The sequence below is a fragment of the Amblyomma maculatum genome, chromosome 1 (genome assembly GCF_055883805.1).
Source record: "Amblyomma maculatum isolate TAMU_Amacu chromosome 1, ASM5588380v1, whole genome shotgun sequence".
Classification (NCBI taxonomy): domain Eukaryota; kingdom Metazoa; phylum Arthropoda; class Arachnida; order Ixodida; family Ixodidae; genus Amblyomma; species Amblyomma maculatum.
Genome location: NC_139344.1, coordinates 407414857 through 407484273, shown reverse-complemented (window position 1 = coordinate 407484273; position 69417 = coordinate 407414857). Strand labels below are relative to the sequence as shown.

The following is a 69417-nucleotide window of genomic DNA, read 5'->3' as shown; positions in this document are numbered from 1 at the left end:
CGTTACCCTCAGCGACCATCGGTTATCCTTTCTTCGCACTACATGTCCTGCCCATGTCCATTTCTTCTTCTTAATTTCTACTAGAATGTCGGTAACTTGAGTTATTTCTCTGACCCGCTCTGCACGCTTTCTATCTCTTAATGTTACCCCTACCATTTTTCGTTCCATAGCCCTCTGGGTAGAACTCTCTTGGTTAGCCTCCACGTTTCAGCCCCATAGGTGAGTACAGGCAAGATGCAACTGTTGTATACTTTCCTCTTGAGCGATACCGGTAAGCTGCTAGTCATAATCCGCGAGTGCTTGCCAAATGCGCTCCATCCCAATCTTATTCTTCTTGTTATTTCCTTTTCATGGACCGGATCTGCGGTTACTACCTGTCCTAAGTAGACATATTCGCCTACTACCAGTATTTCGCTACCTAATGTAAACTGCTGTTCCTTCCCGAAGCTGTTGAACATTACCTTAGTCTTCTGCATATTGATTTTCAAGCCTACCTTTCTACTTTTCCTGTCTAGGTCATCAATCATTATTTGCAGTTCATCCCCCGAATTGCTTAGCAAGGCAATGTCATCAGCAAATCGCAGATTACTGAGGTATTCTCCATCTACCCTTATCCCTAACTGCTCCCATTCCAAGTCTGAATACTTCCTCTAAACAAGCTGTGAATAGTACTGGGGAGATTGTGTCTCCTTGCCTAACACCTTTCTTTATGGGAATTTTGTTACTTTCTTTATGCAGAACTATGGTTGCTGTGCAGCCACTATATATATCTTCCAGCACTTTCACGTACGGTTCGTCTACCCCTGATTTCGCAATGCCTGCATCACCGCCGAGGTTTCAACTGAGTCAAATGCTTTTTCGTAATCAATGAATGCTATGTATAAGGGCTAGTTATATTCCGAGCATTTTTCTATCACCTGATTGATGGTATGGATATGATCGATAGTAGAGTACCGTTTCCGAAACCCTGCTTGATCCTTTGCTTGACTGCAGTCTAAGGTTGTCCTGATTCTATTAGCGATCACCTTAGTAAATACCTTATACGTAACAGACAGTAAGCTGATTGGTCTGTAATTTTTAAGGTCCTTAGAGTCCCCTTTCTTGTGAATGAGGATAATGTTTGCATTCTTCCATGGTTCCGGTACCGTCAATGACACCAGGCACTGCGTATACAGGGTGGCCAGTTTTTCTAGCACGATACCCCCCCCCCCCCCCCGTTCTTCAGCAAATCTGTAGTTATCTGATCCTCTCCAGCTGACTTCCCCCTTTATATATACTTATTCCCCCTTCCCCCTGATTTCCCCCTGATATACTTAACGAAAAGCAGTGACTACCTCGGGATCAGAAGAAGTTAATTTCTCGAGTCTTCTGCGCCGTTCCCCAGCAACTAAACTCTTATTGGCTTCCATGTCAAGCGCGTCTAAGTTCACCGGCGTTCTATAACTCGTTTACAGGAGGCGCAGCATCTGACTCGCGGAAGGCAAAAAGCGCCGCACGGCGGCGTTGAAGCGCACTCGTTCCCGCTTGGTCCTCATAGCTGACGGCAGATGGGTGACATTACATCCTTGACGTCACCCTAATTGAGTGACTATTTTTTTTTAGTCTATTTCTATATGCTCTGTGGTGCGGCGTTCGAGGAAGCGCCAAATGAAAGGCGCCGCATGGACCCAGGGATAGAACGCCGGTGGGGTCAGCTTCGTATATGCGTGATTGATTGATTAAAAACTTCCACCGATTTATTAAATTTCCACCGATTTAGGAGGCCCCCTACACCCCGCTCCTGGCACGCAGGCCTGAGAAACAGGGGCTGGAACCTCCGCGACTAAGGACTGGCGAATATACATTGGTTATTCGCGGCCTCAGCCGCCAGGCGGACAGCTTTTTGCTGGTCAGCGGGGACGTCGCTTCGCAGCAGGGTTACCCATGCTTCTCTAATTTTAATGTTGCCCCTAGCGCCCGGAGACTTAGGGCATTCCCAAATATATGCATGAATATCCCGGTGACGTCACCTGACCAGATGTGACGTCATTAGAGAGATTTCGCATACCGTGATCCGCCCCCGTGACCCTCTACCGCTCGTGGGCTCACGCTGATTGGTTCCGATGCGGCAGGTCTATGTGCCGACATCTAAAGCCCCTCAATAAACTTATTGAGGGGCTTTACCGACATCAAGTATGTGGCGCCATCTATCGGCATCAAAGGGATCTGGGCATGCGCAGTGGAACGCGCGGTGGCGGACCACGGTGGCGGATTGCGGTGTGCTAAATATATTATCATTTCCGGTTATTATACATAACCGGATGTGACGTCACATCAGGCCATGGCGTCATGGCCGATGACGTCACCATGTGACAGCTATGGACGTCTTGAAACATCTAACCATTATTTATTTATTTATTTATTGTACCTCAAAGGCCCCTGTTATGGGGCATTACATGACGGATGGGCATAAAAGTAAAAAAATATGGTTTCGATCTTTTTCTTGAAATGGATGGGGTTGATGAGGTGCATGGCTTCCGGCGGCAGATCGTTCGTCCCTAGATGGTTTCACAAAAAATGATCGAAGATGAGCAGACGTTTTAGCAGGGGGAGGGTAGACGGTAGTGTGGTGGTCAATTCAACTGGTGATATGACTGATGCTCCTAGAGATGAATGATAAAACTTGTGAAAAAGACACAATCTAAACATTTTTCGCCGTGATTCAAGATTAGGTAGTGAGGCTCGTGCTTTTAAAGCAGACACGCTAGTATGGTATGAGTAATCTGAATATACGAAGCAGATAGCGCGATTTTGAATTTTTTCTAGTGTTAACGATAGGATTGGTTAGTGACAGTTAACTATGACTTGCACTTTCTAAGTACTAGTTAGTCTGATTAGTGTTAAATGCCCCTAACTAGTAAGTGATGGTTAGTGATCGTTACGATTACTTTCAAATGCATGAGTTCCTATAGGTATCTACAACGCCGGCAGAGCTTGGCGAGGAGGCAGCGCAGCTGGCCTTGGCTGTGACGTCACTCGGCCGCGGCATACTGCATACGCGAAGTTCGGTTCTGACCCTCGTAGTGAAGCTTTTCGCTTCAAAAAGCCAAATTACCTTCATGATGTCCAATGATTAAAATTAGTTTATGTACTGCAATGTCGAATGCTTCAAAAATCGTTCGTCGCGCCACACGTTTAATACCAAAGCAAGCCTCAAAAACCTTGTACTCGCCCAAATAAATAAAAAAAAAATTCCAGAATGGTTTTAGCTATTCTAACTGGGTTTAAGAAAATTCCGGCTGGTCCTAGCTGGTATTAAAATGACAAACTGGTTTCAGATGCCTACCAGTTCGGAAAGGTATTTTTGGTATGTACTGCAACGAACATAAAGAATTTTCCACTAGACACGCAGAGCATTGAGTATTTTAACATAATTAGAATGGGGTTCTATTTGATGTAATTATATGCTTCGGGCCTCCACTCTATATGGCGCACTAGATGTGCAAGACCTGCCCAAATTTATTTTCGAGAGTATGCACTGGTTTCGCGTCGTACAAAAAGCAGCTGCAGAACCTCCTAGCTGGCTCTCAAGGATAGAGCCTTTGTTGTCGTTTTGGGAGTTTTAATGTAACAAAGCCAGGCTAGCATTGGCTGATCATGATGTTTTTAATATACATAGTCATGTGCTATTCATGTTGTGATTAGAGTTTGTTTTTGTGAAATATGTGTGTCAAGGCCAGGGAATAAAGAAAAAAAGAGCCTGGCGTGAAGTAGTGTCGCGCTCGGCTGGGATTTAGTGGGATATGGATTCCTCCTGATGGAGACAACAGATCTTTTTTTTTTGTTTAGTGGCAGTGCAATAGATATTTTCTAATCACACTTTCTGTACACGGTGCGCACGAGGTAAGAAGTAGACTTAAAAATTAGAGGTGTGCGAATATTCGAAATTTTCGAATATCGAATCGAATATCATAACATTCGATTCGTTAAACGAATCAAATAGTGGAAATTGAAAATTATTCGAAACTGTTCGAATATCTTTGCAAATTTTCGAGTAATTTCCAATACTTTTCGAATAACTGGCACGAATTAACGTCTCGGTTACCTTTGACCATTCTCGCGAAGGCAGCGTCAGCTCCGAGCAGGCACAGCTAGCTGCCGCAATAAACCTACGCGAGAAGCAGAGATCACCGTTTTAGGGAGCCTACATGCTTCAGCGTGGCCGCGACACCGCCCATTCGCATGGAAACATTCTTAAAAATTGGACATATCACGAATCGCGGAGGCAACTTTTTATAGTCGTGTCATAGTTCACACGTCTCTAATCTGCCGAGAAATTTAATTTCAGACACTTTTTAATGTATTGTAACAAACGTACAAATGATATGAACATAACTTGCAGAGTATTCGATTCGCATTCGATTTGTTGCTTTCACTATTCGATTCGTATTTGATTCGCTGCTTTCACTATTCGATTCGTATTCGATTCGCTTTTTAGCTACATTATTCGTATTCGATTCGATAGCAAGAGTGCACTATTCGTATTCGATTCGGTTTGGAAAAAGTACTATTCGCACAACCCTATTAAAAATTGAATCGCTGTAAAATATTTATTCTTATATGCTCTTCATTGTGTAAACCTCAATCCTTTTGTAAACGTTTAGAGGTTGCTTAAGTTTCGTCTTGTAGACGCAATAGCACGGCTTATGTGTTTACAATGTCTTAAAACCAAGTGCATGTACACGAACGAGAATCTGCATGAGGAATCAGCCAGACAGGAGCCATTAACACTATCATATAATACACATAAAGGTGGAGTTAAGTATCCACCCTATTTTTACCAACCGCCGTCTACGGCGGCGGCGGCTGCTCGATGGAACGAGCTGCATATGCTATCTTGTAGAATGCAGTTTATCCTGTAAACTGAAAGCAAATATATGACACAGGCAAAATAGCTGCCTTGTTTTAAAAGTGGAAATTATGTGCAAGATGTAAATATACTGTCTGCAAAAGTGGACATGTAAAATGTAAATATACATTACTGATTATTTGAGCGTGTTAAAACTTTAATTTTGTACCAGTTCAGCAGCGATGCCATTTTCTGCAGGCACCACCATTTCGAAAGATTTAGTACCCTGCATTGTGACAGTGTTTGAAGTAGCAAACATTACCTGCTGTACTTTATGTGAGCACATAGAGAGTAATATCGCAGTTTCTGTAGAAACACTGCCTTAGGCGAGCTTCAATTCGTTTGCTGCATGATTTCGCAAAACTATTATGTGATTGGTAGCGTATTTGTGGCAAGAATTTGCGAACAGCTTATTAATACTGTCACGCGCTTCTGTACAAGTTGGGCTCCTGTACAAGAAGAATTCCTCAGCTAATGGTGCAATCGTGCTTTTGGTTGTCCCAGAAAATCTGCGCAATTATGTGCTGCACGCCACGCCCCATGAAATCGCATCAGGTCACCTTGGGTTCTCCCGTACAATGCACAGACTTCGCCAGCACTTTTACTGGCCGAAAATGTACAAGACCCCTAAACAATACATCTCAAGCTGTGACCAATGTTAGTGCCTAAAGTCTCGCATCACTCGCCCTTCATGTCTTCTGCAACCGGTAAGGCCACCATCGGCACCTTTTAAAAAAGTTGGCATCAACTTGCTCGGCCCATTTCCCAAGTGTACAGAAGGACGCTGCTGGGCTATCATCTGTTGGATTATTTGACAAGATATGTGGAGACTGCAGCACTTGTAGTCGCCAAGGCAAGTGATGTATTGTCGTTTATGTTGCACTCGATTGTTCTCCATCATGGTGCACCCCGGTTATCATCAGCAACTGCGGACGACAGTTCATTGCTCACCTCTTAGAAGAATCACTTCGGCTGTGCGGCTCCAACTACCACCACTCCACACATAACCACCCACAGACCAATGGTCTGATTGAGCCTACAAACCGCATCCTCACCAACTTGCTCTCCATGTATGTTGCATCGGACCACCGGAACTGGGACACCGTGTTGCCATTCGTGACATACGCGTATAACACCGCAAAGCATGAAATCACCGGGTATTCCTCATTTTATCTGTACTCCGTCGGGATCCCCAGCACGTGTTTAGGTACAATGTTCCTCTTCTTGCCTCACGACGACCCTTCTGTTTATCACGTGGTATGCCGTGCTGAGGAAGCTCGTCACTTGGCCTGTTTGCGCACTATGTCTTTACAGCTCCGCTCCGAAGAACGCTATGACAAGCACCACGCTGAGGCCACGTATGAGCCTGGAGATTTTATGTGGCTTTTGAAACCTTTACGCAAAAAAGGCTTGTACCAGAAATTTTTGTTTAGGTATACTGGCCCCGTAATTGTGGTCATTAGGTAAAGCGACGTGAACTATGTGATCACCAAAGTTACCGCCCATAATCGCCGCTCCTGTACCAACCAAGCAGCCCATGTGGCTCGTCTTAAAGGCCCATTGTCCACCCCCCAGTCGAAAATATTTTCTTCCCCGGTGACTGAGAGGCTTCACCTCCAGAACGCAAAGCTGCAAAATGTTTGTGAAAACAGTAATTAATAATGCAGTTGCAGCCAACGCAATCATCCCATTCTGTCGTGTTTCTGTTTGTGGGGTTTAATGTCCCAAAGCGACTCAGGCTATGAGAGAAGCCTGTCGTGTTTCTCTCCTCCCGTTCCCTCGCAAAAGGATTTTCACTCTCCTGCCCAGTAGTGTATAGCTTGTGCAAGACAAATTCCCCTTCCTCCTCCGTGTTTAGCAGGAGGTGGGGCGTGGTACTCTGCGTGCGCAAAAACGAAACGGGTGAGCGAGTGGCACACACAATTAGTTGTATACGCACGTCCTTCACCCGTCAGTCAGCGAGACAAACTCTGATGTTGGCCACGCGGCCCAACGGGCCAGTGTAGAGAACGGGGAAGCTGGCTTCCCGAAGGAGAGGATGAGAGAGCTTTGATTTGTATTTTCGCTGCTTTACGGCATGCCTATCGCTGTAGTATTTTGCACAGACTATCTCCGGTACCTGATCGAAGCATTGGACTCCTTTGCTTAAAAAGTAATATTGTAAAAGAAGGCTAGATCGAGACGGCAAGGTCGTGACTGCAAGGACAGCGACGCCTTGTCTAGCGTTTTAATCCGATCCCGAACCCAGGCGCGCGCCGGAGCCGGCGCCGCGGGACGATGATGATGATATGTACAAATGAAAGAAGATCATGGCATGTACAAATGAAAGAAGGTCCACAGAAGGCTCACAATATCCTGGACAGTGGCCCTTTAAGTGCTGTGTCCATCGTCCAACCTGACTTGCTCGAGGACGAGCTTCGTCTGCAACGGGAAAATTGTCATGCACTGCGCAGTGACTGATGTGAACAAAGTGAATGTGACTAGTCAGAATAAGAGGTTGACGAAGTGCGAAGGACGTTGGCCTGGCTACCTGTTCTATCTAGAGTTCATCCCCTATGTGAATAAACCCATCTCATCTGTAACAATACGACTATATCTCTACTTCGTCCGTTCTTACATGGAGCCAATCGTTCTGCGCTATCGAATAAACGAAGAAAATTACCCACTCTAAAAATTGATTTCTCAAAAATTCGCGTCCCGATTTTGAAGGGAGGATGTTGTGTGTCCAACGATTTTCTAGAATATCTCAGTACAGATGCCAGCCTGACCATGTGCTCTGCAAGAATGAATTTGCTCAGGTGATGCTCATACAAAACCCACACATTCTTCGAGTAAATATGGCGCGTGTTCTCCATAGAAAAATCTAAGACTCGTCAAGTCTCAAGCATGCCAACAAGGGGCGGAGTATAGGACGGTGTGTATGGGGGCTATGGGGCCCTCCTAATGTGCTTTGAACCAAGCCTTCATTACTGTTAATCCGCCCTTGGCATTGCTGTGTTGTTTGCAATATGTGTCAGCGGGATTCTGCTATTGATGGATACTGGGCCTTTCCTTTCCTCTAAACCAATTATAGAATGCCAGTAAAGTTTGATGCATTCAACGGAACGCTGGTTGTGTGTTCGACAAGGGGAGCACGATGTACCATGCGCAGCAGCAACACTCAGGCTTTCGCATTTCTGCACTGACATGTGACTGGAAGCTGAGAACCAAAACCAGAAGTTGGCTGGTGGCCATCTTGGCTTCCATTTACACACTTAATTGGCTCTAATTAATTACCTATGTAACCCACATCAGCAATTTTGTCACTTGCATACCTTTCCTTGATGCTCTATCCTACATGGTACCATTCTTTTCCGATATACCAACTACCCTCTTTTATAGCTCCGACAAGGTCACGCTCATGCAAATCCCGCCTACATAACCATACAATGCTTACACAGTATAATTAAGCGAGTAACAAAGTACATATCCGATAATTTTGCACTTTGCTTGCATGCAATTTTAGCACCAGCTGGAAACCCGCGATAGTACTTCGCTTCCGGAACAGATGGCACGCAACCAGTATACAAGCCTGTTATACAGGCAGCAACACAAGATAGCCGGATACAAAGCAGCTTAGAACTGACTAATGAACACTGGAAAAAAGGTGGAAAAAAATATTTCTAAAAGTACATCTACAGGAATAGATGAAACTTTGATCAATTTGATTACTGAACCTGGTCAAAGTAAGGAAACGTTAAAAGCTTTGGAAACAGTCATAGCGAATAATCAATTTCCGGACAGGTGGCAGCAGAGTAAAATGAATTTGATTTGTAACGGGAAAGGAGATAGAATGCAAATAAAATCCTATAGGCCAATTATGGTAACATCAGTTACGTACAGATTGGCCATGCAGGCAGTGAAATTAAAATGCAATCATAGCTAGAAAGTAAGAAGATACGCGGAGAACTTCAGAACAGGTTTAGAAATGATAGGCGCTCAGATGATAGCCTGTTCGTGCTTACCCAATGCATCGAAATAGCTAGAGAAGAAAACAGACCTTTGTATTTAGCCTTTCTGGACATAAACGGGGTGTACGACATGTACACAGGGAACTCCTGTGGGACATACTAAAAGAAGAAGGCATCGGTCATGAGAAAAAAAATTTTCTACAGGAAATATTCCGGGATAACAAAGTAGAAATTACATGGGAAGGGATAAGAAGTATGGACGCTGTAAAGGTATGCAAAAGATTAAGACAAGCTTGTCCTCTATCACCGCTGCTGTTCATGCTTTATATGATAAATATGAAACGGAGGTTACAAGAAAGTAATTTAGGTTTTAACCTGTCATATAGATTAGGTGGAAAGGTCGTAGAGCAGCGCCTCCCCGGTTTGATGTATGCAGACAATATTGTGCTGCTAGCTGATAGTCTGGAAGAATTGCGAACTCTAAGCATTGAGGAGATGAAGGGGACGCTCTAGGCTTCAGTTTTAGCGCAGTTAAGCCGGGTCTGATGATTTTCAATGACTCAACTGATCAGGGTCTTAAAATACAAGGGTATGAAATACCCAGAATGTCAGAATATAAATATCTCGAGGTATGAATAAATGAAGGATTGAGATACATTGAAAAGCATGAGCAATTACTTAGGGCAAAAGGGCGAAGAGATGCAGGGATAATGAAGCATTGGGCATTATAGGGATACAACAGGTATCACATGCCGAAGGATATTTGGTAAGGAATTATGATGCCCGGGCTTACTTTCGGAAATGCGGTTTTGCGCCTAAAAGCAGAGGTACAGTCGATATTCGAAATAAATCAGAGAGCCTTCGGACGATTGCCACTGGGTGCCTGTAGCAAAACCACAAATGAGGCGGTACAGGGAAATATGGGCTGGGCATCTATAGTACAGGATGCTCGGAGTAAAATATTACATGAGGAACGCCTGTAACAGGTAGGCAGTTGAAGTATTTAAATACCTATATCTAAAAGCGTTGACTGAAAATAGAGGAAAAGAAATGGGAAACTAACCAGTAAGTATGCTGGTCACAAGGACGAAGAAATAGAGAGAGCTAAACAAGTGAAAAACACTGAAGGTAAAATTGGATAAATTCTATGGAAAAGAGACTGAGTTTAGAATTATACCGAAAGGGGAAAAGGCAGATAAGGAAGGAAGCTTTCTTTGATAACTCAAGAGGCAGTGCCCTACTTTTTGAAGCTAGGTTAGGGTGTCTTAGAACATGCAGCTACAAAAAGAAATTTAACCAAGATGACACCTGTGCAGTGTGTGGTAAATCCATAGAAACAATTGAACACTTTATACTCGAATGTGATGGTATCCATCAAGATATCGATGCAGGTGCAGTCACTTTTCCTGAAGTCCTGGAATTTAGAGATACCAGTGGTCGGGTGAATGAGTCTGCGGTGGAAGCTAGCAAAAAGCAATTGGAAGATTGGTGGCCTAATAGCAGAAAAGTGACATAATGTTAATAATGTAAAAATAAAAATTTAATGGAATGATGGTATAGTTAACCCATCTAAAACAATATTCAAGATATATAGAAAAAATTAGCTGTGGTTTAGCTTGTGGTTAAACCTGAGTTGCATGAGAGTTATCTGTATTGCTACACTTAGGTTCGGCTTGAAAGTAAAGACATGGCTTTTATACGAAGTAGTTTAGCGTATGGTTTCAGCTTTATTTATGCAATAGAGGGCACTTCTGAGCACTAAAGTGCGATGAGGCGAAAGCGTCTGTTGTGCAGTGGTCTTAAGCCCTCTACTACGGCACCACTTTCTATTTTTACTCTCAACTTCCTCTTCTTTATTACTCGGTTAAGGTGCCCCCCGAGAATTGTGACAGATACTGTACCTTCTTTCCTGTAAACCAATTTGAAACACTGCTGATGCTTGCTGTACTGAGTCTGCTTCAATAAACAAGTATCAGCCCGTGACGTCAGTGGAGGTGCGGTGGCACTAGCGACGGCAGTGACTTTCGTGGTGTAGGCAAAAGCCCGAGCCGTCTGCATTGGATGCGCGGTGCTTGCTGTGGTTTCGAGCATAATTCCCAATATTTCTGCAAGCTGTGGTGCGGTTGATTGTGCCATGAGGCACAAAAAAGAAAATGACACTTGTTTTAACGTGTTACTTGCAGTCGGATAAAGACGAGAGCGAAGGGCAGCGGTGTTGAGCCCGACAAGTACTACACTCCTCGGTGACGATTTGCCTTTGCCTTAACGTGCGTTGCACTTCTGCACTGAAGCAAGATCGGTTCGTTTGCAACTAATAATTGCAGTGATTGCTTTTCGGCGGCACGACGAGGAACACAAGAATAAATGCCTGCAACTCATGTCCGTTGCACTGCGAGTTCCATTCACATGCAGTCCTATATGTTCATACAAAAAAGGCCACAAAAGCTGCTGCAAGGTAACTGCAATTACACTGAGCGGTCACTCCGGCACGATATTGCTGAAATAACAGGCCCAGACTTGTGAAGTATCTTTTGTCTGTTTTTACTTTCGAGAGTTTCAATGAGTGAACCTTCATCACTAGTTCTAGAAAGCCAGTAAATATCTTTAGGATCCGGACAGCCACGCAGTGTTATTTCACATGTTCTTAAAATTTCTTTTTGAAGGTCATTAAGACCCTGACGAACGAAATAAATATTCATGTATAACCTAGCTTTGATCGAGGTATAATTTCAACATATATGGCACATGGAGTTTAATGTCCTAAAGTGGAATCGGCTATGAGGGGTGTAAAATAAACAGAATAAGATGACGTGCATTTGAATAAAAAATTTACAAGGATATTAAAAAATGCTTAGCAGATCGCACAAATTTCGCTGCAAGCAATCGTGGAGAACGTTCCGTTTGCGCTCATGGTTCTCTCCTATAGAGCAAAGAGAACAAAATGAGAGCATTCTTACAGGCCTTCATGTATATGGTAACCTGTGAATGACCTTGGCTATGTCTGTAAGATGAGACAGACGCCAAACGTGTTTTCTGTCGACCAGGATAAAACAAGTTGGCAGTGCGCTGGGCGAATAAGTTACAAAGAACTAATTAAAATATTGAGTTCATATTATAGAGTTCTATAAAATATGAAATTATATGTCTTAAGTGGCCGGTACAGTGAGCTAGATATGTGATTTCTAGTTCACTATTGTTGCCGGTAATATTGTTTTTTAGAGTTAAAGGGCTTGAAGCAGCAGAAAGCCAGTCAAATGAGTCGGCATATGAAAAACACACTTCCAGTCATTCATATCGTCGTCCTCCTTGCATGCGCTAGGAACAGGCCCGGGAGTTGAGCATTGTTGACTATTAGTCTTTCTGATACATTGCGCTTTCTGGTTTTTATTTAACTTAATCACTCACTGCAGTCGCCTGTACCGTAGCCGCGCGCTGTTGAGGCCATGGAGAAGGAAGCCAATGAGGCGCTCTTCGCCAGGTAATTCCAGCAGTAATCGGCTGATAACGTGCTGAACTACTCTCCAGGAATAAACCAAACTATTTCTATGCACAAGCAAAGCTTACACCTCAGAATATTCGCACGCGCGAACTGGTTTCGAAGGCAGCATCGCTTGGCGCAGTGCAGGCACGCGGCGCTTTTGCCTACACCCCATGTCGCTGACGATCGCAGCGTCACCTTTGTTTACAAACATGACGCTTGTCTATATGCTGTGTGGTGCGGCGTTCGAGGAAGTGCCAAATGAATGGCGCCACATAGACGCCTGGATCGAACGCCTGGCAGGGTTAACTTCGCCTGGTGATGTCATAATGTGATGACATCATAGCCAGTCATTGTTATTACTTATGACTAACGACTAAATTAGTAGCAGTTAGCGACCAGTTATTAGTACTGCACCGCTGCCATCTGTGCTACTATCATCCTCATGCTAGAGAAGGAGAATTAAGATGCACTACTCATGATTCTAGGTGAGGCGCAGTTGGTAAAGCGCTCGGCTGGGGATCTGAGAAATGGGGATTCGATTCCCGGTGGAGATGTGTTGTAGCAAGCTACACTGGCTGCGAAGCGATTTCACCGTGACACCAATTTCCACCGTGGTTGCATCGTTCTCACCGCCGCTGCCTAGCAACCACCTCCTCGCCATCTAGCATGTATACGACCAGAGTATTTCGCTGTGTGTAAGACATCCCACTAGTGAGCACGGAAACTGGAGGAGAGCAACAGGTGTGTTGCACATGACATCAGAGCGCATAGCAGCAGCAAAGAGAGAATGAGCATATGAAGGTGAAGAGAGCAGCGGAGATGCCTGAGAGGAGTGGTGGTAGTGACAAACATTTATTTATTTTCTTGTAAAAGGAGGTGCATGGACCGAGGCCATATTGGCACAGGCCCTAACAAATCTAGGAGCTTCTATTCCAGAGACCCAATGGCGTCTAACATAGCTCGCGCCCTGGCGACCAAGTCCTCTGGCACTGTAGGCCATGGTAGCTGAGCAGCGCTGCCTCCCAGGCCATGGGAAGGGTGGGTAATGAAGGATTGGGAACGATGGGGATTGAATGGGAAGCCGTGCGCCGCGCCGTTTGGCATGCAGCCGGTGAGGTAGGATGTGAGACAGCAGCTGGCGCAAGTAGCAGCGCTGTATAAAAAGTGGTTGGTTCGCCGGCGCCGCCGTGTTTGGAGCCATGGAAAGCGAGTTGGAAAGGCTTAAACAAGCCAGGCTTATGCGCTAGAATGAAAACAGGTGAGAGCAACGAGCCGAAGAGACATAGCCAGACAACCACACTAACCTGGACATGCAATCAAGATTAACCAGGGCTAACCAAGCAATGCTTTAGCATTTGTTATGCATATCCTGGCATAGCCAAGTTAAGCCACAGCCATTTTGTTTTTTTTGTTTTCAGGAGACTGACCCAGTGGCGCTGCCAGCTGTGGCGGTTGCTAGGCAACGGCTCAAGGTCAGTACAGCCACGGCCAAGGTGCGACCACGACGAAAGTGCTATCATGGCGAACAGGTGAAGCGGCTGGCATAGTGTAGCTCTCGCTTCAAAAAACGAGCATGATAGCAACTGTTACCCTGTTTCAAAAGGAATGCTCCTATATTCCATCCATCCATCCATACGGTGTTCTCGTATAAATGGACACAGAGCGAACGCGTTTCTTGAACTACATGTGCGATGCATATGTTGACCTGTAACAGTGCAGGACATTGAGTCATCATCGTCTTCTATGAGTGCGGATGGTGCATCCACACCTGGCCCTCGGCGACGGGGTCGGCCAAGTAAGTCTGACGGCGAGAAGGCCAATACGACAGGTAGGTGTGCAGAGGCGATGACGGCTAGGTGGTGCGAAAATGCCAAGATGTGGGCACGAGAGGCATAGACAATGCGACAGAAGCGGGCCAGAGACATGGATTGTCGAAAAAAGCACGTTCTGGTCAATGCGCACTGGAACGCATGAAGTTCTAGGAAGCGGCGTCCGAGCTTAGCGGTGATGTCATCTCCTGGCAGGCAATAAGAGAAAAATATAAAAACAAAATATTCTGATGTGAAAACATTGTGTGTGCAACGCACTAGCATCATACCCTTAAGGACAGGAGATTAAGTGTCCCCCTAATCTTTTGGTACTGATGTAGAGCGGCCCGTAAAACGTTGTCACATCTGCGTGCAAGCAGATGCCACCTATAGACAGGCATTGAACAGATTCCTGACTGCACATGGTGCCCTGGCCAAAAACCGATGGAAATTAGTCGAGCTTCACACTGATTTTGCTAATACTGTTGAACATCACATGTTGCTGATAGTGGTAGCTAGATGCTCATACTAAGTGTATTGTGGTCGCGCCCATGAAAAGCGCTGTAGCATGCTCAATCATCGAGCCTTTCTGCACCATGTGATCTGCGCCTTTGGCACATTGGGAACCATCTTGTCCGGTAACTGTCCTCAGTTCACGAGAATAGAGTTCACTGACCTCCTGTGGATGAATAATGTCATGCATTTGGGAACAGCATCCTACCACCTATAGTCAAAAAGGCTGTTGCAACAAGCTGTGCGGACTGTATAACAAGGTCTGAAGAAGACTCAGCAAGGGCTTGCAAGCGTGTATACCAAGAATTATACATTCTTATCGAAAGACCCTGTTGGCCTGTGGAGATACACCGGCAATGCAATTTGCAGCATGAACGCAAATTTTGGAGCCGTTAAACAGAGGAGAAACCTTACTTTTGGCACAAAAAATGAAGAGATATGAACATCAGACAGTATGAATGTGATCCAAAGAAATCTAGCAAGGGCCATCTATCACCAGCACTTAGTATATTTCCTTTAGGATTCTGGAAGGTACCTATTCTTATAAATGAGCGTTTTGCACTGCAAGGCATTCTAAGAATGTGAGCCATAAAACTGAGGAGGTTAATTTTTTTCACCGAATAAAGATGTAAAAGGCTAGAGAATATGCATTTTTTTTTATTTAGCACACTTTGACAGTCTTAATCACGGGAACTTATCTTGCTCATATTATTGTCTTATCATATTAGTACTCATATGAGTACATATATTATTATCATATGACGGTCTGCGAAATCCAAAGCTTTTGTCATGTAAGGGCAGATCCAGAAGAGGTAATTCAAAGCCATGATTGTGATCAGATTGCACCCGAAGGTGAGTGCAGTACAAAAACAAAACAAAAACAGAATGTTGATTTAAAAGCAGACCGAAAGAAAAACAAAAAAGGAAAACAGCGACCAAAAGGTGAAAGGCCAAATGCCGAAAGCGAGTTGTAAGCTAAGAAAACTGATGAGCGAGCACATCTTCGTTCTGTGATTTACGCTTTCCAAGGGCTGGCAATGACTAGGTACTTTTTGCTTGATATTTTAATTAAGGGGAGGTGGACGATGACTCGGGATATTAAGTTATATACTTCGTGCACAGAGCAGACATTATAATATTTCGACATTCTAGCATCCGTAAATGTTAATTTTGATAGTTTTAGACTTCACTGCGGCATTATTGAATTCAATATATAAGGATGCTGCGTGTTTCCCGAAAAGCTGACTGACGCCAAAAATTTCACATGTACCACCTCAAGTTATATTCGCACAAACACAGACACCATACCTGATGCACCTCTTACACTATCTGATAATTGGAAAGTGAGTCCATCTCTGAGACAGCCTAAAAACAGCCTGGTTGCACATGAAAGGCCCAACAAAATACCGATAACTTCCAACAGCTGCATAAAAAACTACAGATGCAATCATTAAAAACATGCAGCGCCTAAAACACAATGTTGAAGTATTGCTAAATATTCATAAGTAACCCCATGGCCCTATTCGCAGTGGTGCCTCGTTACTAATGGACCCTTTGTATTATGCGGGTGCTTCACTGCAAGGACGGTCCCCCATCCGGTGAGGCATGCTTGAAGAGTGGAGGAAGCACGTGGATGCAAAAGAGAAAAATATGAGTAGGCGTCAGAATGGCACGACGTCATCTTAAAATAAAACTAAAAAGCCAGTAACGCAAGCTGCAAGGTCTGAAATGTCGTGACTGGCCATTTCACAGCCGCAGAAACTTGTCCCCAAGTATGGCAAACCTCTGCGGCTAGTCTGAGCATTTTGATGCAGCGTGGCGCAAATTTAACAAACCTCACGCTTATGGTGCAGCTTGGCGCAGAAAAATGCAGCTGCATCAACCTCTGAATGGATATTGTCCTACATTTCAGTATAACATGTTCAACTGTTTATGTACCTAGCGTACATGAAACAGGTTTAATTTTGCTTAAGCGCAAATTTATAGCTTAATGTTCTGAGTAAACCTGATCAAGCTTCAAAGAGAAGGCTACTGCCTCTAAAGTTATCATAGAACTCCCCCTTAACAATTCGCTTTGTACAATTTCAATGCAGGTCAAGAGTTGGTTTCTTTTCCACTCACTTATCCAGTTTTTGTCCTCTGCTTTTACCCGTGGTTAAATGCTTTTTCCGCCCTGTTTTAAAACATCCATACCTACTGGTTAGTTCTTAGGTCCTTTTCAGTCACCTTGAGTGAACACACATTCGGTATAAATATTTAAATACCTGAGCTGCCTACTTATCGCCCAACTTCCTGAGGTGTTCATGTTTTTTTATTCTTGTTTTTTTTTCTGAGCTTCTCGTCCTTGAAAAGATACCCAGCCCATGCCTCGTACTGCCGCATTTGTAGTTTTACAGTGAATCCCGAGTGATAATCTTCTCACAGATATCTGATTTACTTATAACCTTAACTTAACTCTTGCCCTTAAGCATAAAACCCCATTTGCAATGGATTGGTCTGTAGGGTTTAATGTCCCAAACTGACTAAGGCTATGAGAGATGCCATAGTGGAGGGTTACGGAAATTTTGAACACCTGGGGATCTTCTAATGTTCACTGACATCACTCAGCTCACAGACGCCTCTTCGTTTCGCCTCTATCGAAATGCAGCCGCCGGCGGTCGGGAGCAAATCTGGGTACTCAGGCACAGCAGTCGGGCACCTTGACCACTGCACCAACGCGGCGGGGCCCATTCACAATGTTAGGCCCTGGCACTAATATTTGGAAAGCAAGACCAAAAAGGTACAGATTTCCAAATACCTTTACATGTTGCACCCCCATAATACTCTGTGCTTCATTATCGCGACATCGTTTCGTCACCTTGCCCTGGTGGTCTATTCTTTCCCATGTATGCTAGTCCTTCATTTATCCACACCTCGAGATATTTATATTCTGTTAACCTTGGTATCTCCATCCCTTGTAAGCACTTGATTAGTGAAACCCCTGAATACCATCAGATTCAACTTAATTGCACTGAATCTCCATCTCCACAGGTATAAAGCAGTGCTTTAAAATCTTCCTGGATATCAGCGAATAGAACTATGTCATCTGTGTACATTAAACCTAGAAGCCACACTTCTACATCTATATCCTCTGGTTTACACAAGTTAAAATTGTAATTGCTTTATTGCAGCTGCCTTTTCATATTCTTCACATAAATTGTGAACAGCAGCAGTGATGAAGTATAGCTGTGCCTTAATTTTTTGTGCACATCGGCAGTTGTCCTACTTCTTAACATCTCGAATGCCATTTCCAACTTACTATCTGGGTATATTTGCTTTAGTAATTCAACTACCACTTGATGGTGTGGGCGTCTAATTAGATCCCTCCACATCCGGTGTTCGTACGCAGTCCAATAGTGGGGTTCTCTGCGTGTCCCCGGCGCGGTGCGGAAAGGGAGACCATAGCATGGTTCGAGCACCGAGCTGAAAGGGGTCCGGTCTGCTCTCACTGGGCTAGTGCACTCTCACCCCGAGGGAATCAGTGATACTCACGGCACAGGCGTTTAATTGCAGAGAGCTACGGTACAAAACACTGCTCTGAAACACACTCTTATGGTACTCGCACCAGGCGTCCACTGCCGCCCAAAAACAGACTGCCGCGTCAGCGCGCCTTGGAGAACGCAGGCCGGTGCGGTGGGAAAACTGTCACCGAGCCGTTCAGCAGCAGAGGTCACATGGCAGATATGAGGGTATAAACCAGCCCGATAAGGTACGCAAATTGTCCGTCAGCACCGGCTTTTGGGTCAGCGGAAAATGTTTGCTCATGTACCTTGCCGCTGCGGCCGGTTCCCATTGCTCGTGACCTGCACTCGTCGCCTCTGCTCCCGAACTCCCCTGCACGCCTGCAACCCGGCTCCCCAGAACGCAACTTTGTACCTATTTCACGTTAACAGTGCCCAATGAAAGGGCCGGCACAGGCACTCCGGAGAGCAGACTGGTCAGCCGACTAGAGACAAAAGGGGGGGGGGGGGGGGAGGGGCACGGACGAGGGTTCGCATGTGTCGCAGGGACAGCACAGGCTGCACCCGCAGACAACGTGAAAACCCACATCCCTCTCTCCTTAAATACCCTGGTGGGACTGGAAAGCCAGCCGTCCGTTCTCTGCAAAGAAGCAGTGGGCATTGTGAGGAGGAGACCTAACTGCCAGCCTCACTTCCATCCTCTCTACCAACGCACAACAACAAAAAGTATGCTAATAAAAAAATCGAGACAAGGCTAGAAGAGATAACATAACACAAAGGTATTATAAAAAAGAAGTAAAGGCAGGCATGCTACGAGCCATACGCTACATTACAATGCGGGAACATTATGTACGCAGGACAAATGAAACACACGCACAAAAGTAATCAGCATCGGTAATAATGGTGCGGAGCGCTCATGTCACAGGTGTCTCATGCACATCACTCGCGTCATCCGCCCTGGGTAAGCAGTTTTTTGGGACGAAGAGATGATTCCCATTGAGATGGCTGTTTGTCTTCTCGATGACCTTGCGGAGGAGGCCCTACGTCTAGCCTGGCAGGCGGGCCCATCTACGATTGCACACTGCTCTCCAAGGGTACGGGGCCTCACGAAAAACCCGCGCGACTCGCGCCGCTATCTCTGGCGGGCAGATAGTACCCCTTTAAAGTCAACTATTGGTGATTGTGTTGCAGAACGAGAAATGGAGCGTCTGCAGGGCTTCGCGTCATACAACAGCAAATTAACATCTCTGGCATCCGTCACACCCCGATGACGGCGTTCGTCGATGAACCACCTGTCTTATACTTGATACCGAGCTGGGATCATATCGACGACTAGTCAACCTTAGTGACTGTGGCCCAGGACTGCCTAAGTCATCACGTCCACTAGACCCTACCTCCAAGTAACTGGATTACAGGAGTACGCCACTACCCCCGGTAGTGGCCATTTAAGCAAGCTTGTCCACTAGACCCCACCTCTAAGCAGCTGCAGCTGGATAACAGGGGTACGTCACTACCTCCGTCAGTGGCCATTTAAGCAAGCACGCCCAATAGACCCCACCTCCAAGCAGCTGGATTACAGGGGTACGCCACTAACCCCAGCAGTGGCCAGCTGAGCAAGCTCAGTGCAGTCGAGCCAATCCATCCCACTGCTCGCCTGCGCGGCATCAAAGGTCACGAATGCCATGCATGGTTTTTTTTTTCTTTTTTTTTTTGTCTATGGTGAGATGGACAGGATCCTCGAGGTTCTCGTTTCCTTCGCGCCCTTGTCAGTCTTAACAGGCTCAAGCTTCCCTCCACACCGGAGACTTCTTTTGCAGCGCTTCCGTGCCGGAGGACCCCAGGTCGAGTCCCACGCAGTGATATGGCGAGCGGAACAGGCAGTGCAGGCAGTGCAGGCCACCCCTCCGTCCATCATTGTAGCACTCCCTGCCCTGTACCATCCAGGGCAGATTATCTCTCCTAGCGGCCAAGTACCACTTGTGAGCAGTCTCAAATGCCACACACACACACACACGTTCACTCACGCGCACTGCCAAAGAAGAAAACAAAAAATAGGACATAGACATAGATGTTCAACATTTATGCAGGCGGGATGGAAATGCACGTGCTCGGCCCTCAGCGAAGTCTTAGCAAAGGCGTACGCTCGCAGAGGCTGACACGACCAAGTGAGGCATTGTTTAATTACCAGAAAAGTCCGGATACAAGGAAGTGCTGCCTCTACGGAGTACGGCACCTCAGGGGGTACCAATACGACAGCCAAAAGCATTCAGGCGCACCGGGCATGTTCTGCCGCTGAGACCCGATTTCACTGGGCTTCGGCGTCGACTCTTGCGGCCTGCAATGGTAAGCTTTCAAATCAGTGACATGAATGCGGCCGCCGGTGCGCTTCATTCGAGGTTCCACCAGCTGGTACAGAAGGGGACATAGCCGTTTCTCCACTCGGTAAGGCCCCAGCCACTTAAGAGCCAGCACACCGGAGAACCCTTTGCTGGGGGGGGCATGGTTGCGTTTGAGCACGGTCCCCTGCATGAAAGCAGACGGTTCAGTGGCTTTGTCATACTGAGCCTTCTGCTGGGCTCCAGCCGCTCCCAGGCTTTTCCGCGCCCTACTGAGGGCTTCTGTAAGCCTAGTACGTAGTTGCGCCGCATATAAGGAGCGCTCCTGTGACGCATTCTCAACCCCTTTTTTGGAGCCGCGTGTCAACGGTTAGTGGGCTAGCCAACTCTCTCCCAAGCATAAAAAATGCGGGGAAGAAACCGCTGGAGTGGTTCTCTGGCGTCCGAATCGCAAAGGCGAGTTGATTCAGATGGTCCACCCAGTCTTTCTGGCTTCTGGCGAAGGCCGTGACCATCGTCTTTACCGTACGGTTGCAGTGTTCTATAAGATCTGACAGGGGGTGGCAGGGCGAGGTGGGGCCGTGCTCGATCCGAAGGGATGAACACGTTTCTCGAAACACCCGGGCGGTGAGGTATGACGCCTTGTCCGTAATCAGGCGCTCTGGAAAGTCAAAACGCTTGAAAACTTCCATCAGCTTGTCTAACACTGTCCGGGCCGTCTCTTTTCGAAATGAAAAAAGCTCCACCCATTTGGTAAAAGTTGTCGACCACTACCAAGAGGTGATGAAAGTTCCCTTCTCGGGAAAGATCCCATTAAGGCGCAGGCAGCGTATTGCCAAGGCCGCTCAGTGTCAATCAGTTGCATCAGTCCCGGCGAACGACCACTACAAGATTTCACTGCCTGACAAACATGGCATGTTCGACAATAGTGGAAGATGTCTTGCTTCATGCCGGGCCAGTGCGGCTGAGACGTGCAAAGACTTTCGAGCCGCTCATATGTCCGACCAGTGGCTCGTCGTGAGCGTACCACAAAAGTGTGCACCTCCGACTTATTGGTACACCAGTTTAAACAGATCAATCGACTCATCCTCGGCAGTGATATACCTCAGCACGAGTCCATCAGCATCCAGCAGGAATGAATCTTCAGAACAACTGGCTAAGCAAGCTGGCTGGGGCCCTTTGGCGGCCGTTGCACTATCACCCTATCACCAATGCTATGGCGCTCTATCTCCTGCACATGATTCACGATCACCCTACAGGCACTCAGGAGCTCTTCCGGGCTGAGTACGATAATGGCATCTCCAACAAGGATGCGGTTCTCATTGCAATTAGCTGGAGATGAAGCAAAGGCATGGTTCTCCGTCGCAGTGCGGGGCTGGCCTACAACAGGACACCCCTTAGGTACTTGCGAGGCGGCTTCGCTCTCACAGAAGGAGACAGCCTGTCAATCTCTCCATGGGCCGTTAGAGCTTGACCCACCTCTCTGTACAGCGCGACTGACACTCGCGTGCCCCCTCCAGCACACGGTCACCGTCGGACCCTCCCAGGGAGGAGGCAGCCCTCGTACAGCTCTCTTCACATACTGCACTACCCCCGCCCTCCCTCGTCGCTCGTGCGAGGTCACCAGTGTCATTACTTTCAAGGCGAACGACGGATGAGCAAAGAGACAGCGAAGAGAGCTCTCTCTCCCCGACGATTCCCTCGGCACTCACGCCAGGGAGCGGCACTGCCACCTCCTCCTGCCGCTCGCCCCTGGTGGTGAGCAAAGGGGCATGCGAAAGCGCATCTGCGACGACGTTGGTGCTCCCTTTACGGTATTGCACCGAAAAGTCATAGTGCTGCACGAGAAGCGCCCAACGCGCCAGCCGACCCGCAGGTTTGTGAAGGCACATGAGCCAGCTGAGCACGCTGTGATCGGTCTGCACCACGAACCTAATGCCGTCCAGATAGATATCGAACTTTCGAAGCGCTAACATGATCGCCAAGCACTCCTTTTCATTAGCAATATCATTCTTTTCTGCAGGGAGCAAAGACCGGCTGGCAAAGGTGTGGATGCATGACGCCATCGAATTCCTGGAGGAGGACAGCCCCCTATCCTAAATCGTTCGCGTCGGTCAGGTCAACAAACCCTCTGACCAGGTTGGCCAACCTAAGCTGCGCCGTCTCGGCAATAGCGCGCACGGAACGCTTCTTCTTTTTCAGGGTTCCATTGCCACTCTACACTTTCCCAACAGCTTTGTTATGGAGCCTGGAGTCTGGCATACGACGGAATGAATTATCGATAAAAATTGACCATTCCAAGAAAGCGACAAAGGTCATGTACGTCTTTAGGCCTGGGAGAATTTAGGATCGCTTGTAGTTTCTCCGAGTTCAGTTCGATGTAACCTCTACCCAGTGTGAATCCCAGTAACTGAATTTGAGTTTGCACCATCTGTGTTTTCGCTGGATTAAGGGTCATGCCTGCTGCTTTTCATTCGGCACAGAATATCCTCGACGTGGTGGGCGTGCTCCTCGAACGTGCGTGAGTATATTACAATGTCATCTAGATAGCACTTGGCGTGCCTCACAGACGAGGGTTCACGTGTGTCGCAGGGACAGCACGGACGGCGCCTGCAGACGACGCGAAACCCCACAATGGTTACCTACAGCTTTGAGTATGTTTAACAAAAACTCTCTATTTATAATGCCGTACAAACTGCTTGTGTCCAGGAAGGCTACAATGGCTAACTCTATGCATTGGGTTAGCATAAAAATGCTATCATCCAGACCTCTACCACTTCTGAATCAGTTCTACAGTTTTTGCAGTATATTATCACCTTTTGCAGTAGTTTACCTATTCACCTACTGCTATTTAAAATGACACTAGTAGCCCCACCTTACGGGGTAGCAAGAAGCCTGGCTTAAAATGAAGGATGATGCACAGAGGCATCAGTGGGGGCAAGTGCTGATGACAAGGTTGACTCAAAGATGGTCTGAAAAATCAAACGAGAGGGTATGAGGTGTCAAAAATTTAGGTAGTCATTATACATTACGATCTATGGGGACAATGACAGTGCCTTGAAGTGGACTGGATAATCACGCATGTGCGAAAATAAATCACTATGAACTGAAAGTTTACTTTCTCAAAACCTTGAAGAAAAAATATACATGCACCGAAATACTCAGTTCTTTCTTCAATATCCTACTGTCATTTTTATATCACACTAATAAACAGTGTGATGGGTGAAAACATTTTGCAGTCCTTTTTGGGCTGAGAGAACTGCAACCACCTCTGAACTGCACTCCAAATAGGCTGCACCAGTTGGGCACAAGAGTCATTCCTCGTGGTCATCATACTTCTCGATGACCAGTCGCCGTTGGCAGCGTAGCCGCACCTGAAAGCGGCCCCTGTCGGTCACACGATCATGGTCGGTGGACAACAGGGTGACACGGTTCACCTCCATCAGGTTTGGGTTGTTTGCCGTGAACCCGAGCACGTAATCTACATCATCACCCACGGACACCTGCGCAAGAACACCCAATCCAATTTTGAAAGGAATCGTTAAGGAAAGGGCCTCAAACCCAGTTGAAACAGGCTCTTGATGATGAGAAAACATAAGGAAAGCAGTCTATAGTCATTATCATTATATTGTAGTGCAGACCCTTCCCACTATTGTCCCATGGCACATTACACAGCCAACATCTTAATCGTATCCTTACTTTCACATTGCATGCCCCGTAGCTGTCAATTTCTTCTTGACACCAGCAAAACCTAATTGCCATCACATGGTCACAGGCCCTCTCCTTTGACTCTCAGGGCAGTATACTTTCTTATCAGACCATGCAAATCCGTCCACAGGTGTCTGTAGAACACCTCGACTGAACAGGGAGAAATACCACGTTTCATAGGACACAGTGCACAGATGGGACACCATGCCGCGTGGCTAACAGATGCTTCCCTGTAACGTAAGCAGGAAATGAGTGACATAGGTGCAACAATGCACCATAGGTTGACCTGGGAAGTCATTTTAACAGGCACTAAACACTTACCTTGATCTTGCATACTCGCCCTAACTTTCCTCATGAGTGGTGAGCGACGTTAACCAGAAAGTGGCTTCTTATCAAAAACTACCCAACATATAGGCAGAGAAAGTGTAGCGAATGTCAATCGGAGCTTTAGTGAGTCAGAGACAGGGGCCCAGCCAACAACACAGTGGCTCACCTGAGCGCTCTTCTTGACAACCTTTTGGCCGTTGAGGCGAATACTGCCATTGTAGATGCATTCGAGGACTTTCCTGCAAGAGGGAAACACTGCAGTGAGCCACAAAGCTATATTACAATAGCACAAAACCATACTGCCACACATCCCTCCATGCTATGCTGCTATGATGGCAGCCATTTTGGCTGCACCCATTAAAAGCCAGCCACTGCTGTGCACATGAATCTGCAGCGTACCAACTTGACAGTAGCTATCTTTTCAGATCACATTATAACAATACCATGATACCGGCTGTAAACAGTATTTCTTCGATGCTTTTAAGGTCGAGTGTTAAAATTGCAAAAAATGTTCTCTTCAAACAGATCTAAATGACTTTTGAAGCAGTGGCATGTATATTTCTGGATATGTTTTTGGTGTAAGCATTCTTGGCTTTACTGTGAAGATTCCCTGAACAGGTCAAAGAGACCAGGAAGTACAATTTACCCTTTAACAAAATGAGAAATATGGGACACCAACAGGAGAAAAAATGAGATGCCTAAGAACAAAAATGAACCCAGATGTGCAAAAAAGCACTGGAAAAACTTGAGGGCCACGATATAAAACTGAGTTAAATGAGAGGACCGGTTAATCTCTGTAGAAAAAGGTGCAGATGTTTTGTCCAATAAAATATGCAAAAAGTCAGTGCATGGTTTGTCATGTCATGCTTCCTCCTTTCAGTCCTTGTTTCTTGTGCACAACATAGGCTTTGCCAGTGAAATGGGGACCATGACAAACAAGCAGTGCTCAGTGCACTGATAATGAAAAACGTGCAGGCGTAGTAAAGGATGCTTTTCCAGTTGGAAGCACCTTGACTGAAATAACCGTACCAAATGAAAACGAGATGTGCTATAGGACAAACATTCATGGCAATAATGTCTGAACATTTGCAGCTCGACACTCAATTTAGGAACACAACGAAGAGAAATTTCTTGTTTCTAAAACAAACTCCCTTTTAAAGAGATGATAATGAGAAAAACTACTCCTAAGCCTGTCATACATAAAGGCACAATTATGTCAAGTAATGAAGCAACTTTTATGGGAAACTGGGAAATTAAGAGGAATGATGAACAGAACTTTGTGTAGACTAAAACTGGCAAGAAGACAGGCAGCCTTACACTGGTTATGAGAAGGCAGTTTGGTATCATACTACCAAGTCAATAAAAATCACTAAATCACTTTTAAACCATGCTCCCATCTAATCAATTCAGTGAACTGCAAAATCATAAGCACATATGTGGCAAACAGACTGACCCATATATGAGGCCTCAAATGGAGTGCAGCCATTCTTGGAAAAATGAGCACCAACAAATTTGGCTACAAAGACTACCAAACATCAATAGATCAGCATTAAACAACTTTTGTAGAAAATTATTAGAGATTAACTGGAATGACATTTAAATATACTAGTGATGCCAATGACAAATTTTTGCATCTCTTTAATGATGCTTGCTCTGAACATTTCCTTCCAATTTGAATCATAAAATGAATGGCAATGCAGACTATTTTTAACATGCGCTTCATCCTCTTGCATCTTGACTAACATGAACATTCGTCTTCTTCAGAGAGTGCCTGTGATCACATGCAATACACCGCATAAGTAGATAACTCAGTGGATAGACTTGTTTATTTAACACGCCACCAGCTGCATTCATGACCAAGATAGCAAAGGGTTATTTACAGGTGTATGGGACATCCCACAACAACTTCCAAAAAAAATACATATACCATGCAGTCATGTCTACAGGAACACAACAGGCGATTAAAATATTGTGGTGGTGGTTTGTGGGGTTTAACATCCCAAAGCAACTCAGGCTATGAGAGACGCCGTAGTGAAGGACTCCGGAAATTTTGACCACCTGGGGTTCTTTAATGTGCACTGACATCGCATAGCACATGGGTGCCTTGCTTTTCGCCTTCATCGAAAAGCTGCCGCCGAGGCCGGGATTCGATCCCACGTCCTTGGGAACAGTAGTTGAGTGCCGTAACCACTGCGCCACCGCGGCGGGTAAGGTGATTAACATATGACAGGAGCTAATGTACTAAATCAAGCTGCATAGCAAAGAACTCCTCACAGCTCTTTGCGTATGCAACATCACTGTGAAGCTCACTGCAGTCTTGTGCTGTGTCAACACAGAATATTTCAAGCAGTCTTTTAAACACCTTCAGTCTTTTATATGGTTAGGATTTATTATTATCATCATCAGCAGTAGCAGTTGGACTATACCGACAGCAGTGCAAAGGCTTCCCCCATATGCCTCCAATTAACCTGGTCCTGTGCCAGTTGAGTCCATTTGTTCCCCGGAAACTTTCTAGCCCCATCTGACCACCTAACGACATGCCACGCCCGGTATGCGCCTGCATTGGTCATCCTCATTGATATTATGCATTATGTCTTTGTCAATGAGAACTAGATTATTTATGTGGAAGTAAAAGAAGTTTGTTTCTGCTTCCACTTCAATAGACCTTTCCACATATTGCAGTGCCGTGCCATCCCTTGGCAGCTCCGCGCAAAGCATGATGGGACAACGGAGCGATCGCCTCCCGCGTCGGCTGCTGGCAAATGTGTTGCCATGCTATACGGTCGCTTTCTGCCGTCGTGCGTCTTCTCGTGTGCGCTGTTGGTGCTTCCTTGCAGAATGCAGCAAGCAACGGATTGCCTTGATGGTTAGCTGCTAGTATAGGTGCAATTTTTCCGTGACTTTTGAAGTAAAAGCTTCACTATGCCATGTAAAGCCAAGGTCGTTGTTCGTGGCACACGCCCTACAGTGGACGCGCCATAACCATGGCAATGAGCTGCGCCCTTCCAAGGTGTTCCGCCACTGGGCTCGCTACAAAGAGGAGGATAGCGACATCCTAGCAAATGTGCGCACCAGCGCGTAGAGGAGGAGAAGGACTGTTTCCGCACTGCCCATGCGCACGCTGCCACAGAGAGCTGCAGAGAGTAAACGCCGGGCTTTTCATACCGACTGATTATCCATGGATTTAGAACGCAACACCAAACTGTGCAACACGATGCAAAGGAATGGTGGGCACAACATAATCAAAAGAAAACATTTGCAAGCAGCAGCGCAGTAATGACGCCGAGATGGCAGAGTAGGAGAGACGTAGCGCGGCAGCGCTCCGCTTTCCCAGGGGGCTTTGCACGGCCACTCGGTGGCACGGCGGAATTACTGGAAAGGTGTATTGAAGGAAGAACAGGTTAGCCTTACTTGTAAGTGAGAAAATTTAATCCTGCTTACAAAAACAAGAAAAGGTAAATTAGAGCACATGTCTTTGCATTTTGTTACAGCAAAGTGGCTTTTGCATAATATTATAACAATGCTGTAACATAAGTCAAGCCAGAACATTTTTTTATTAATAATTGTATTTGTGCACTCTTTTCTACTGTTTCATTATCTACTTCAAAGTATTCCTCCTGTTGTAGCGGGCAGCATTGGGACTTCGGAATAAACAAGTGATCCTCTGCAGCTCCATCCTGGCCAGCTTGGCAGTTTTGTGCAGAGTGAATGGGCGAAGTGCTTACATTTTGGGCATGTTGACGCCGGCCTTCATGATGCTATCAATCCTGAGTGAGCTAACAAAGGCCGTCCTCTCGTTATCGCCATACTCGGTGCCTTCCTCCTCCTCGTCCTCCTCTTCGTCTTCCTCCTCCTCCACTTCATCCTTGAAGGAAAGAAGGTGTGACACAACGTGAACCACAATGGGGCAAGACAGATGGAACCACCTGCTAAGAGCTGCGCACCTGATCAGACTGTCTGATGTCCGAAGAAGAAGGCACCCCAACTCAAGTTGCACAATATCCCAAAGGGAAAAAAAAAAAGCTTGTGGGCATGCTTAACACATTTTGAGGGTGGAATGCAATGGAATTAGGATCCACATTTGTTGCTATACTTTAGTGCCTCTACTTCTCCCTTTGTGCTTTCTCTTTTTCTCCAAGAACAGTTTGCCACCACATTTCCCCACTTTTTTCTATTATGCCATTGCTCAAACCACATTTTCTCACTAAGAACCAGTTCAAGACCGGGTATATCCACCATTAATTCTTATATATTCTATTTTTCATCTTAACTTTTTTCCTCTTTCCAGCAAAAATGCTTTTTTTTACTCAGAGGCTTTACTCTGCTTGGCTGAATTTGCGGCCCCCCCAATCATCCAGAGTCCTGCAACGTCACCTGCCAGACCACCTGCCAACTAGGCTACAAAATTTCCTGACTGGTGGAGATGTCGACAATATCACAAAGCCATGCAACCCAGCCGGGTGCATCAACCTACCACGAACCGTGGCTTTTTGTGGCTGCTTCCTCTTTGTATGTACAAGGAAATAAATGAATTTAAAAGGTATGCGATCTCAAGACACCGTGCAGCCTTTCTCGAAACATCCCACTGTTTTTTTTTGCTCAGAATGTAGAGTCTAATAATACTATAGCAATAATAAGGTCGCAAAACATTTGAAAACTTTCAGACCTGGCAGTGTAAGCCTGCAACTGAAAACACCTATTAAAATTTCATAACAGCACAAGCCAGACCACTTTTAGCCATTCTTTTCATTTTCAAAACCTCTGTAAGAAACGAGACAGACCGAACATAAATTCATCTTTTTCACCACTAAAGAATAAGCAGGTTTTTTGAATCTCGAATTCACTCATGAGCTAACTACCTCTTTCTCAGATTTAGCATGCACTGCGCACAGGCGGCAGCTAAGAGCATGGTGCTCTGTTAGCCGTAGTGTGACAGGTGTACAAGGTTCTGGTTGAGATCCACTGCTGGAGAATGAAATTGCTGTCCTTTGACTACAGGAGAAGCAGCAGCCATGAAAACGTTGCTTAGGTGCACACCTTGATGTGTTAGCAGCCCCCATATTGCACAGCAGTGAACAAAAAGTTTGTCAAGGCTGCGGCTTTTAAATGAACGCAGCACAAAATTGACATCCCGCCGGCAACCACGCCTATAGACGGCTCCTGACTCATTTTGCCAGGGGGGGATATTCTACTGTGCACATGGTTACAAGGTCACTTGGGGGTCACTTAGGCTTTGTCTTTAAGAATATGATGTAACAGTGTTAATGACTCCCATCTGTTGCTCCCTTGTGTGTCCTTATTTGCATGCACTTTTTAAACTCGCTTCATAATTAATCCCTTAATTTATGTTTCTATTATCTCTCAAATACTCAATTAGCATACAGATGTAAGATACCTCGTTATGTGAAAGACTACCTGACGTAAGTATAAAGCCTTGCTTACATCAACAGCCAGCATGGACTAGGAGTAGCGTCTCTGACCCTGGATACTCCCAGCGCACCCTCCCATCTCAAAGGAGCTACCTGTGTTGGCGATTCGTGCCAACTAAGCTATGCCACTATGTCATGACGTCACACAATCTGCCAGCCAATCATTGCACGGACAGATAGCACCTGCCAAAGGCATGATTGTGACTTTCCGCTCATAACACTGATGACGCCTACGCCAGATTTTTGGGAGAAGGAAGCACCTCTAGTGTCACTCTGCTGTTTGAGCACCAGCTGTTCTTCGCTTTCTGTCGGAGGATTTCAGTCACCGCTGTTGCGATTGACCGAGGGAACCCTGCCAACAAAAGTGTGGCCGATTAACAACTACAACAATCTTGCATATTGAAAGGGCACAATCTCCTCAGCATTGACTCTAGGCTGTTGCTCTCTTCATTGGTCTAGAATAAAAGAAAAGTAGTTTGTTTGAACCCCAAAGCCTCAGTGCATACAAACCTTTAACAGCTTGAGGTACTGGCCTTTTTACTTGCCAAAATCAGGCGTGAAAATCAAATCTTTCTCACACTACTTAACATCACTTAAAGAGGAACTGAGGGTATGTCACAGAGAATTTCATTTCCATTCAGTTATTCCTGCACCAAATTAATTTGCTGCTCTGTTAATGACCAGCTGAGGGGGCACACTGTAAACTTGTGAAACAATGGCATGCATTGGCCTGTGCCATGATTTCTTAAAGACAGAACTCTGCTAAAGTCACCATTTCACTATATGCATTGAGCCTGCCTTTTGAGTTAAAAAGAATCAGATTTCGAAGTTTAAAGTCTTAAGGGTTCAGCACATAGAGAACAGAGGGCACTGCAGTGGAGGACTGCAGATTAATCCCCAAACTTTATTTTGTAACTTAAACATACTTAGCGCTTCATAACAGTTGAACAAACTGCTGAATTTTAAACTTGTTATAAAACAGCAGAAAACAACTTGAAATTGCATCACATATCTTCCTGGTTGCATCACCAAGCATATCTAACACACTGTATCGAATCCATACAGAACCATTCTGCACTCTTCATCACTTGCCATTATGTCTCTCATTCCAGCGCAACTAACACCAAATAATCGGTATCACTTCTGTCTTTAGAATCATGCTGAACAGATCTAATTCTCAGCTTATTTAAAAAAATCATATTCAGTCTTCATAAACACACTGTCTTTGTCACAACCATGCCATACATCCCATCACCTCTATTCTTCGTCATATATCAAAGCATTTTAACATGTCGGTCCGCATACGTGAAATGAAATGTTGCCATAGCCTTCTTGATAAACATTACTAACACCACAGATCCCATTGTATTCAGACTTACGATAACCATCATACTTCTCTAATCTTTTTGCTTTCAACAAAAATGAATTTTACTGGTCTATAACTATACACGATCATGTTCTTGTTTACTTTGACGCAAAGACATGCTCAATTCTCATGTAGCCACATTTTAAACGCTGCATAAATGTATTCTGCTCAAAAGTCTTGCCGAAGATTGTGAAGTGCTTTTTCTTCAATGTGTTTTTTTCTCTCGTGTCTTGAATTTTCATGTACATGTCCTGCAAATCCAATGCTGCCAAGTAAAAAATGCCTGCAAGATATTTGCACACCAAAAAAAGCTGCATGGTCCTGAGGTGATTTCATTTCATTTAGGCGATTCCACGACCTTCAACATCGATAGCAATTCATTGACAGTAATGCCTTCTGCATCAAAAACAAGGAACAATACCCAACCAAAAAAATTTCGTGTCCATAACAGGTTCAAATGGACCGACACCCCTCCCTTCCCTCCCTCCCCCCCCCCCCCCCCCCCCCCCCCCCAGTTTAAGAATCAATTGCACTGCTACGCAGGTAGGCGAAACTTGAAAGGAGGTGCAGTTATCCGAGGACAGATTTTTTGCAATGCCCCACACTTACCGGTTGCCATGTGCGCCAATCAGATCCAAGCAACAGAAGCGGGATGTTGTGAGCACTTTGAGACTGGTTTGTACTTACTGTCCGTAACCTTATCCCTGCGCCTCACAGCATGCGACAGTCCGCTGATCCCATAGTATCATAAAGCTCTTGACCTCCGCTTTTGTCCCGGATTCACAATTCGCAGTCAACAGACAGCAAGCAGTGGTGCACACCTCAAGTGCTCATCTCATCGACATTACCGCGCGGGGTACCACAGTATTGCCGTGACCGGTCCCGTTTCATTACCTCCGTGCTTGTCGCCTACCTTTGCTGCGCCCTTGCGTGACTTGGTGGATTTGTGCCTTAGTTGCTGCGGGGCGAGCACAGCGTGTCTGGACAGCCACGGACGGTGCTGGTAGCTGATTTCGAAGATCGACCGCGCCACCACCGTCACCACAGGTCGCGCCGCCGCCGACCGCCGGACCATGAGGCCACGAGCTACACATGCTAGCAGTCCGCGGTGTAGCCACGCGCTGCTGCTCATGGTCCACCTGGGCTAGGATTAACCACGACAACGTTGACCACGGATACCCTAGAACGGAAACCACGGATTCAGCACACGCGTGCTCGGCGTGCTCATGCTCCACGAGAGATGAACCAGCCAGACCGCAGCGACCGTAGCAGAGAAACGAAACTGGGCAAAGGCAAAGGGGCAAAGTCAAAACCTTGCCTTTGGCATACTTCGGCTGTATCCAGATGTCGGAAAAGTAACAAAAAGAGTGACCTTTATGCACGCAAAAAAAAAAAAAATAAATAAATTAAAATTGCACAGAACCCATAAGAGGAAGAGAGAACGTTTTATTTTTTCTTCTGTCATATATGATCTAAACTTCGCCCGCGTACTTTGAACACCCTTGGGAGATCTCGGAAACACGCGCTGTATTGTAAAATAGGGTGAGTTTCGCCCCTTTTATTCAGGTCTGTACACTGAGAATACTTAATTCACACTCACTGTAGTGCCTGTGGATCGCTGTGCATCCTCAAACGAGTTAACTGTCTGCAAAGAGTCCTTCAATGATTGCACGGTCTGCACACCTCGAAAAAAATCGTACGTTACACGATCGATCGATGTTCCATCGTTAGCTGCACCACCTAGCTGTGCGATTTCTTTAGACCAGTTGACACCGACAGGAGTCGTACACTACGTTTTTATAATGATTTGACCAGTTCGATACTTTGTTTTCTATACGGTCTATTGTGTCTATAACCAGTCAGAATGATGTACAGGTGCGGACAGAAGTAAACGGAGCACGCTCTTCCCTTCAAATTAAAATATCACCTCTCTTACTGGAGATAAAGAAAAAGAATATTGATCCAATTAAGCTATAAGGCACTGGCGTCTACTACCGATTCGCACACGCCACGAATTGCCAGTTTCAATTACATTGCAACGCATGAACAAGAGGAAAATAGCTCCGTTCACTTTCGTCCGCACCGGTACTTTTCTCATTCGATCGATCAACAACGTAATATGTATCATAGACCATCAACTGGTCTGAATCAGTAACTCATTTAATATAACTGTGCCACAAAATATTTACTAAAAAAATAAAACATATGAGGAGGACCTGTTCAAATCCAGCGCGCCGTCTGCCAGGTCACGTGTAGGACAGAAGCTCCGCCCTCCTTGAGGTCAATCGTGGGCGCGCGTGCCGAGGGGTATTTCTGATGTTTGAGGTCTCTGTAGCGCTTCGCACGTGGTCAGCGGGTTCCGAAGTTCTCATGCAGTTGCGGAGGCTTTCGACAAGCACCCTGCGCAGCTATGCTTTTAAGGTAAGCTGTGGATCGCCAAGACGTCTCCGTTCATGCGTGCATTCATGAGCACGCGCGCTTTGCTCCGTTGCGTGGGTGCTGAAAGCTGTAGCGTTAATCATCCGCGTGGTAAGCGACGTTGAGGCCCTTGTCTGAGTCTGTCGAATTGCTTTGGTGACGATAGTCAAGTGGTGCTTCCGCGGCCCTGTTCCGCGCACGAGCGGTGCGCGATGGGCAAGAAAAAGTCAAAGGAATGGCGCAAGGAAGGTTGAGAGCGTTGTATGGAACCTCGCGGTAAATGTGCCTAAACCGAAAGTAACACGTTCCTGTTCAGCACGACACTGGATCCTAAGCTACGTGTTACGATGAAGTGATTGACTCTTTTCGTCAACGATCTTCACACGCCAACCGTGAGTGAAGGAGCGACTACTGCATCTATTTTTTCTTCATGTGAATCTGCTGTTAGTAGCCGGGTACAGTGACACGGCTTTCCGCTTAAAAAGAACTGCACGAAGACATGCACCTGAAAGGTTGCGACGCAAGGACTGGCTTTCAGCTCATATATCTCTTTTTTTTCTTTGTTGTGTTTGTTGAGGCTCCGTTAGTTCCATTACTATGCCAGCCATGATATGTATAAATTAAATGCAGCAGAATTGAGAGTTCTCTGGAGCATGACTTTTTATGAACTAGTTAGTTTACATTCTTTTGGAACCAGTGTACAGTTATATGCTGAAGACAGGGAAAGGATAGCTGTATGAGTTGATATCGGATTGTACTGACAGTACACAAAATAATCATTAATTTGATTGTGCGCTGTTAGTATACTGTCACAGAAACATGTTGCCTTGCAGTGCCTTTAATGAGCAAGCCACTTATTTGCTTTTCTTTAAACACTGATCCAATGCATTTGAGCTCCCCTGTTTGATAATCAAAGCTTCAATAATGACCCTTGCCCACTGACTTTTGAACATGTGGGGGAAATAAAAATGGGAACACTCATTTTGCACACAATTAAGTGCCAAACTTGACCACTCCTTTTAATCAACCTTCTCAGTAGAGCAGGGGCTGATTCACTTGCTGGGAAATTTTCTAGATGAAGTAAAAAAAGTATGCCCATTGCTTAAACCAGGGAGGTAATTTCTGGCTTAATTCGTCCGTTTGAATGGCTCGCTTTTATACTTCCTGTGGGTGAGATAATCAAGGGCAGGTGTATCGTCACCTGCACTCTAGTGTACAGCTGAAATGTCCTTGTCCAGGTTTAGTTTGGAGTGCTTCACAGTCTCTCATTCAAACAGTGCTCAGTTTTGCCTGTCATGCATTTTTCATGGTAAAGTGGTACACAAGCCCTTCCCGGTCTAAGTGAACATGAGGGGCTGCTGATACCGGGAAATTAGTTATGAGGAAGAAAAAATTTGATGCCGGCTTGTCCTGCTTCCTCTTTGTTTCAATATAACATCTTTTTTTTTGTGGTTGTAAAGGTTGGCGGCAACTCTAGTGCCTTGCGATAATTCATGTACAGGCATCTCTTAGAAGATTATTAACCATAGTTTCAATCAATGAAACATGGAAGCCAGCCTCTCTACCTACTTTTGGATGCTAGAGAGCACTGCAAGCGATCAAAACCTCTTGGTTGTGTTTCTAACTGGGGGCATAGTGGCAGTGCATGCTTTGCAAGATTTTGATATGCCCAGAAATTCTGGAACAACTGGGAACAATATTGAGGGCAGCACCCTCGAATTTTTCAGATTTTATATTAGATTTATAACTGAGCTGCTCCAACTCTAGGGTGCCAATAATACAATACGCACTGCCCGATTTTATTTCCTCCTTAGCCTAATGTAAATTTTTTTCTTTGAACAGTCAGTGTGATGACATTTTGACAAAATGATGCTGATTGATTGATGGAGCTAGCTTCCTCTGTGTAATAGTAGACTTGAAAGGGGCTGATTTTCTAACAGATAAGATATGATATTGTCGGACTACTCCTCACATGCATGCTTTGAAAAAACAAAAAACACTTCATTTGAAATCTCATGGCCATTAAAAATTTTATTTTATTTCTGCTTCTCCTGCCTTTGTGAGAAATCTGGGTTTTCCAGCAGTCAGTTACTTCATTATCCATTGTGTGAGCCACTGTAGTCGGTTAGCATGGAGAGAGAGAACCATTTCTATAACTGTATCGGAATGACTTTGGTAAGGGAGCTATCAACTCTTCCTGTGTTGGAGTGAGAGGGTGGACAACCACTCTTTCCAAACTAGAAATTTGCTGCCTGGAAACCGTTTTAGCCTTTTTTCGACCAGTCAAATTCACAAGCGGCTTGATAGTGCATCGGAAGTATTCCCAAGCTTCCAAAATGCGGAAAGTGTGCCTTGAAGCTTCACTAGACACACATTCCAAGATGGTGCCAAGAAAAAGCAGGCAGGGAAAGCTACGAAGCTTTGTTCAAACACATGAGGAGAGAGATGTGTGAGAACGCCTTTGAATATGCTTTTTGCAGAAGAAACTACTTATCTTGACTCTCAAGATTATTAATCTCTATGTTTGTATCCCTTTTCAGCTTTTTAATTCTTAAGAATATGTCATGTCTTTGCTGTTTTTGTTCCTTCCCATTGGTATATAGTGCTTATGCAATAAACCGTTTCTCAGTTGATGGTAGTGAGTGTGTGTGTGTTTGTCTTCTGACTTTGTCTTTTGTTTGCACTGCTTTGGTTTTGTGCAGTGAACCAGCAAACCATAATTACTACTCTTCATTAGTTTGCCTCTTTGCACACACTCCTCGGGGGTGTTTTGCCATAGTTCTATTCACGCACATAATTAAAAAGCTGGAGTAGTGGAGCCATAGCCTAAATGAGCTGTAGCCACCTCCGATCTCTCTGCCTCGATCCTCCTTGCTCTTTTCGTGCCATGTAATATCAAGACCTCAGAAGAAAATTTACTCGCGTTATTATGGGTTCTATTCCTTTCTATTCGAACAGCCTAGAACACAAGCAGTGTTTTCCTTCACAGTGTTAAATTTTTTTGGTATCTGATACGGCAGAGGGGATTGATGGAGTTAATTGGTGGAATACGGGAGAAGCCTTTGCCCTGCAGTGGGTATAGTTTGGCTGATGATACATTCTGAGGAAGAGTGCATGTACCAGGTTTGAAGTCGCTTCTAAAAGAAGTGCTAAGATTTTTTTTTCCCCTCTTACTGTGCATCATAGTCACGAATGAAATAGTCACCAGCTCCAAGTATGGTTCTTCAGTACGAAAAAGCCAGTTGCAATTGAAGGGCAGCACCCTCTTATTTTTTTCATACATGGAGGAATGTCGAACAGAGAATGGGAATGAGAAATGTGATTCTTGATTCTGTGTCCCCTTCCCCAGTGTGGTTGCTTGCCATATGTTTGAGAGTTTCGAAGTAGCTAAAATCTTCAAACCTGCCAGTGCACATCCACTTTGGTAGTATGGAAATATTATGTGACAAGTCTTAACCTATTCATTGTAATTGCAGTATCGCAGACAAGTCACGAGCGGCCATACTGCGCTGACTAAACCTGATTGTGTATGTCCGCTGCTCATTTGTGTAGGCAAGGTTCAGACAAACGTGCAGAAGGCGACATGACTTCTACAACTGGGACATAGGCCTTTGATCCATCAGGGATGAGGGATGTTTGCCGCTACATGCCAGAACTAGATGAAGCCTATAGTCCAATCAGTGGTGGGGCTGGCTCTCAGCTTCCCTTATTCAGGTTATGTGTATAATGTACCATGTGTTTCATGGAAGCCCGTCGCTAAGCTTTAAAAATCACCTTCTGATGTAATAAGCCGACAGGCTAAAATTAGTCAGGAAATTAGCTCTAGGCTGCTGCGCTTGTCACTTCACACATGCCCTTGATAGTGTTGGCATTCTCTAGGCAAAAAAGGGAAATATTTAACACCAAGGTTTTTAGTTAGTCATACTTTTACCCTGCATGAACATTGTGTTCAATTAGCCTTCTGAAGAAAGGAAACCTGTTTTCTAATGGCAATGACTTCCTGGAGGATTGTGACAAATGTTTCCAACCTTATGAAGGGCATTCATTCAAAAATGTTTATTTTATTGGCACTTTCCTCCGATTGTTCACAACTAGTGAAATAACGGCATCAGTAGACAGCATTACTATGCATCCTGTCTTTTGCGTTTGCTGTAACTTTGTAATGAACATTTACAACAATGGCGCTTTCTGAATGGGACTTGCAGGCAGCTAGCTGCTTGTATCTCGAGTGTGCTGTGGTTTCTATCTAGCACAGTTTTTTATGACCCGGTTGCAGACTGTTGGAACAAGCTTTTTGGGCCCTGTCAGGCTGTTTACAATAGGATTACAATGTAAGGTTACAATAGGTAGCGGAACGAAGTGGTAGGCAAATATGTATACTTGGAACAGGTAGTAACTGCAGATCTGGACCATGAAAAGGAAATAAGGAGAATAAGATTGGGATGGACCGCATTTGGAAGGTACTCGAATATTATGACCAGCAGCTTACCGGTATCACTCAAGAGGAAAGTATATAACAGTTGTATCTTACCTGTATTCACTTACGGTGCTGAAACACAGAGGCTAGTGAAAAGAGTTCTACTTAAGTTTAGGACAATGCAGAGAGCTATGGAACGCAAAATGATAGGTGTAACATTAAATATACTGGAAGCGTGCAGAGTGGGTCAGAGAAATAACTTGAGTTAACAATATACTCTAGTGGAAATCAAGAACATATGGGCAGGGCATGTAGTGCGAAGCGGGGATATCCGATGGTCGCAAAGGGTAGCAAAATGGATAATGAAACTGTAGCGAGGGGTCGCAGAAAGTTAGGTGGGCAGATGAGGTTAAGAAGTTCGCAGGGGTCATGTGGATGCAGCTAGCATAGGACCGGTTTAGTTAGAATAATATGGGAGTGACCTTTTTCCTGCAGTGGGTATAATCTTAATGATGATGATGATGATGATTAGGCTGTGATCAATTTTTTCTTCTGCGGTCTCTCTCCGTGCTTACAGTTTCTCCACACCCTGTGCAGTTGTTTGTGCTGGATTTTGCTGACATACATCTATGAACCACATGGGCAGGTTTATAAACATGTGCACAAGGTCCCTTTGAGGTGAACCAAATAGGGCTCTTATTGCCACTAGCAAATGGTGCAAGATGTTCATGCTCGCATAATACTGTGGTGGGCAAGGATGGAATATGAGTGGGAAAGTCCGAGAGTATCTACAATCAATTGGAAAAAAAACCGGAAATGGTGCCTACCTTGAGGGTAGGTAAGAGCTATGAAAAGATGACACCAGTGTACAAATCCGAAGGGAAGTGATGTAGCTGCACATGCATATGTTGTTTTAGGGGCAATGCTTGCGTCAGCAGAGTTGAATTGTAGTCTAATGCTTCTCTTTCCTCTCCTTTGAATCTGGATCCTTAAAGGGCAACTCTGGCATTTTTTTCAACCTGCACACATTTTACTGAAGCTTACATGGTACATTCTCCTGCGATTTTTGGTCATTTGTACCTAATTTCACAGTGCTCGAATGTTTTGTTGCAGTGCAAATGAATTTTAATAACTCCCAATTCGTGGCATTAATCCAGGAGATTTTCTGCAAGCAACGTTGGGTGCATGATGTAACTGAACGAACAGCCATCTATATTCACTCTTCATTTGTTTTAGGACAGTATTTTGAGCTTGCTTTCAGTCATTTAAGACAATTAATTATCCCAGCTGCCACATACAATCATTAGTTTAGCTAATTAACGTGTGCATGATTGTTTTTGCGGTCGTACCTGTGACACCGTAGCTTGGTATTTGACGACGTCATAGGTTGCCGAAACCTACTTTTGGTTTCGTCTTCATTTTGGTTGTTTTAAAATACTTGTGCTTGTCATTTTAGGATGGTTTTTCTACTGGAGAGAAGGGATCTTAAGGGATGTGATGGGATTCCAAACTCAACATGATCAAAAAACCCTGGAGTTGCCCTTTGAGCTGGTGCCTTTTGAAGGTCTGAACATGCACCCTTTGGCTCTAGCAGTTATTGCCGCACTGAGGGCCACTGGACAGAAATTTCTCATGTTCATAACAGACCAACTGTGGGCACCATGTTTTGTGCAGTGCCAACTGCTATAAAATGCTGGCTTAATGCGTAAACACTTTCAGCTACACATGCCCTGCCAGGGTGGCTCGCAGTTGAGTCATTCACTGCTGATAAATGATGCGAGCTCGATTCTGGCCGTGGCAGCTGTGTTTCAATGCGGACGAAATGCTAGGTGCCCTTGTACTGTATGATGCCATTGCACATTAAAGAGAGAACCCTGGGTTTTTGAAATTGTTCAGAGATCTCTTCACTGTGTCCTTTGAGACATTAAAGCTTATAAACCAAGCCAAACTTTCAGCTCTGAATGGGACTATCTTGGTAATCATTGACTACTCTGTGAACCTGACAGAGTAGTTGTAAAATTTTCAAGTAGCGTAGGTATTTTGTTTGTTCCATATCACCTTTGGTGCTAGATATCTAGCCCTGCTATGAATGAATTTGCTCATGCTGTCCTTGTTTGGGAACTATTGCAAAATGTTTGAGATGAGAAATTTTTATTATCACGGGGTCACATAGTTTAGAGTGCCCTGAATTGTCTAACAACTTTGAGGAGTGCATTGCACAGGTTGCACAGCGAAGTGCAATGCGCTTTCATGTCTTTAATTTCATGATTACTTCCATGGGCACCTGTAAACAGGGATGCAATCCTCCTTGTGACAGACGTTTGGTTACAATGCACTTGTAACAAATGCAGAAGGTTCTGTTTAGGAATGTGTTCGGACCATTTGTGGGACGTTCTTAGCATATCTGTGTAGTCCGTAACTTTTGGCTTCTGTTTCAGCAAATTGAGGCGAAATTTAGTTGCATGTGATAATGGTACCACTGCTGAAATTAAGAAGAAATGGGCTTCAGTGGGCTTCGGTATATAATATTATTGTCCTTTAAGGTAAGGATCACTTGGGCAGTAAGATAAGGAAGTTTGCAGCAGCATGGGACTCTGTGTTAGGCTGACGAGGATAAGGTTAAAGGAGTGAACTGCAGAGCAGGAAACGTAACACTAAATTGAGTGGATAAGATAAGGAAGCTTGCAGGAATACAGGCGGTTGCAAGAGTCATGACACAGGGTTAACTGGACAAGGGTGGGTAAGGTTTTCGGCTTGCTCTGTGGATTCAGTCAGTGATGAAGAATATATTTGGGACTGGGGTGTGGGGTTTGTCTTTCACGCAGGTGCGGCCAGAGAACCAGGGCACGCAACGGGCGCTTCGCCACTTCGATGAGTTCTACGCGGGTGTGTATGGGGATCTGTGGCCCTCTGTGCGGCTGGCCCTGTTGTGCCCCAACAAACCGTGTGCCATGCCCAACCCTTTCCTGTCCGAGCACAGTGCGGTGTGGAAGCAGCTACGCGAACTGGGTGCCCTCAGCTTGCGCGCACTGTGCGCACGCCGCGCACAGACTGCTGCCGGCACCGTTGCCCAGGAGGGGCCCAGGTGGGTCGTCATGCCAGCCCAGTGCCATTTTGTATTGTGGTGCAAAATTCGGAGATGAAGGATAGCAGCTATTCACCAAAGCGTATACTGAAGTTTGGTGGAAATTATATATTGTAAGCATGCTGGAATGTCAAAGAAAGAAGCATTTACAGTTTTATTTTGGCATTTAAAATTGCATAAAGCAGACTCAAATATCATCTTGCAGGGATTTCTTGCCATTATAACTGTATCCCACCTCGTGACCACATATCAATCGCTCATTTTTGATGGCAAGAGATCTGATGGTGTTTGGGAGTGTTTAAGTCGGCTTAAAACCTGTGCTTAAACCCTATAATGAACAAGTAACATGCGAAAATTGCTTCGTGCAGCTGCTGACAACCGATTAGGGTGACACCTCACTCTGCTCTCTTAGCCACTCTTGCCCTACTGACATCAAGTGGGCATCCTGGTCACACCCTCTTAATGGGCACAAAGCGTACTCATTATTTTCTCTTGTCCATTGACATCTTTTACGTTAAAGCCGAAGCGAAGGAAGGTAATTTTTTATCACCAATATTTTTAGTGTTAGTGAAGCTATTGTAGAAGACTTTTCATTATGATTATAAGAGCTGGAATACCAATCATTCATGTGTGTTTTCTAGCTTGGTAAATATATTCTCATGGTCCCTGTAAGTGCAGGGATTTTTTTCTTTCCGGTGTGTTCGGCATTTTTTCTGTGACTTATACTCTTCATTGTGGCCTACAGTGAAAAGCAACGCTCCCTCTGCATTGCCAATTAAGCGCTTTGTAAATTTGACATTAGATGGTGCTGCAATCATCTTAGGTATTTTTGTATGAAATGGCAACCATGGTTCATTGTAACATTACGTGAAGAGGTGTACGTCACTGTAGCATGACAGGGTTTGGTTGTGGAAACTGAAATGGAGATTCTGTTTGATACTAAATTTAATATTGTCTGGAGAATGAGATTTATATGAATTTTAGTGTCATCACTTTTGCTGGTGTAAAGCGACATCATACTTGTGGCTGATTGGTCTTCACCATCAGGATGCTTAAAAAAGGCTTCATGCATGAATAAGAAAATTTACCACTGAGCAAAATTTCATTTATAAATTTAGCATCTGTTTGGCTCTGACATACTGCGACATGAATTTTGGTTGCTGTAGGATCAGAGGCATTGAATTTTCAGTTGCTTGTTTTCTTCTTTGTAATCATATGCAAGGCATTAGACATTTAGAACATAGTGTGATCGGCTTCTGCACGCTGATTGGATGATTGGATCCCACGTGGCAAGCATGTTCACCACTGGCTAGAATGTGGCATCATCTGGTGTGCCATCAGCACATATCCAGTGATGCTCCTCAGAAGCAGACCACAGAGCATGCTGTGCTTTAACTTTGTATTATGTAGATAGCTTTGGCATGTTAACACCCCGTTTACCAAAAATTTGGCATTGGCGCACCAGTGGTGGCGTTGTGAATAAAAAAATCATATGGCAGGAGCTGCCAACTTGCTCCACTGCTTTCACAATCAGAATCAGGTTGTCAGGACCCTTGTATTCACCTTACCCCTAGGCCACGCAGGCACTTTTGTACGGCTTGATTAAATCGGGGCTTTATATGTAAGCTGGTAGCTTAAGCTATTGCGTCTTACCCTTAAAGGCGGAGCTTCAATGCCCCTCATAAATTTCTTTTGTCTTTCTCTGCTCATGCTTTAATCTATACTAATGAGAAAATAAAGTCCTGAGTGTTTGTCATGTCAACCTATTGCAGTCTGGAGCTGACCGAGCCTCCGCCGGAGGCTGAAAAGGATGCACAGGATGTTGAGGAAGGAAGTTTCTTTGACGAGAGCTCGCGCTACATGCCTGGTGTTGGGCCTTCCTCTTCCTCCTCGTTGCTGAGCTTTGTGCCCAGCTCACGGATGGTATTCCAAGAGGAGCAGGTGGACGAAGCAGGGTACCGGAACTTTTACCGTCCGGACAGCCAGCTGCGCCTGCCCTTGAAGCAGTGGACGCCAGAAGGGGAGGGTGCCCTATTCCCGGGACGGCTGGACGCTGCCCTGTTTGGCATGGGTGACATCTCAACCTTTCCTTCACCCCGGCGATCCGGCACCTCCCGGCTCCTTGGTGAGTGGGCTCAGGTTATGCCACTGCAAAGCACTTTGCTGCTTTTTTTTCTTTTTTTTTTTACAGCCAGCACATTTTTTTCTGCTCCAGCCGCCACAGTGGCTCAATGACTGAAATTATTAGGCTGATTCTGAAATCGCGTGCAGCATTTTGTTGAAGGTAAAACGCAGAAATGCGAGCCGTGTACTGGGGGGTGTCAGTGCATGAACTTCAAAGCTTGCATGATGGCTGTATGTTAAACAGCTTCCCTCGCTGCTCATGTACCGCTTTGTGACGTCGAACTGCTCATCTCTCTCTCTAGAGAAAAAATTTGCCGACGATTACGGTATTTCCCAATGCAAAATTTAAGCGCAGCTCATTAGCTGTTTCATCTTTTCGATAGATTGAGGCAAAGATTTCGAGCAAGACATGTATGTATAATTACAGACATTTTTTTATATTTCATACATGCAGTGGAACTCCATTCATACATTCTTCACGAGACCGGGGAAAAAAGAACGTAACAGCCAGGAAAACGCGACAGTGAAGAAAGTTCCAAAAATAAAACAAAACTGTGCAGCTTTGGCTTGAATCTGTTTATTGAGCTTAAAATGAAAAAAAAAAAAAAAAGCTTACTTAAAATTTTGAGAATGGTGGATTGCAGTTTCTTTCGCTTGCTGGAAAGCACCATGCGTTTCTAGTAGCCTAGAACGCCGCATTGGTGTCAGTGTTGCTTTGAGGTCCAGAGCCGCGACGGCTTCTCTAAAGCTCGGTTCTGTCAACTTCTTGGAATCGTGCAGCTCGTGCTCCTCGTCATCGCAGTCACTGCCTTCACTCGTGACTGAATTCGCAATGATCTGAGCAATGCTCTGGCACTCTGATGCCACGACGGCAGCATCTACAGCGACATAGTCGTCATATGTGCCTCCAGGGGTGCACAGCCCATTCATAGCCTCAGCTAGCTTTAGTTGCAAGCTTCGGGGGTTGTACGGAAGAGAAAAGCAGGCAGCCACCGCCGTGGCCACTAACCCCTTCCATCTGGCGCCGTGCCAGCCATGGTGCCATTTAGGCTTTATTCACACTTCCATAATTTTACCTGGTTTTATCTTCAGTCCTCGTTTTAAGGCGAAAGCCTTTAAGGGCTCATACTGTCGTGGACAAAGTGCGTCCCGCTGTTGTGGCGGCTGTCGCGTGGTGTTCCTTGGCGCGCGTTCAAGTGTGGGATTGCAAATGGCAGGAACACTAGACAAGATGAGACTTCTGGAGGAAAGGCGCAGTATCTGTCACACTTTTTCCAAGTGTGCATTTGGATGGTATGCCATTGCTCCTGGCCACTGCTCCTGTCGCGCATTCAAATGTGGGGTAGCAGATGGCAGGAACGCTGGACAAGATGAGACTTCTGGAGGAAAGGTGCAGTATCTGTCACACTTTCTCCAAGTGTGCTTTGGATGGTAAGCCATTGCTCCTGTGGGGTGGCGTTCCTTTGAGACTTCTGTAGGAAAGGCGCAGTATCTGTCACACTTTCTCCAAGTGTGTGTTTAGATGGTACGCTATTGTTCCTGTTGCGCATTCAAGTGTGGGATTGCGGATGGCAGGAACGCTAGACAAGATGAGACTTCTGGAAGAAAGGCGCAGTATCTGTCACACTTTTTCCAAGTGTGCAGTTGGGTGGTATGCCATTGCCTGTCACGTGGTGCGTAGCATTCCTTGGCGGGCGATCAAGTGTGGGATTGCAGATGGCACGAACGCTAGACAAGATGAGACTTCTCAGGCTTTCGCCTTTCACTACTTTAGTCGCTAAAGTCCCTCGTATTTTTTTGGACGTGCCCTGCCACTAAACATGCCGCCCTATCGCGGAGCCCCTTTCTGTGGCCATGAGGCTGGGCGCCAGGCTGCCTAGACACGGAAGCGCTTACTTCGAATTATCCATATCGGAACCGACTCGCGTTCGAATTAAAGGCCTTTTTTATAAACAGACCTCTATAGAGCTAGGCCGGAACAAGTACTGTAGTTCGAATTATTAGAAAATATGAATAATCGAAATTCGAATTAACGAGCTTTCACTGATAGTTCATGCCTGGGCCTCTATGACACCACAAAAGAAGCCACCTCTTTTCTCTCTGTGGGAATGGGTGCCTCATATGTTGGCTCGTTGGCTTTCTTTGATGCTTCGCCCTGTTGCACCTAGGCACTGCAAGAAAGCAACTATGGCGGGTGATCGCCACTGATCAAGTTTGCACGTCACGGGTGTTCGTTAGCATATCTCCAGTTGATCACAAAACATATTATACGACCAGACCACAGTTTGTCAAAATTTCGAACATAGTAACCGGGAAATCGTGTTATCCAGGAACATATTAACCGGGCGAAAAATAGCGTAACTCTATGGGATGTGTTTTACTGCCCACAATTTTGAACGTATGAAATGGGAAATATAGTATGAACCGGGAATGTATCAATGAGGTTCTACTTTATATGATTTCTGGAGTAATAGTACCAGTAAGCTGCTAGCCATAATATGTGAGTACCTTCAAAATGCGCTCCATCAATCTTATTCTCCTAGTTATTTCCCTTTTGTGGTCTGGCTCTGCGGTTACTACTTGTCTTAAGTGGACATATTCACCTACCACTTCCAGTGCTTCACTACCTGTTTTAAACTGCGGTTCCTTTCCCAGGCTGGTCAACATCACCTTAGTCTTCTGCATATTAATCTTTAGGCCTACCTTTCTGCTTCTCCTGTCTAAGCCATTAATCATTTGTGCAATTGCTCCTCTGAGTTACTTAGCAAGGCAGTATCATCAGTGAATCGCTGATTACTGAGGTACATTCTCGTCAACCCTTATCCCTAACTGCTCCCATTCCATATCTGTGAGTACGTCCTCTAAGCAAGCTGTAAATAGCACTGGGGAGATCGTGTTTGGTTGCATAATACCTTTCTTAATTGGAATTTTATTACTTTCCTTATGCAGAACTATTGTTTCTCTGCAGTCACTACAGATATCTTCCAGTAATTTCACATTTGGCTCGCCTACATCCTCATTTCGCTATGCTCACAAGTCTGCTGAGGTTTCGACTGAGTCAAATGCTTTGTCATAGTCAATGAATGCTATGTATAGGAGCTGGCTATATTCTGAGCGCTTTTCTATCACCTGGTTGACAGTATAGATACGATCGATAGTAGAGCACCCTTTCTAAAAACCTGCCTGATCCTTTGGTTGATTGGAGTCTAAGGTTGTCCTGATCCTATCAATGACTACCTTAGTAAATACCTGTTACAAAGCATATAGTAAGCTGATTGGTCTGTAATTTTTCAATTCTTTTGTGTCCCCTTCCTTATGAATTTTGATAATGCCTGCATTCTTCCATGATTCCAATACCTTCAATGTTGTCAGGCATTGCGAATACAGGGTGGCCAGTTTTTCTAGCACGATATCCTCCCTTCTGTCCTACAACAAATCTGTAGTTACCTGGCCCTCCCCAGCTGCTTTCCCTCTTTTCATAGTTTCTAAATATTTCTTAACCTCGTTCTTTTACTGACAGAACGTCTGATTTCCCTTCACTACTGCCAATCTCATTATTGTCCTGACTACTTTTCACATCAGTATAGAATCTAGGGTACTTTGGTTATCTTGTTCATATTAGTAACGACATTGCCAGCCTTGTCCCTCAGTGAATACATCTGGTTTTTGCCTGTGCCCAATTTCCTCTTCACTGCTTTCAGGCTACGACCATTCTTTTGAGCACTGTCAATTTTCGCATGTTATGCTTCCTTATTTCAGTCACTTTACGCTTATTGATTAGCTTTGATAACTCTGTCTGTTTTGTTGAAGGCTTTCATACTTTGGCATTTCTTAATCAAATCTTTCGTGTCCTTAGATAGTTTACAGGTATCCTTTCTAACTATCCACTGTCTACTTTTATCGTACACACAGTTGATGATATCCCTGGAATTATTGTTCATTGCTTCTAGGCTAAGGTTGGCTTCCTTGGTTAGCGCTGAATATCTGTTATGCAATGAGATCCTGAATCTTTCTACTTTTCTCCTTACCGCTTATTCGTTGATGGACTCCTTCCTCACTAATATGTTTGTTCCCTCATCAAATCCAGATCATTTTCGAAACCTTATCATTCTGTGTTCACTGGTTCAAACCTTTCCGCTTACCTCTACATCCTGCACAATTGCAGGGTTAGAACACAGTTTGAAGGCAATTTCATTTTTAATCCCCCCCGTTAGAGCCTTTCCGTGTCCACTTCCGGTTCTCCTGTTTGCTGAAGAAGGGTACTCATGTTTCGTAAGTTATTGCAAACTCAACTAATAACTTTCCGTTGCTGTTCCTTGACCCAAGGTAAATTGAAGCGCAAACTAACCACGGTCCATAAAGAAGAGGCAAACACAAGGACAGGCGCTAACTAACAACTGCTTTATTCTTCACGATAACGCATATACATGTCCTCAGCCAACACAGCACAAGCAGAGCAAAATAAGCAAAAATCGACACTCATTTAATGCAAGATAATTAGTCACTGAATGCAAGTCAACAACGCCGCGAGCACATGAACTTATATTCGGCTGCGTAAAGTGAAGTGGAAGTATCGCTAATGCGGTCTTCTGCTTTCTTCTTTATGTGATAAGCTTCCAGAGCCAACCTTGTGCGTTCATTTCTGCTTCTGCCCAGAATCGCCGTATCAGAAAATCGCTGTGCACACCTGCAATCAAGAATGTGTGACACAAGATGCAAACTTCTGTCATCTTTGTTTTTTACATTTCGCGCATGCTGCTTGAGTCGCTCATTTATACAGCGGCCTGTCTGCCCGACGTATTTATTGAAGTTTATTTAATTGAAGTTCCCTAAACCAATGGCATTGTTACCCACTGCCTGGTATCAACTTGCTTTTTGCCTACCCTGGCAAGTTTCAGTTTCAGATGTATAATGGCTTTTGCAATAGAACTTTGTGTTCTATTCCTGCTGCCCAGAGGAATGTCGTACTGCACTTGGTTAATGCAGGTGTAGCCTGTTCTCAACACTGACTTGATTGTTTGTGGTGTGCAGACTACTACCTCCTGGATGCTGCATCGCTGCTGCCTGTGCTGGCCCTAGACTTGCAGAAGGGGGATGACGTGGCGGACCTATGTGCTGCCCCAGGTGGAAAGCTGCTGGCCACCGTATTCACCGGATTGGCCGGTATGTCCCTTCTGGCCACTTCATGCTGGTGGCTACGTCCTAAGTTCAAAGCATTAAAAGCCATATTCTTGAGAAGATCTGGTGTTGGTGTTGCCATTGTGAGCAAAAAAAATCAAAGGTATGCCTCAGGCTTACATGTGCACTTAGGTAACTCATTTGAGCAGTGCGCGCAGACCGTGATCATGACTAGCAGGTTACCAGTATGTGTGAAGAGGAAAGTATATAGAGTCAAATCTCATTATAACAAATCCCGTGGGGCCGCAAAAAATCATTCGTTATTTTGAAATATTTTGGTAATAAAAAACCTGCGATTATAAGCCAGTGGTCAAACCTAGGCATGAAAATGACATACCTTGGCAGTAGGCACGTGTACAGACAAGCAAAACCTCAAATGAAAATGTTGCACTAACTTCAAAGCTGATTTATTTGAAGAAATCAATTAGGTATGTTCTCTTGCCGCGTGCAGGAAGCACGACCTAGCACTGCATTACACCCAGCACATACGCCTTCCACTTTGCGCAACACCTTATCGGTGCGTGATGCCATCGAGCAATGAAAGTACAGACTTTGTCCATTTACAAAAAAACATCAGAGTTCCATATGACCTCATCTTCAGTGTTCCTTGAAGTTTGAAAATCCTATCTCGATCTTTCAAAATGATCGTGGTGGTCGATGGGGCAATACTAGTTATCTCCAGAGGCCGATTGGCTCTTTCCCTGCGTTGATCTCTTGCATTCTTGGCACCTTCACAGGCTATAATCATAGTCAAATCTTGCAGAAACTTTGCAATTAGCTGTGAGAAAAAAATATACTCGCACGCACGTATGGCACGAACGACCGACCGAGGAAAGACACACAACATCTTAAAAAAAAAAAGACAGGCGGCTAAGCCTAATGGCTGCTCCATATTATTAAACTATAGTTTTGTGGTGGCGCTAGGAGCTGGCACTGCATATGCTGATGATGCTACAGACCACATACACATAAACGGCGGTTTCTGTTTCACGCGAGAGTTGCGAGCTACTATGCTGTTAATTTTAGCCGAATTCGTAATACTGATGTTCCTACATTATAGAAGAAAAAATAAAGTATGTTATTCTGAAATGTATGCTTTATTGAAACCCGTAATTCTGAAGTAGTTTTACATTGAAAACATGAGAAATCTGCTGGAGATCCTTAAAAAATGTGTTAATTTGAAAAATTTTTTAATGTGGTGTTCGCAATAATGAGATTTGAGTGTACTCATCTATGGGGCAGAAATGTGGGGGATAGCGAAAATGGTTCTACTTAATTTTTTCGTTAATCCAAGCGGCCCGTTATTGTGAAAAAAAGTTTTTAAGAAATGTTTATGTGAAAATCTAAGCACACCCTTTTTTGCGAGGATGTGCACGTATCCAAGGCCACCAAGCGTGCCTGCTCACTCTGTCGTCAAATCGGATCTGTCCCGTGGTGGCGTGGCGTTTGTGGCGGGATCGTTATCTCCGGCTTCATATATTGCTGAGGCATTACATGACAGATGGCGGCATAAAACGTGGAAAACCTGTCAAAAGCAACCCCGATAACTCCATCAGTGTGTTGTTACGTGGGCTTGGTATCGGCACGGCTCGGCAGGTTTCATGAGTATCGTGGTCATGCGTTGCTTGGTTCGGTGTCAGCTATCCGAGACTCATAATAGAAGTTAGAAGAGTTTGTAGAGAGCTGCCTACAGCCTTACAGCTTAAAGTTTAAGTGAATTGTAATTGCATCTGCCAAAGGTGTTTGCCAACTTTTTGCCAAATAAATTTTTATTTCTTGTGCTCGTATCCTCTAGATGTAGCTGTGAAAAGAAGGGAGAGCTGCTTTATTTTAGATTTTTCGAATCTAATTACCCCCTCTCTCACTTTAGTCATCATGATCGTGAAAAGAGGGGGTAGTCGAGTGAATACGGTAAGTCGAAGACAATGCAGAGAGCTATGGAATAGAAAATGGTAGGTGTAGCATTGAGAGACAAGAAGCATGCAGAATGCAAAAAGCTATGGAATAGAAAATGGTAGGTGTAGCATTGAGAGACAAGAAGCATGTAGAGAGGATCAGAGAAAGAAACTCGAATCAATGACATTCTAGTGGAAATCAAGAAGAAGAAATGGGCATGGGCAGGACATGCAGTGTGAAGAGAGGTTAACCAATGGCCGCTAGGGGTAACCAATTGAATTCCAAGAGAAATAAAGCGTAGCAGAGAGTGGCGGAAAGCTAGGTGGGTGGATGAGGATTAATTTGAGAAGTTTGCAGTGGTTAATTGGATGACGTCTCTGTCAGGGGTTAGTTGGCAGTTTACATGGCCAGGCACTGATTGGTGGGTGGGTTAATGGGGCTGGGCGGGTTATGTGACATCATAGGCAGGGCGTCAAAGAGTAACCGAACTGAAAACCAGAACCGAACCCGAATTTTTGTCCGGAACCGAACCAAACCTGAATATTTTCCGCCATTTTCGAATTGAATCCGAATCGGAACAAATTGAAGGAACCATTCCGAACCGGTTCACAGTGCGGTTCCAACCCACTTTTGGTGGCAACTTACTTTCATTACTTTTCTTTCGTCGCTGCTTGTAAAGCGCATTTCTTGCTTATTTCCAACGCGCCACTGCACACTGCAAACATCACAACTGTATTGAAAAATGGTCTCTTGCAGAAAGATGACAAGAAGAAAGGAAAATATATTGCCGCATGCATAGATTCCACATGCATAGCTGGTGTCGGGCTGTCGTTTCATTCCAAACATGGGTTGCCGCTGCACTGTGAAATGTGGCCGCTCATATACAAAGTTGCCCCATTCGAGAGCCTTCCTAGGCAGTGAAATAGCATATAATTTGTAAGTTGAGCTATATGTTTAGATAAGTAAATGTATAACCATGTACAACTGAAAATCGAATTGACGAACTTGTTTAAAAATGCCATGAAAATTATTTTATTTCTCTATTGTTCGACGACGTCACGATAAATTGCATGGCACATGCATAGCAGCTGTATGTGATGCGACGCCAGCAGTTGAAATTTGGTTTACTGAGACTTCAGAGTGATAAGCTGATGCTGAGGGTGAGAAGGCTGCTTTGGGCAGCAATTTACCAGCCTGTTCTCGAGTTGTATGTTAACTTAGCGCAAAGGTGGTTCCATAAGTGGATTTCCCCTTTGGTAAGTAGAGCTTTTGTTTGGGCTAACTGGTACATTTTTAATCGCAATTAATACTGCGTGACAGACAAGGACAAAGAAGGCACACAAATGACAGTACTAGCACCACTAGCAACTGAATTTTATTTCACATCAAACTTGTCTTTTTGTAGCCAACCAAGCCGTATCACACATGCAGTCACCCATCTATCGCATACTTATGGAGCAAAAGCCTACACAGTAAATCAGACACACTGAAGAAATTCTAACGTGAAGGACGAGAAGAACGTTTCTTGTTGGTCATCTGCTATCCCTCCTCAGGTGGGTGTTAATTATTGTTTCAGTTTTTGATGGTTTTGTCTGGGTCATGCTTTTTCCTTATTGAGCCACTATACAGCTGTAAAAAATCCTTTTTTTTTTTTTTTTTTGTCTTTGTTGCTGTCGGTTGTTTTCCTCCCTGATGACCTTGTTAAATATTGGTTAGGATGACTTGTTTTCATCTTTCCCATTGAAATTTCTTCTGTTGTTCTGATGTATTGCATCAATTTTGCTCCATGAGCGATAGAAGGGTGATTGCATGTGATATGGCTTGGTTGACTGCAAAAAGAAAGGTTTGATGCGAAATAAAATTCATTTGTGTGCTTTCTTTGTCCTTGTCCGTCGCGGCATACTATTTGTGAATCTTTTTGTCCCTAGCGATGACTGCTTGTTTTATATCCTTTTGCAAGCTAAACTGTGCCAGGAGTGAAGCTCCGATGTTCAAATGAGAAGATTGTGGGGAACAAGGAAATGAGTGGAATTACTGGTACGAGTATTAATTCACAAGCTCTATTTCGTGTGCTATCAATGCGATCCATACAACTACAGTGTCGAACCATCACTGACACGAATACCTAAGATAGTCTAGAAGGGTGGCCCTGAAAGCTAGAAGTGCACTATTGAAAGAAAACTGAACTAATGAGTAACTAAGAAGGGTTCAACACTGCTTAACCGAATATGGAGCGAAAGAATTAGCTCTGGGTGACCGAGGGTTCTTCTTCTTCTTCACATCTCGATGTCACCGTAATTGACTGATTTAAATATTTTAGTATTTGATACATTCAAATGTGGTGCCAAGCCATTGGCTCACGGTAGACAAGCGGAATTATGAAGAGCGTTTCACAATCCGAGGCGTGGCACAGTGGTAAAGCGCTCGGCTGGGGATCCAAGGGATGGAGGCTCGATTCCTGGTGGAGGCAAATTTTTTTTTTTTTTTAGTGAGGAGGAGTCGCACACCTCTTAAGTGTTGCTAGGCTTGGCGAGGGGGCTGTGCAGTTGGACTTGGCTGTGACATCACGTGCATGCGCAGAACTAGGCTATGTGGATCTATGCGAAGCTGCGGTCTGGCACGGGCCGTCTTGTGTGTTGTCTTCTTCTTGTGTCCGGTTTCTTCATGCTGTGCTAATGTTTTGAAAGGTATGAACCAACTAGCCTAGGCCATGATCCTAACTGATCTAGGGGTTGTTCGGTGACAAGGGAGGTCAGGACAAATACCTTGAAAAGCAGGGAGGGGGAGGAGGTCAAGCAGACCAAAGGAACCTGCGACTATAGGCCCTGAGGAAACAAAATCTGGGAGAATGGCAGTAATTGAGTAATCGGTGAACTGCTGCGTGAGAAACTGAAATAAGTACCAGTGAGGCAGCGGGAAGAGATCAGCTTAAAGGAGCAATCCAGGAAGTAAAAAAAAACTCAAAACAAAACAAAAAAAGGTTAAATGTCTTCAATCCAATGCTACTCCTGTGGACTGTCCCTGTTATTGAAAAGAAAAATATATAGCTTCAGTGACGACAAAAAGAATACACAGAGTACTATATGAATTTTGAGCTTTTATTACATACTGGAACCGGTAAGAAAGCTTAATATTAAAAAAGTGGAGTAAAATAAATACAGAGGAATTTTTTTTCTGAACCCGTTTGAACCAGTTCGAACAGAGCCGAAACTGAACCTGAACCTGAAAGGCGTGAACCTGAACCAGAACCGAACGTGAAAAATTTCTGGTTGACACTCTGTTCATAGGACCAGATGGTGTAGACAGTTTGTTTGAGATGGGAAGGTGAGATGATAATCAAAGCTGGACTCTTTGATCTCGAGTGAGACACGCTACCTTTAGTGCAGATGCATTCGTGCGGCTTTTAAAGCGGCACTTTATGTCTACGATATCTGTTTCAGGTGGTCTTTCTCATAATGTTGTTGCTCATTACTGTCTGCTAATGAGTAGTATTTATGAGATACTAGTAAAGGCACAGTCCAAGTAATTACAGTAGAACCTGTCTACAGAAAAGTCACTGAGACCAGCGAAAATCATTGTTACGCTTGCTAACTGAAAATTCTGACCCTAGATTCTTGGACATGCTTGATTATTCAGACTTTTTGCTGCACTGTGACATGCTCTATAAAACTAATGTATAAGAGTGCCTAAGATTCTAGATGCATTACGATTGCTTTGATTTTTCTGGCCTTGTTTACTCTCAGTGCATCATTGCCTTGCTTGTGGCTAAGCCTCTGTGTAATGTGTATACTGTAAAAGCATTACGCTTGGAGTGAAAATTAAGCAAAATTAAGCGACAGTGATGGTATTTTGCAGCTTTAAAGGGCCGTTGTCCAGGGAAGGCCCTTTTAAGCAAAGGAGCCCAGTGTTTCGATCAGGTACCAGAAATAGTCTGTGCAAAATGCTACAGTGACACGCGCGCCGCAAAGCATCGAAAATACAATTCAAAGCTCTCTCATGCTCTCCTTTGGGAAGCCAGCTTCCCCGTTTTCTGCGCTGGCCCGACGGGCCACAGTAATGACGTACGTACTGCGAACGACGTCCATTGGTCCGTCTCGCTGACTGACGGGAGAAGGATGGGTGTCTACCGCTCGCTGCGCGCTTTTCCCTCGCCACGGCCAGACTGAATCCAGCGGCGCACGCTCCCTCGGCCGTTTTCTTTTTTTCGCGCTCGCGGAGTGCCACGCCCCAACTCCCGCCAAATGCGGAGAAGGAAGGGGAATTTGTCTTGCGGAGGCTAGACGACCTCGGGCAGGAGAGTGAAAAACCTTTGCGAGGGAATGGAAGGAGAGAAGCATGACAGAATCGGGTGATTGCGGTGGCTGTAGCTGCGTTATTAAGTACTCTTTTCAAAAACATTTTGCGGCCTTGCGTTCTAGGGGCGAAGTCTCACATTCACCGGGGAAGAAAATATTTTCGACCGGAGGGTGGACAGTGGGCCTTTAAAGGGCTTTGCTTTATGCGCACTGTCGGGACTGTCGAAGTATGTCTACAAAATTTATGCGACTCCTTAGTTCATTTTGCAAGGCAGTGCAGCAGTATTGACACGTCTCTTCCAACAGCACTGTTGCATTTTAATGCTTTCACATAAAAGGCTGTGTTTACTGAAAAGTATGAGTGAAAAATTGCGAGCATGGCAATGGCAGGCAATAACTAGCACTAACTAGATGTAAGATTGCCTCACATACATTTGGCAGGAGCTGCTAACTCGGGTCTATCCTTTCACATGTGAAGGTGATGTCGGAATCAGTTTGCCAGGACCCTCACATTCACAATCATATGGCTTGGTTAAAGCGAGGCTTTATTTGTGGGCTGGTATCGCCTCGTATCCTTAAAAGCGGAGCTTATGTTCCCCATAATTTTTGTGGATGCTTTACCCAAAATGTGGCGGTTCAGTATAATCAAAGAACTGAGAAAGCACGCAGATGCAAGGGAGAGAAATATTTGGAGATAGAACAGCGCAACACCGTCACAACATAGAACTAAAAGGGCAGCGGCACGCAACCGAGACATTGTGGGAGGCTGATGTATGCCCTTGATGGTAGCGGTGCTTTGGGATGAATTTAAGAGAAGCGAAACTAAAACTATGCTGTTGGGTGAACTTCAACATTTGTAAACTTTTTGTCATCACTGTGCCTGCCATAACATATATGCCTGAGGTGTGTGGGTATCACTCTTCCCTTCTGTTGAGGTTTGGGGAGGTCTGTTTGGACGACCACTGGCAGTGTGGGTCGTATCTCGGCGTTCCCTTTATCCGAATTAACCGCTGTGTGCTTGCCCATGACTGAATTATTGAGTGTTTGATGCTGCAGGTTTACATGGGCGTTGACCAGGATTGTAATTCTAGTTTGATTTTACGAATTGCTGAATTGATGGGGGTCAAATTGAAGAGATTTTACTCTATAATGTATAATTTTACTGTTTTAATATGTAATGTACTGCATAACGTAACACCGCACGAATGGGGTGCCTATCAGCTTTTTACTGATGCATTTTTTGGGCAGCCCAGTGGTTGAAAAAAAACAGGCATGAAAAGTAGTTTCGCAAATAGGAGTGATCAGTTATGTTGAGTAGGGGAATGGGATGTCAGTGGGAGAAGAGAAAATGTGCAGTTGCAGATGCCACTGAGTGTGCTGTGATTTTGCTGAATGTCCAATTTACTTGGCTGATATGGCAGCTTGGGTGAGTTGATGCAGCGTAACTTGAAAAACTTGCCTATGGTCTCTGTAAGGCGGAATTCTGGGACAGCTGTTTGCAGTGGTAAAAGCAATGCAAGCTCTAGTTTGTCGTGCTGTGCATAGAGGGCGAAAGTATTAGTTTGTGCTTCTGCGTGAAGAGTGCGCCGCGGATCACTCCTCTTCCCGTCACTCCTTCAGCACTGTATTTCATTGTGCCAGTGATGCCAAGAAGTAGGAATTGTGCTCTTTGCAACAGTATATGTTGTAACTCAAGATGAACGCAGCAGAGAGTGCCGAGAGACGTGCGAGTGCTTATGTGTCTCACCTTTCTCAACTGTCTTCCTCTTATCTTATGTCAATGAAACCATATGAGGGGGAAATCCTATGTGTTGCTCTAAGGGAGGGCTGTCCATTTGCATGTGCAGGTAGCATAGTGGCATGCGATGCATCAGCATCAAGGGTGCAGCGCCTGCGGGAATGCTTACAGAGCTACCTGCCTGAGAAGCAGCTGCAGGGCATATCGGTTCTACACCGGGACCTACTCCGGCCCGGCAACATGGCTCAGCACTCCTTTGACAGGGTGGGTTCAGCACTCCTACATTGCATCCAGCATCGTACGGTCTCAAGGCCTTGCTGAACGCTTCTTTACTTGATGCTAAATGTAAAAGTTGCCGCAGAGCCATAAGATATCAATGTCAACCACTATCTTTGAAGAATCGTATGTCTGGAATTGGCGATGCTCAAGCTTGGACAATTCATATTTTTTGTCAATTCAAACAAAACAAATATCAAAAGTTTGTTTGGCAGCGATTTCTCTCGAATTTGCTTTATTTAATAGTTTTCCATTGCTCGAGCCTTCCCAGCAATTAGCCAAGCCCTACCACGTGCTGGTTTATGCTCCAATGGCGCATTGGTAGACTTTGTACTTTTTAGACATTTGGCCATTTGGGCTCAAATGTGCACTTCCCTATCTTGCTTCCACAGAGCTCCTCCTGTGCATCAGAAATGCACTCTCAGCGAGCTGTTTGTGGTTGTGTGACGAAGCCATCTTTACATGATTGCCACTACGGATCGGGAACCGTATCGCACCTATGAAAGAGGCCGCAAAAGGCCTTGGTGTTTCAGTGCGGTTCTACTTTGATATTCTCGACTTTTGCCACAAAGTGCAGCATGGTGGTATTGCAAAAAAAAAAGGGGGCCATTTTCATGCAGCATACACCCCAATGCAGAGGATTTTTGTCTTTTTTCTCTTAGTGAAATTTGCTTCGGTGCAAAGCATTTCTTTTCACGATTTTTTTTTGGGGGGGGGGGGGGGGGGCATTAGAGGATTTCACCTTAAGATACTTCCCACTTTCTTTTTCCAGTCCTTTGAGGCCTCAATCAATTTGGTTCTTACTCTGTTGGGAAGCCAGTGCAATCTTAATGGCTTTTTTTCAACATCACATTCAGTTAGAGACTGCTGGTTAAGGCTATGTAAGCATATTAGTTCTCGTTCTCTTCACCTTTACTGTGTGAATTTGTTGTGCATGGAATTCGTGCTAAAAAAAAAAGTTCTATTTGTACTAGTGCAAACCACACTCAGTATTCAATCATGGTAAAGTGCACTTCTAATACAGTACTATCTCAATGATATGTATCTCACTGCTTTAAAAAGATATTGTCACGGGGAAGCATTTATTGAGACTTGCACTGCGATGGGTGGAACACAGCCTAGAGACTTCAAGAACGGTCCAGCATCCACTCTGTAAGGATTTGAGAGCACACCAGTTCATCGTTCATGCGTCCCTCGGTAACATTATCCTCCTCGGCAAAGGCAACGTTCCAGTGCATGTTAGTCATTCTATGTGAAGTAGGAATAATATGGCTTAAGGCTGTTCACGTGCACTATTTTGAAGTGGGTGTAGGGCGTGTAGCAGACGGAGACTTTGGGTGTAATCTCATAGGTTATGTTGGTCACTGGGAGTAAAGCACGATAAGGACCTGTGTAGCTCGGCAGAAGTTTTTACACACAATCCCACACGGCGGTACGGGAGAGAAAGCAAGAAGAGATAACAGGGAGGACAGTGAACATCACAGTGGTGAATGTCGTAGCAGAGTTTTTGAGCTTCTTGGGAGGCGGAGAGCTTGTGACAAGCAATGTGGAGCATCAACAATACAGTGCAGTCCGCTTATAATGATGCCAGATAAAACTATACATTGCTTATCGATCAAATTCTTGGGATTTATTAGTTTTCCTATTGCCCCTGTGTAAAAATGAACCATATACAGTTTAACCCAGATATATCTAACTCGAAGGGGATCGCGAAATAGTTCGATATATCAATAATTCGATATACAGAAATCTGCTTGAGACGCTGGTTGCGATTGTGAAATATGATACAATCGAGTCCACTTATAACGATACCGATCTTAACAATATATCGGTTACAAAATGAAAGGCTGTTGGACCGTCCACTTTTGTATGTTTTCTATGGTAAAATAACCCGCTAATTATAATGCTCTCATGCCGCATTATCGGTTATAACAATAAGTCTGGCTCCCGAGTGCTTGTGTAAAAAGGCATTGGAATGTGAAATCCTTGAAAAGAAAAAAAAAAAGAAAATTCCAGCTGCTGTACCCTCCCCGCCGCGCGCTCATACAATAGAGCCACTTTTCTGGCCTTCTTCACATTGCCAGCCTCGCACGCCTTTCTCCCGCCGCCCTTCCACCCTTCCGAACACAAACGTGCTGCGCCCATAGCTCTACGCCGCACCACCCTCCGAAACACGAATGGACTTCGTCAACGTGCCGACAGCGCTGATCCGCTGATCTGCTTGCTCGCCCCTCATTCTGTGCAGTTTTGCCAACGGATTTGGTTGTTTGTGCAAGTTGATTGTGTCGAAGTCGTTCCTGGCCATGTGGTTTCTCTGTCTGGTTTGAATCGCCGCCGAAACGGAAGATGGCTGATCTGCCCGCTGATTATCGAACGACGTTGCCAGTGAAAAGAAAGCGCACGGCTATCAATTTGCAGACGAAGTGCAGTATCGTGAAGGGCTATAAACAGGGTAAGAAAGTGTGTGACTTGGTTAAGTACGCACTATCGCAGCTGACGGTGTCAACGTCATCTGCTCCGCTGAGAAGTTCGACAAAGAAAAGCCCTCACTTGACAGTGGGCGCAAACGCATTTGACAAGGTGCCTATAAGGAGGTTGAGGAGGCCCTCTGCGCGTGGTGAAATGAAGTGCCAGATTCATCGGGATTTCTGTCAAAGTTTCAGGGTTGGAAGCTTCGCAAAAAATATGGACATTCGCGCTCTATGATTTTAACAATCATCGAGGCTGGGGATGACCTGCTGTTATTCCAATCACTCATCAATTTCCTCCGCACAAAAAGACTACTGCCAGTGTACACGCTGCTGGAAGCAATGATCACAGTGGTTAAGCTTCTGCTGCTGCTCAAGCAAGCAAGAATTTCCGACTTTTTAAGTAGGCTTACATTATTTTATGGCCATTGATGTATCCTGTTATAAAGTGTTTAGCCCTCTTTATGATGTCAAGATATAACAATAACTGGTTGTAACGATTGGATTTTCTCAATATCATTATAAGTGGACTGCACATTATGTGTCATTCTAAAATGCGTATCATGAAAAGGAACAAAATTCTTGTGCAGAAGCATGGAAAATGTGTTCATGCAGACCTGTTTATGGTTAAGGGTATAGATTTATGACCGTGTGGCAACAGTTTGTAACCTGCGGTGCACACAGCACCACTGGTTATCATAATGTGAATGATCTGTGTGCACTGCTGTAGGCCTTTTCCTGCATTATATGGTGGGGCTAGCGATTGCAAGGTCGCACTGCATCCGATGATCAGATCAAACTCGACCAGCCACTCATGGAAAAGTTTTAAGCGTCATCCATGCTTTCCCTTTGTGATGGTAGCGAACCAGGATCTTTGCATCACCACGAGAACAGCAGGGATTCTTAGATTTCCCTATGATGAAGACTGCGCACTTGTCACTGCCGTCCATGCTGGCACACAAGAAACCAGTCACGCACAATTTGCCTTGCTTGCCGCCCTTACAGAGATTGTCTTTGACAGCGTACATATCGACGGTAGTATCCGGAAAAATAGCCCAGCCTCATCCCCACTGTACAAGTCCCGGTCTGCATATGCTTCTCGAATGCAGAGCAATGTTTTCTCAAGCCACTTCTACCTAGCGTCTATATCAAGCGATTCTGCCTGGCCCACGACTGCCTTGTAGACGATTCCATGTCTCTCCTTAAACCGTTGAATCAAACCACCACCAGGCTGGATATTGGTGTTGCACAGGAGGTATGCAAAGTTGTTTGCCTTCTCCACTAAAACCGGGCCACTAGTCGGCAAGTGCATGGGCATTCAAGAACCACTGGTAGAGTGTCTGTTCTACGTCTTTGTAGGCCCCGTGTTGAACCCTTTTTTAGTCGTCATCCACTGCATGGGCAGCACTGGCATCGCTTTCACTCTCAATCTTGAGCATGTTGCAGATGATTGCTGATACTGTCTGTTGCGTGAGGCCGTACTTGCACACCAAGTTGCACACTTAAGCCATCCTTGTGCTCACCATACAATGTTCCACTTAACTTCTAGCGGTATTGCCATTCTCTTCTGCGCCGGTTGCATTGCACTTCCCGAATGAGGATCCTCCACTGCTGTTCACAGAAAATCCAGGGCCAGCAAGATTGTGGTAACGATGATGGCACGCTGGGAGAACCATGCTAGAAAGGCACGCGTACTAACACTGCTGCACACTGCCACAAAACGTGTGCAACTGCGAAGCAGGGGCTTGGGCAAAGCAAATAGGGGAGGATAGTGCAGCGCACCACTGTCAGCGCACTCTCAGAATGTACTGCTCCACCAAGCAGAGGTAGACGGGACGGTAATCCATGGGTGGTCTCAATAAGGGGGGGGGGGGGGGGCTCAAAGCTCTCCCTCGGAACAGGAGTGCCTAGCAATGCCTTACGCATTCCCTCCTCCTCCACGTGAGGAAGTGCTCCGTGCTTCCCCGCATCTCTCTGGCATGCAAGCTTCCCCGGTGCACCCGATCAACGCATTGGCTCGACGCACTCTGTCCCGATTTTTGTTTTTGTTTGTTTGCTGCTTTGGCATTGTAGGCGTCTCCGCATATGCGCATGCTTTTGTGGTCGCCATGTTTCCGCGTTATTGTTGATATTCGGGGACCATGTTTCATTGTTATAACTGATAATGTAATGTGACACTATTGAAATAAATGGTTTATTTTACCATAGAACACATGGCCAATCTGATGGTGCAGCGGCTGCTCATTGTTATATCCGATATATTGTTAAAACCGGTATTGTTACAAGTGAGTTTGACTGTGAGTTTGGCAGAGGGCATCACACTTTCGAGAGAGATACTGTATACACGCGTGTAATGGCCGCATGCATGTATTGGCCGCACCCCGAACTTTAGAAAGAAAATTAGGAAAAAAAACTTTTAAAAAATTTCCCGAGTAAAAGCCGCACCACGAGTTTCAGGAAGTTGGGCAGTGCCGTCTACTGTGCGGTGCAAGATATACGGAACGTTTTGTGGTTACTGTCGCCAGGTGGGGCCCAAGAATCAAGTGAAAGCCAAAATGAAGCATAAAGTTAGAAGTAGAATTGCCAATAAGAATTCAGAACGAAATATTTGAGGAAAAAAAAAAAGTCAAGCATGGGGGCAGCGGCCACCACCTCCGTTACAAAGGGGGCGTTCCTAGCCGCACAGATGTCCGCCCGTTACAAAGGGTGAGGCCAGCAAATCCAATCCAATCCAATCAGTCTGTTCGCTCCTCCGTTTTACAGCCATTTCCTCGATCGCCCGAAGCATATCACATGCGATCTCGCAATCGGAACGCATCGCTGCCCTGATTTGTTCTGTGCTCGTGAGCTAAAGATTTTCTTTTTCCTCGGTGGGAAAATACGTTAGTTATACCGCTCACTTTAAGCTGAAAGTGATTCACTACGCGAAAGAAGAAGGAAAAAGAGCGGCTGGACGATGAGGAGTGATGTTTTGGACATGGGACGGGCCTGAAATCCCAATGAGTTTAGCGGAGGAGGACGAGGAGTTTTTTGACAATAATAAAGGCAGGTACCACCGCAAATAATTTTTTTCGCAGTCTTTTTTCTCACGTAATCGCCACACCCCCTGATTTTCACCCCCAATCTTGTAAAAAAAAGTGCGGCCATTACACGCGTGCATACGGTAGTTATGGCAAGTTTCTTTATATAGCGTTCATTGCACCATTGCCTAATTATATTTTAGCTCTAAAATCTCATCTCACCTCATATCTTCCCTGCTTTAAGTGCGCCACTGGTAAACATTTTGAAGGATAGCTTAGATGCATCGTAAATGCCCAGGAAAGCAGAAGATTGATCGGCCTGCCCTGTAGCTCACAGCCAGTAGGGCGCTGCAGAGGAAATTTGGAGGTCGTGGGTCTATTGGCGGCACATATTTGTTTGTTTTCTCTGCTACTTTTTAGTAAATTATCTCGGTGATTGCATGATTATTTTGCACTTATCAGCAACCCCCCCCCCCCCTTGGAAGAAAAAAAATCCGCAATGCTTTCCTTAATGTCAGTGGCTGTTGGCTCCTTTCCCTTTCCCAGGTATTTTAGATATGTAGTCTAATATTCAGTTCAATTTTATTTCCAAGCTGTACACATTTTGACTTGCAAACGGCGTATATTAGGTCTCATGGTTTAGAAACTGCAGAGAAGACCTCTCATTTAATGCACAAAAATATTAAATTGTAAGCACATGTGGACCAATAATTTATGTACATGGAACAGGGTAAGTGGAAGCTGGAATACATAAGCAAAACATTGTACAAAAGTGAATATCATCTGTTCAGGATGAAGCGTTTTAACAAGGCCAAGATTTGGTCCCTGACCGAGTCTGAAAAGAAGGAAAATAACATTTTCCATCCAGTTAAGAAACCTATCTTTGTATGCCTTCGTCTCTACATTGCGAATTAGAATTTAGCACTAGATTGTCAGAATTATATGTGGTGCATTGCCAGGCAAACTTTGCATGGTGAAGGCAGTAATTGAAATTTCGCATATCTCTGGTCTGGCAACTGAAAACTACAGTTTTCCTTGCTTCCCGCAGATCCTGCTGGATGTACCGTGTACAAACGACCGGCTCTCAGTGGCTGAGGATGACAACAACTGGTTCAGTCACAAGCGGCTGCAGGAGCGGCTCACACTGCCCCAGCGTCAGGTGGAGCTGCTGGGCCGGGCTCTATCTCTGCTGCGTCCCGGGGGCAGCTTGGTCTACTCCACTTGCTCCCTGTCACCAATGCAAAACGACGGCGTGGTACACATGGCCTTACAAGAGCTGTGGCAGCAGAGCGGCACAGCCGAGTACGCTGTCGTCGACTTATCCGTGGCTTTCGCTCCGGTGCCATTCCGCTTCTTCGAGGGCTGCCGCTATGGGCAGCTGGCACTGCCCTTCCTGCCGCAGAATGTGGGACCCCTGTATGTGGCGCGTATTGAGCGTATCCGCTAGACCACGCATTTCTTTACCACCTCATGTAGCAGAGTCGTGTGTTATGAATGCCCAACCACAAGAGGGCATTGGGAGTTGCGAGTGCATGCACAGGCTCATCATGTACAGTGCTTCTGATCCATTTTTGGAGCATAGTGTTGGAACGTTGTCAGCATTGCTTCCCAGCATGCACTACTGCTGGTGCAAAAAAGACATGGCCAGCAAATGAGTGCTTGGTTTGGGTTACCAAGATGGCTTTGGATGTATTGGTGTGTGTGCAGGTGAGAGCATCCAGCTGAAACGTAGTGAGAGAACAAAATTTATAAGGGACCTTGAGCTCCACCTTTAAGCGTGTGACGTGATAGCACAAGCTACCAGCCAACACATAAAGCCTTGCTTTAACCAAGCTGTATAAGCATGCCTGCGTGGTCTAGGGGTAACATGAATGCAAGGGTCCTGGCAGGCTGATTCTGATGTCACCCTCTCATATAAAACGAAAGGCCCGAGTTGGCAGCTCCTGCCAAACAACGTCAGGCAACCCTGCATCCAGTCAGTGCAAGGCCATATCAGCGCCATGCTCATGATTTTTCATTCGTAACGGCAACACCTGCACCAATGCCGGATTTTTGGTGAACGGGTCCTGTCAGTTCCCATCTCTAGTCCTGCTTTGTTCTTGATCCCAAGGGGGACAGAACAGGATTGCATCTTCATGTATCACAGTGGGCTCAAAGACAGCTACCGCACATTGGGCACCTGGCATCTCCCGTGATCTGTTATTAGTCACGTGCCTCCTTTATTCTAGCTGAAGCCAACAAGATGCAACTACTTCGACATTCAAATAAATGGCATCTTCTAGAGGTCTTCACTACATCCGCTCTCTGTGTTTTCGCTGTACTGTTTAATGAGTGGCCAGCTACACCAGTGCATTTGCACATATTTGAGCAAAGTTGCTGGCTTCAGCAGTGTCATCGTCGGCGTAACTTGTGGCAGCTTAGTGTGGCCCAGAGGGCCACTGTGTCACAGTTTGCATTGGCCAGCCTGGGTCATAAAAATTAGGATGCTTAAGTTTTGCCTTAAGATGACACAATAGCACCTTCAGCGCTGCCTTCTCATTCCGCTATTTGTTGGCATTGAGAGTTAGGCAAAGTGCAGATGTATATATAACACTTCTCAGTGGACACCCGAATCCTGCTCGTAAGGGTAGGGAGAAAGGTGGGAATGACGTCGTGTAACACACAGAAGCTGCTATGTTTTGCCTCAATCGAAACGCAACCACTGCAGTCGTGTTCGAGTACTCCTTTTCACTAGCTGAACATCTTTAACACTGAGCCACCGCAGTAGGTAGACCTCTTTTTTATGTTTGAATTTTGGGCTAATGTGCAGTATCTGTCTCATTTCTCGGTAGACACATCCCTCATTCACAATCTGGTGTAGGGGCCTGTGGCACTCTCAGTCTCCTGTTGTAAGTACGAAATAAAGACTCCATTGACCTCTTTACCGTTGGGCGCTCGAACACTGGTGGGCATGAGGGGTTACGCGCCGTGCAGTGTTCCTGAAAGGGAGAGCCTCCGAGGGTTCGGCCGTGAGCAGTGCGCCATCGGTGGAAGGAACCACGCACATGAGAGTACACTAACGCCTGCATCAAGACGCGCGCGGCCCCTGTGCGTTGCCGGTGTATCCACTGGACAACGCCCTTATTCGTGGGTTAGAATATGCTGAGGCTTCGACTGCGGACGCCGGAGCCCTCGAGGAACGCGTTGCTGACTGCGCGAAGCGCAGCAGCTCAATCACGCAGTCCTTAGCTTCGGGCGGCTTCTCGGCGCTCTACGGCGACGGCTGACGGCCGGCTTTTGGCTGGTGTGGCCCTTGCTGCTGCTGCTGCCGCTGCGGTGGTACGCGTGGCTGGTTGGGCAGTTGGGCGCTGGGATACCGCCATTGCTCTGCGATGGGGCCTTGGATGGGGCGTCTTCGTAGCACTCTTTCGGCGATGCCTTGCTCTGTTGTATGGACTGAGGTCCGCACCACCTTTGCCTTGTCAGATCGAAGGGAGGATGCACCAGGTGGAGTCCTGTGAGGATGCAGACCTCAACCAGCGACAATCATCCTACAGCAATTAAGCCCGAGCAATTCCTCGCGCGCAATATTGGTATAGAGCACTATAATATTGGTGTGTGTGCGTGAGAGGGGGGGGGGGTGCATTTTGGTTCTGGGAGCGGGCTGTTTTATCCCCGCCGGGGCGGTGTCGCAATGCCTGCGCACCACGTCCACGCCACCCCGCCTGATGCGAGCATATCCTAGTACCTTACTTCGATCTTTCCATTTTCTTACTTGAAAATTATCATGGAGTGTCCCCATTCTTCATACATTTTTTTCTTGCCGAGGCGGAGTTATTCGCTTTCAAGGTGGAACCATAGCTCCTTCCTAATTTTCTTCTTCACCTCAAAAAGGCGGTAGGTGTCTTCGCGCTGCAGTCTGCTCGCCATCTCGCGATCCAGATTTGATTATTTCGACTAGAGCCTGGGAAAACTGCTTTTATGCTTCACTGGGTAGAGGGTTGAGATACCTGATGGTGGGGTATGGGATTCCTGGTAGCTCAGTTTTTTTTTTTTTTCATGTGATCCAGGAGTGAGGTAGAGAGGATACACTCAAGGAGATTTGTTCCGCGGTCTCCCGCACTCCACAGAAAGGACATGCCTCGATAGGTCAAGAGAGTGCTGATACAAAAGTTTGGCGGCGGATCGAAAATGCCGCGAATGTAACGCCACGTGAAAGATGCGCGGCACGCATCCAGTAAAATGCGCGATGTAGTGCCACGTGGGACGCTCGGCGGAAATTAGATCTCTATCTTGGTGGTTCGGTAGTGATGGGGTTCAGCAGTTTTGGTACAGTTGCGCGCACTGAGGCTCTTTCATTGACTTCTTTCTCCGCAACCGTACTATAACAAAAAATAGCTGTGGTTTAGCTTGTGGTTAAAGGGGTCATTACAGCTAACATTTGAGCGTAAACTGATTATTGTACTTCACTCCACGCAGTTTAAATGATAAATCCTCGAAATTTGATCTCATTCGGCGCAGTAGATAGTTTTAAAATGAATTATTATCAAAAGCAGCTTTCTCGTCTGGCAACCATTGCCATTGACGTCACGAGATATATCATCCCTCTGTCGTCTACTCGTGGTGTCGGCCAACTGCACTGGAAGGTGGTCACCGAGAGCTTTTTTTTTTTTTTTTTTTACAGCAAAAATATTCCCATATTCCTTTTCCTTTGACAAGCCTTCACTACAATATGCGACCTTAGTGTTCCCCCAGACTTGTTTTGGGCTTCGTCTAGAGATTGTCGCGGAGGCCTAAATTGATGAGCTTACGTAAGCATGCAATCAAGCATATTATTACGCTATGTGAGTCAGCTTGTCTAGCAACAAGCGCTCCGCATATAAAAATGCACATGTTCAACGTTTCCTTCCACCGTGTGCGCGGCGAAAGGGGTTATAGTGCTGCTGATTGCTAAACTATAAACTAAGAGGAAGTCCCATATAAGCATACGCTGTCATTACAGGAGCAGATAAAACTTTTAAACGAAGCGGTACCTCTTGACTTGCTGTCATATGCGCGTGTTGAACAATTATTTTCGGCTGGTAAAGTATTTTTGCAAAACTATATATGTTCAATCTGGCCGCGGCTAGCGCACGAAAGCATGTGCCGCCGCCGCCGCTTCAGTCCTGTCATCGCAAAACCCAACGCGATTCGACTGCGCTTACCGCATGTCCGGACCGAATAAGAGCCCCCCATTCGCCGCCGTCCCCATCTCGCCTCCCGCGCAGCCGCTCGCGCGACAGTGATCTGACTCCCGAGCCAAATGCTTTATGAGTGCTTCAACGTAACACAGTAAACATACAATACTTAGTATTTAGCGCGTGAGCCTTAGACTCCCGCTGGAAAGTGCCGATTCTCGGATTACGACTGCACCCTCAGCGTAAGCCCGGTAATCCGCCATGGTGATGTCGACAGCTGACAGCGCGCAGCACAACTATCATAGCGGAGGCAGGCTGAATTGACCGAGTGTCTTGCTGATTTCGGCAGCCCGCCGAGCAAACACGTATACGCGGCTGTTCGTGCGCTGCCCTTACGTGCGTGCAGGGTGTCGGCAGATTCCTGGGGAATGTATGCGTCGACGCTGTGCCGGAAAAATCGGGCATCCTATGAAGAAATGCAAAGCAGTGCGGCGCGGACCCTTTCATTTGCAAGCTACGCGCGGACGACTGACTGCATACGTCTGAGCCTGTGACCGCCCGTCGACATCGTCATTCATGATTTCTAGTTCTGGCGACTAGTTTTATACTTGCCCTGAATGATGTCGATCTCACGTCTGTTGGCCCGTGCGAGCCATTCGCGTCGGCATCGCTAGAGGGATCCGTTGCCTTCTCGCGCACTCGTCCAGACGTATTTTTGGAATCGTTGTAGAAACCACACTCGGCCTGTCCGATCGTGCCAGCATCGTCTACCGTGCATAATGCGACTATGCAGACGAGATTGCGTGTCAGTGCCATGCTGCGTCGTCTGCTGCCAACGACCACAACATGGCAGATTACCCAGCATGCATCGCTTCCGCACAGCAGCAATACCAAAACTATCCGATTCTTTTCGCACTTGTTGCGCCTTTGTTTGTTCACAAATTACAATTGCGCTGCAAGTTAAAGGCCTTGGATGTTACGTCCTCTGCCTGCGCCGGGGTACCCACAAGCGGTGCCGACAGCTGGCGGCTGCGCTCGCTATAGGCAGGGTCACATCGACGCTTCCCGCTCAATGTGCACGCGCTTTATGATGTAAGCAGTCGTCGATTCAGGGTCGCTACTGCCAGAGCTACACTCGATGGCCACATGCAATCAGTCGTTAAAGCTTGTGAATCTGCGCTCCGTAATCGCTGAAACTACCCTAACCCCGTGTACTTGCGCTAGGCCTACATTTCGCGGAATGGGCTGGTAGTTAAGTGCCTAACATTTCTGGCCAAAGTCATTGCTGATGAGAAGGGGGAATGTATAAAGTGTAGCTGCTTGTTTTCCTTTTTCTGACACGGTTAAGCTACAGATAATTGCGCAGCTTTTCAGGCCGTTCTCTCAACGGGTGTCAAGTACTCGCTCGGCCTCGTCGGATCGGGCGACCGTCCGCTGATGAGTTCCGTTGACGTCGCGGGGCCGAAAACCTCATGTACACTACGGTGATAGGCGACCATTGGTCGTGCTGGTGTCATTGCCATTGTAATGCGACAGATATCAGTGCGCCGATAGGCTAGGGACCTAATTCCGTGCAGCGTACAGAATGTGACCGTCTGAAGAAAACATGCCTGACTGTATATTGCTTTCGTGCGGTAACATCTTCATGAAGTACTTCTGCATGAGGGACGACCATCTGTCAGTCGTCCACAAAAGAAAGAGAGACGTGTCCTTGGATATTGCAGCCTGCATTGCAGACGACACACCGCCGTGTATCCTCTGTGACGTCACACGAGCATTTCAAAATGGCGGTCGCTCTCGGTGGGAGGAGCTTCTAGATTCCTATTTCTATCGCGTTTTTTGTAATTTGTAATAATGGTTTCAGCTTTATTTATGCCACAGGGGAACCACTTCACGTATGAGCGTCCCTGGCCTCTCGTCGTTGACCATTCTCATTCGGGTGTAGAAGGCTTCTATGGTATCGTATCTACGGCGAACTCCAGGGCACACCGCCGTCGCAACGTTCGAATGAACCTCCTGTCCTATATACACCTTTGCAAC

At 45.5% G+C, this 69417-nt stretch overlaps 2 protein-coding genes across 3 annotated transcripts; one reads left to right on the top strand and one right to left on the bottom strand.

Annotated features, from left to right (window-relative positions):
• Positions 1 to 23572: 23572 nt before the first annotated feature.
• Positions 23573 to 32578, bottom strand: LOC146208828 (mitochondrial transcription rescue factor 1). The gene is made up of 4 exons (XM_084596217.1): positions 32220 to 32578; positions 28237 to 28376; positions 24678 to 24750; positions 23573 to 23979 (listed from the first exon to the last, which is right to left on the bottom strand). The coding sequence occupies exons 1-4, from the start codon at positions 32436 to 32438 to the stop codon at positions 23791 to 23793; spliced, it is 621 nt and encodes a 206-aa protein (XP_084452343.1). The 5' UTR covers positions 32439 to 32578; the 3' UTR covers positions 23573 to 23790.
• A 922-nt stretch (positions 32579 to 33500) lies between these two features.
• Positions 33501 to 65161, top strand: l(2)10685 (5-methylcytosine rRNA methyltransferase l(2)10685). 2 transcript variants are annotated; one of them, XM_084596205.1, is made up of 6 exons: positions 33501 to 33727; positions 40967 to 41226; positions 42999 to 43351; positions 48382 to 48513; positions 56567 to 56721; positions 63270 to 65161. In XM_084596205.1, exons 1-6 carry the CDS (start codon positions 33623 to 33625, stop codon positions 63666 to 63668), a joined length of 1404 nt encoding a protein of 467 aa, XP_084452331.1. In that variant the 5' UTR covers positions 33501 to 33622; the 3' UTR covers positions 63669 to 65161. The 2 variants fall into 2 exon arrangements, with proteins under 2 accessions (XP_084452331.1, XP_084452336.1); XM_084596210.1 differs by lacking the exon at positions 33501 to 33727 and adding an exon at positions 33792 to 34116.
• The last annotated feature ends 4256 nt before the right edge of the window (positions 65162 to 69417 follow it).

Bases quoted from the DNA above. Each gene is read 5' to 3' on its own strand.
- LOC146208828 (XM_084596217.1), bottom strand. From the start codon at position 32,438: ATGAGCAGCAGCGCGTGGCTACACCGCGGACTGCTAGCATGTGTAGCT. The intron at 28,377-32,219 runs GTAGGCGACAAG...CTTTCCTTCAAG, and splicing joins CACGCAAGGGCGCAGCAAAG to GATGAAGTGGAGGAGGAGGA. The intron at 23,980-24,677 runs GTGAGCCACTGT...GTTCTTGCGCAG, and splicing joins TTGTCAAGAAGAGCGCTCAG to GTGTCCGTGGGTGATGATGT.